Genomic DNA, 71724 nt, shown 5'->3' with positions numbered 1-71724 from the left:
TTCTCTGCTGAAGCTGCATGGTGATTCTCTCCACCCCAGCTGTGGGGGTCCGCACTCTGCCAAGACTGCATGGCTCTCTCTTTCTTCACAGCGACAGCCACGTGGTCCTCTCCCTACCAAAGCTGCATGTGGCTCTCTCCTCAATGGCTGCTGAGTCTGGGTTTCAATCCTCACACCAGTTCTCCTCTGCAGCCCCATTTCCGACTCCTCCCACAGTCGGCTACACTCCCCAGCACTCCAGTATCCTCCCAGCTTTACTGGGCTGCCACTGTGAGTCTGGGCAGGTGTGGCCCCATGGTGTGGAGCCAATCTTCTCCAAGCTCTCACACAGGCACTGTAACTCGGGGGACCTGACCCCCGGTTTCATCTTGGAGGGAAGTCACTTTCCATCCCCCTGGCTCAGAGCATGGCCACAGCTATTTAACATGTCCATGCAACCAATTAAAGGTTCTAGATATTTTAAATGACCATGCCAGAGGTTAGATGCAAAGCCATTGCTGTATAAAACAGCTCTCAATGGCCTTGCTCCATTTGTCCCTTCCCCCAACTCACACCTGTTTGGGGGGCAGTGAGGACATCCTAATATTTCCTGGACACCTTGAGTTCTGGACCCCATTCCAAATCCCTATTTGGGGCCCCCCTCTTGGCTGCACCATTACATCCTGACTTAATTTCTTGTTAAGTTTATCCTGGGTTGCCCATCACCCACCTGTTGTTAGACCATAAGCTCCAGGTGGGCAGGGACCTTTTGTTCACTGGTGGATGTGTCCCAAGAGCCTAGAACAGAGCTCGTGGCCTGGGGAGGCACAGATTTGAGACAAACAATGTAAGGTCGTGGGGAAGATTTAACAGGGCAGCTGATCCTTAGTGTTGCAGTTCAACGGACGTCTTGGTGGTTTTACTCCTCGTATCCCCAAGCAGACTGTACACTCTGTCTGGACACAGATCACATAAAAGTCCTTTTTGCAAACCCACTGCACTGGCCGCTGCTGTTCCCAAAGCAGGAAAGCGGTGCACTCTGCCTCCAGCGCCTCAGTTTACCTCCCCCGCTGCAGGGTGTGCAAGGTGAGCGAGGTGGCTCTTCTCACCCATCCTCGGGGCTTGCTGAGCTCTTTGGACATGTCAGGCGTCCAGTCCACTGGAGTCTTCACCTTGTTTCATCCCAACCGCATTCCTGCAAGTTGGGCCATTGGGCCCCCAGTGATCTGAGGCTCAGAGAATGTGGACCCAGGCATAGAAAGCAGAACAAGTCGACAAAACTCTGTTTCTACTTGTGGATGCTAATGGGCACGACTGATAGAGATCTAAGAAGAGAAAACTCCAAATTGCTAACTGTGGTCACTTCTGGGAAAGGGAGAGAGCACTGGGAAAGATAAAAGGAGACTCTCATTATTTCTGTCTTGTTTGGCATTATTTATTTCCTTAAAATAAAGATAAATGTATTCTTGTATATAAATTATTTATCTAAAAGCAAAAAAATAACCTTTGAATGGACTCAAGTTTGGCATGCAAACTGAATCAGACATGCAGTTGCAAAAAGTGTCCAGCAGGAGGAGCCCTGGTACAAATTTGTGGGCTGTGGGAGATTCCTTTTGCCTCAAGGGAGACCATCATTGTGGCGCAGGTCTGGCCAATCGCAGCAGACACCCAGCGACCTTACTACACAAGCCACTGGCCTAAGCAACTGGCCATGTGTGGTGGGTACAAACAGCAGTCCCTGCAGGGGTGGGACTAACTGGCTGCTTGCTATATAATCAGCCCTCGGCCCAGTGCTCTGCAGGTAAAAGATGCTCAATAAATATTTGGTGAATAAATGATTGTTCTCTGCTGTTGACCTTTTGTTTTAGACCCTAGATTTGCTCCACAGTTTTGTTGCACCGAATATGTTAAACCTTCTGCAAGTTCCTAGCACGCCCTTACCAGGATGTGCATACCAGGTAGCCTCGCCTCCTGCAGCTACTTGTCCTGCCTTCAGCTCCCATACCCTGCAGACACCCACACACTTGACGCAACCGTGGATTCCTCCCTTGAAGCCAAAGGACGCTGGGGAAGAAGGAAGTGGCAGGACAGGCGGACAGGTGCTGTGGGTGAGGCTGCCAACCAGGTTCAGCCCGGAATGAGCAAAATCGAAGAACTGGCACGTTGAGGCACGTTCACTGGTGTGACTGCTGATCTGAGTTTTAAGAGGGGGTAAAGCTCTCGGAGAAGCTCTACCCAGCTGGGCCCTGTCAAACCAGTCAGCTTGCTACTACCCAGTGCCCTGCTTTCTCACGTCTTGGGGTCTCAACAAGCTGGTCTCCCTGGACTGATTCCCCTTCCTGTTCCGCCATCCCTTTAGCAGACTTGAAGGCCCACCTAAAGCCCCACCTCCTCACGGAACCCTCTGGCACCCTCCCCCACCAGAATCTGGGATATTCTTTGCTCCTTCAATCCCCAGCCATCCACGGAGCCCCCTGACATGGTTCATCTCCACCGTCTGGCCATCTTTCGGGACTGTGGCTTCTTTGAGGACTTCCCCATCTTTGCGCCCCTGGCCTGGCTGTGCCTGGAGAAAGGTCATTCCACATGTGGTTTTAATGAGAGAATGGAGATGTGAATGAACTTCAGAGAAGCAGAGGGAGGTGATACTTTAATTTTCTTTTAATGTGAGTTTCGTTGGAGGAGGTCAGGGATCGTAAAAGAGAAGATTAAAAAACGTGTCCTGTGTCACACTGTTCTGTATTTATGCTACATTTCAATAAGATGTTGAAATGGGTGATATATTAACTAATGTGGGTGAGGAGAGAGGGTGACAAGAGGCATAAGACCTTGGGATACCTAGAAAAAGGGAGAAAAGGTCCCAACTGATTCCTGATTCATGGTTTGTCTCAGGGCAGACAGCTCCGCAGGCCGATCCCACGGAAGCCCCGGCCAAGGGTGTCTCTCGGGCCAGGCTTGGAGGACACGGCGTCCCCTGCCTTTGGGTTGCCAGGTTACCCGTCAACTTTGTCACTCACAGCACACTGGCCTGGGACTTAATTAAATCTTGCTGTTTTGAGTTCCATGGACAAGAAAATGTTTTACTTTTTAAAGAATAAAAAGAAATTTTACTTTTATCTGAATGTAAATGTAATAACATAACCCACTACCTTGAACAACTTTAAACGATACAGAAAAATAAGTGTCTGTCATACTACATGCAAAGCAGGAGAGTTTTCTCCACCTCTATTCAAACACATACGCATGTTTATACGTTTAAATGTATGAGGCTGTTTGACATCAGGAACGCAGTTGAGAACAAAATCATTAAACCACAGCTTCCAGGCTTTGTACACGTTAAAATGCTGATTTCAAACATAAAGTTGCCTCCTATCTGGCCTCCTGCTCTGATCCAGTTCCCCTCCAGCCTGACTTCTATGATGCTGCCCGCTGCCCGAGCCGTCACCCTAGGGTCACCCTGGGTCAGGATCCTGACCGCAAACCTCCCTCCCCTGCTCGGGTCAAAATCACCGGTGCAAAATAGAACCTAGCACTCATGATCTTTCTATTTGCCCCCAGGCCGCTTTCCAGTCTCAGGTTCCCCTTGGCCCTCCCTGCTCGCCCTCAGCTCTGTCCTCAGTGTCGGCCTCCACACTCGGTACCTTGGCTGCTTCCTCCCCGAGGGCCCACTCTGTTCGAGTTTCAGATGCATTTGTTTTGATGTCTCTGGAGGACAGTGCCTTCACCCCTTTGTCTCCCTGTCTGTCACAGGGCTTCCCCCCTGATGAACCATAACCCAGTGGACATTCAATATATGAAGGAATGAACACTGAATTTGCATTTAATGAAGTGAGTTCATGGGCAGAAAGAACCCAGAACGGTGTCAGGCACGTAGTCAGCTCTGTGTAGGTATTAGTCCTAGTATTGCTGCTACTTCTACTAGAGCTGTTTGATAATTATCAGACTATTTACCAATACGGTACTTTCTAATACAGGTGAAGAGATGACCGCGCAGTAGGCTCTGGGCTAAGTACTTTTATACAGGCCCTTTTAAATCCTCACCCATCTTCGTGAGGTCAGTTCTACTATTACCCTGTTTTACACGGGAGAAAATGTTGAAGTACAGAGCTTTCACTACTGGGCCAGGCTCACGCAACGTGGGTGTTCCTGAGAGTTTTCCTGGTCTGGGCAGACAGGGTGGCTGCCAGCCTTAGCAGAAGCAGGGACACACAAGCTCTGGGTCGTCATCAGTTGACACGGTTAGCGCCAGCATCATGCCTGGTGCACAGTGGGGACCAGCTGCATATCTGCTGAGTGAGTGAGTAAGTGTCAGGCATGGACCACAAGAGAAATGCTCAAGGAAAGCCCCAGAGCGTGAGAGTGGGAACTGGGTGGGTTCGTGGGAGAACCCAGCTCTAGTCTTTCCCATTCTGGGTCTCTGCCACAGCTACCTGAAGAGTTGTCCCTCTAGCACCATGGACTGGGTACCAGGGGATTTTTGGACCTGAAGAGGAAGCGGACACCATGGTGGTGATGATACTGACTGCTGAGTTGCTGAGCAGGGCTCCCAGCTCAGCAAGTCTGAAGACACAAGGGCCTCCCACACCCACTGAGCGGAGGCTGAGAGCTCTGGGACCCCTGATGCGATCACAGGCCTGCCTCGCCCCGTCCAACCCTCTCAACGTCCCACACAAGCTTCGGTGGAGACTGGGTGGAACAGAAGCCCAATTTGGGAAGGAGTTTCAGGAGAAAAAGCGTACCGCCGTCTGTGAGCCCCCACCCCGCGGCGGAGACATCTGAGGTGCCTGTGCCCGCATCTCGGAGGCAGGGCCGGCACGGAAACCAGAGAATGAGATCATGTGACGGGGGAGGACTTAGGTTCCGAGGCACCTGGGGATGCTGGTACATAAAAAAGGAGAAAAGAACGAGGAAAATAATCCTAAAAACATTCCTGAATATCGATTTAAAATACTTTTGGGTTTTAAAGTACACATTGATTTAGTACACATTTTGATAGAAAATATGTCATGGGAGGCCCAGGACTTTGATAAAAAACACGCCGACTCTTGTGTGGGTCTTCAGAGACTCGAGGTGGCTGCCTGACAGGTCACATTCTGGGACTCGCCCGGGATACATTCGCTGTGGCCTGAACTGTGTCCCTGCCCATGAAGTCTGTATTGAGTTATAGCAGCCCTCGCCAACCAGTGAATATTTCAAAAGTAAGGTATATAAACAGACACATGATGTGGAGACCAGCTTTCTTGATTCCTTTGTTCCTGAGATCACACAAATTGACATTTGCCCAGGGTGCTAAGCAGACGTGAGTTAAGAGCACCACTTGGAGAGCAGTCACGGCCCCACGCCACAGCCCAAAGCACAGCTGATCCACCACCAAACTCTTGCTTTTCTGTTTACTGAGTCTTTCTGAAATTCCTCAGTGCAGAAAAGTGGATCTCATTTAAATGAGTCCTCAAGGAAGACTTAGCAGTTGCTGGAGCTTTAGTGATAGGCCTTTGAGACACAGAGCTCAGTGTTGCACTTCACAGGACACTTTTGGCACCAAGAAAGGGGGCAAACTGGAGCCCAGTACTCGCAAGAAGGGCACAAGTATTGCTGAGAAATGGAAGCTGCCCTTTTAAGACCCAGGGAGGGTCCCAAATATCCACATGAATAACCAATGAAATCTAGAAAAACTGGACAGGTTCCTAGAAATATATGACCTTCTGAGACTAAATTATAAATAATTAGAGAACCTAAATAGTCTGATGAAACAGTGAGAAAAATCTAAACAACCATCAGAAACCTTCCCAAAACTAAAAGTTCAGGGCCAGGTGGCTTCACTAGTGAATTCTACAGAACATTCAAAGAAGATTTGATACCTATTCTTCTCCAACTGTTCCAAAAAATTGAAAAAGAGGAAATGCTTCCTAACACATTTTATAAGGCCAACATAAATAACCCTGATACCAAAACCTGGCAAGGATAACACAGAAAACTGCAGACCGACAACTCTCATCAATATAGATGCAAAAATCCTAACATAACACTAGCAAATTGAATACAATGCAGTAAAAAAATACACTACACAATCAAGTGAGTTCCATTCCAGGGGCACAAGGGTGGTTCAACACACACAAATCAATCAGTGTAACATACCACATTAACAAGGATAAAAATCATAGGATCTTGTCAATAGATGCAGAAAAAGCATTTGATGAAATACAACATTCATTTGTGACTAAAACACTTAATAAAGTGGTTATAGAAGAGAAATGCCTTAACATAATAAAGGCCACATATGACAAACCCTCAGTCAACAGCATAGTTAGTGGTGGAAAATTGAAGGCTTTTCTTCTAAAGTCAGGAACAAGACAAAGATGCCCACTTTTGCTGCTGGTATTCCACCTCATTCTGGAAGTCCTAGACAGAGCAATCAGGCAAGAGAAAGAAATAAAAAGGCATCCAGATTGGGAAGAAAGAAGTAAAACTGTCACTTTTTGCAGATGAAATGATTCTGTATACAGAAAACCCTAAAGATTGCACCAAAAAAACTATTAGAAACAATGAACAAATATAGGAAAGTTGTAGGATACGAGACCAATGTACAAAAAACAACTTTATTTCTACGTACAAACAATAAAACTTCAGAAAAAGAATGGAAAAAAATCCTTTCACAATTGCAAACAAATGAATAAAACACCTAGGAATATGTTAACGAAGGATGTGAGGGACCTTTGTGCTGAAAGCTACACAGGCACATCCGACCTGCGGTTTGCAGGCCTCATGCATCTCAGGATGGCTATGACCGTGGCCTGACATAAAACTGTAAATTTACTTAAAACTTTATGAGATTTTGTGTGTGTGTGTGTGTGATTATGTGTCACAGTGTATTCAATGTGTGACCCACGATAATTCTTCTTCCAGTGTGGTCCAGAGACGCCAAAAGTCTGGACATCCCTGCTACAAAGCATTATTAAAAGAGATTGAAAAACCCACAGTGAAATGGAAAGATATTCTCTGTTCATATTTAAAATGATATATTGCCCAAAGCGATATATACATTTAATGTAGTCGCCATCAAAACCACAATGTCATTTTCTAAAGAAATAGAACAAAAAAAAACCCCCATCAGATTTATATGAAACCACGAAGGCCCCAAATAACCAAAGCAACCCTGAGAAAAAAGAACGAAGCTGGAAGTATCACACTAGTACCTGTCTTCAACTTATACCACAGAGCTACAATGAACTGATGCTTCTCTCTCACCTCAATGTTTCTCTCTCTCTCCATCACCCCTGCCTTCCCTTTTTCTCTAAAATCAATAAAAAACATCATATATATGAAATCAATAAGAATATTATATGTATATGAAGATATGATACATATATAGAATGCCACGCAGCCATAAGGAAAAATGAAATACTGCCATTTGTGACGACATGGATGGACCTCAAGAATATCATGCTAAGCGAAATAAGTAAGAAAAAGATAAGTAAGTTAGAAAAACCTAAGTACCATAGGATTTCGCCCATACGTGGGATATAAACCTGAAGCTCACAGACACAGATAACAGTACGGGGCCTACCAGACATAAGTGTGGGGTGGGGCAGTGAAGGGTAAAGTGGGCCAAATACATGATGATGAGAGATGGTTTGATACTGGGTGAAGGGCACACAATGCAATACACAGATCATGTATCACAGAAATGTACGATCGAAACCTCTGTGGCCCTATTAACAAATGTCACCCCAATAAATTTAATAAAATAAAATTGAATGAAACAGGTTGCAGAATCTGAATTATGCTGACATCAATACAGTTATTCATTACTTACGGCCTTATGTTTTTTCATTGTTTTAGTGCAGTCTATTTAAGATATGTCCCCAAAATAAGAAATGGCTAAGTATTAAATCACTTTATTTAGCATTTTAGGAAGTAGCTGCTTCCCCACCCCCACCCCCCAGAAGTGTGAATTGCAGTAGGCTACCTAAAGCATATTTTTTCATTGTTATGCTATTTTGGTTCTTTGAAAGTCCAATTGTTATGTAGCCATTAAGGACAGCTGATGAATTTACCCAAATTTCACTGAGGTGTCTGATTGGAGAAAAATGCATGTCGACAAGCCAGTGTAAGTGCATGTGTTTCCACCCTGTGCAGAAGTCCAAGGGGTTCATTTGGCTCGTACCAGCTGCACCTGCAGGATTTTGTTACAGCGATGCGACAGGACTTTAAGGCAGTGCTTGTGAGAGTTTACTCTTTGGGAATAGCAAGCCCATGGTTAAAAGCCCTCAGAAGAACTCATTAAACTTGTCCAGATTCTGTGTGACACAGAGATCCACACAGAATTATAATTAGAATGAGGTTTTTGTTCCCATGGCTGTGGTTAACAGAATGTAGGGAAGGGCCAGGGAGAGGGGGAGAAAGAAACTCACTTCTGACCCTCACTGACTGATGCTTAAACCAGTAAATTGTTCTCTGTTTGTATGTGTGTGGTGGAGACACAGGGTGCTTGGGGATGACGGAGTGGGGAGTCTGGCAGTGTAGCCTCAGGGAACAAAAATGTGGAGACCGAAAAAAATAATGACTATCTATCCTGAACATGAGGCGTGTATTGGAACTCTTTCTAGACAGGCAGACTAGGATGTACAGACTTTAAAGTTTAGGTTCTCAACTACTGAGTTTGTCTTCGACGCTTGCACTTTCTTTAACAAATGTGCATAGTCACTGGTTATCTTGCTCAGCCACTAGTCTGTGATTATCTTGCTTAGTAGTCATAGCAGATGTAGTGACTCTTCCAGGTATTATACATCTAAGGACACGAGACTGAATTTGGCCCGGCAGCTGCCGCCTCCTCCAAGGAAGTTGCCAAACAGGGTTGCTATAGACCAACGCCAGCACAGACTGGAAAGCAGCTGTCATTATTTAACGATTAGGCTGTCAGGCTTCCCACCTGAGGCCTACCTTGTCCAAGTTGAGATGGATGGGGCCCAGAAGACGTCACATCTGGGTGTGGTAACCTTGCCCAGAAGTAAAGGTGGCCCAAGAATTCCTTGCTTTTAGCAATCATATCAGGAGCTCTTCCTTCTTGGAAGCAGTTGCTGGGGCACTAGGAGATGGAAAGAGGAAAATCAAGACAGAGAATTCAAATTTCAGTGTCTCCAAATAAAGCTTTATTGAAACTCAGCCATACCCATTCACTTATCTGTGGCTGCTTTCAAGCTACAATGGCAGAGTCGAATAGTTGTGACCGAGACTGAAGGGCAGCAAAGCTCAAAGTATTTATTATCTGGCCCTTGACAGAAAATGTTTGCTGACCTGTGACTCAAAAGTCCATAGAAGTCAGTGGCCACACTGGGGGAATAATGGACGGTCTGCTTGGTGCGTGAGGGTGCCATGTACTTCGCTGATGCACAGTATGAGCAAATACTACTACCTTTTCTTCTAACAGCCTCAGCTGTGTGGGCATAGCTGGGAAGAGCCCGTGAGAAACTCTTTCTTAGAGAGAAGGAGGAAGTCTTTTTTCCCCAGGTTTTTGTTGAGCTGTTCTTCCCTGAGAAGTTGAGAGCCAAGGAATTGTTACCGAAAGGAACCCATGGGGGAGAGAGCCCAGATACTGTTACGGAAACAGGCCCCCTCCCCCAGAGTCTTTCTGTCACTGTGGGTACTTTGCCTGTCGCCAGGTATTAGGAATCGGGGGGGCCCTCAGTGCCAGAGTTTGGTAAAAAAGAAAGGAACTATTCATTCAAAAGTTATACAGGTTTAGAGTAAGGGTGGAATGTCGCAGTTAAAACCCCAAAGTTCCTTTAAACACCCACAAACACACACACGCACAAACACACACACACAGTGCGGCCTTCCCCCTTTGCCCAGTCAGGTCGGCCTCAGAACGTGCCAATCAGAAGCACTCTCCCCAGAAGGAAAAAAAAACTGAAGTCCACAGCTCACTTCTCCCATTCCTCCCGGTCATCCGTGCTCAGCTGGGCAGGTCTCCCAAGGCCCCCAGCACCATCACCTGTGTCACCGAGATCTCCAGCGGCACCAAAACCACGTGGCACTCACCTCATGGCCCGCCAGTGAGAGTCCTTTCACCCCTTCTCTTCCCCACAGGATCTCCAACAGCCCCCGTCCCTCATGGCAGCCCACGTTTTACTTTAAATCCCAGCCTGGAACCTCTTCCCTAACCCCATTTCCGACTCCTCCCACAACCAGCTACACCTGCCAGCACTCCTGTGTTCTTGGCCTTTCTTGGCTGCCATAGTCAGTGTGGGCAGGTGTGGACCCTGGGCATGGAGCTAACCGTCTCCAAGCTCTGGAACAGGTGTGGAACAGGCTCCATGTCTCCCATCCCCCAGCCAAACTTGGGGATATCCTATATTCCCGGACACCCCAAGTTCTGGAAGCTGTTGCACATTGCCCCTTTGAGGAGCTCTAGATGCAGCCCATTCCAGAATCATACTGATTCACTTAACAACTTAGAAGTTGGCCTGACTATTCCCCAAGACAGAGAATAGTCCAGGTAGTTGACTGAGGAGGTGATCCCAGGACATGCTGGTGAAGAAGTAGGAAGTGAGAGCTGGAGGGCAGGAAGCCCATCTGGGGTCCTGAAGTGAAGACACCTGGAGCTTAATCCTGCAGCGGTTACAGAGCCTACTTGTCGCACCTGGCACGGGGGGCGGGGGGTGGACATCTCTGACCACCGGGCAGTCGCAGTTTTAGGGCTGATCCCATGGGGACATCTGGTCTACACCATCATGGCCACCGACGGCGGCAGTGGAGATGGGATGACAACAGCGGGAACGGGACATCACTTGCCCTGTTGTCTCCAAGCCTGTGGTAGTGGCATCTGCACAAATACTAACTCTGGTCCGAGGTCTGTGCCAGAAACTACCAGCGCTCAGGCAGTTGATTTTGTCAGGAAATCGTTATGAAACAACAACACACAGAAATTGCAACAAAGAAAGCCTGTCAGGGAGTTCTTGAAATTTTTCCGAGTTTAGTATCTCTGGTTTTAAAAACTGCTGCAACGTTGCAAAGCAAAGATGCCCAGGCTTAGAACTAAAATGGAATGTAAAGACTGACACAATGGACAGAAATAAATGAGACTTTCATGTGAAGTTTGGAAGGGCCAATTATTAACAAGGAAAATAGTTTTAACATTATTTTTTCTTGTAATTGAAGGCACAATAAACTAATGTTTTTTCAAAAAGATTTTATTTATTTATTTTTAGGGAGAGGGGAAAGGATGGAGAAAGAGAGGGAGACAAACATCGATGTGTGGTTCCTCCCGCACACCTCCCACCAGGGAACTGGCCTGCAACTCAGGCATGCGCCCTGACTGGGAATCAAACCGGTGACCCTTTGGTTCACAGCCCACACTCAATTCACTGAGCTACACCAGCCAGAGCCAGAATGTTTAAAGAAACATTTTGAATTATACAAAAGTTATGAAGTAGCTTCTGGTTTGTTGCATGACTTCTATGAGCTACAGAAAATATCAGAGGTGCCATCAAAATGTCATTGCGTAACTTTCCATTTTAATCCAAGTTCATACTTAACTTGCATAAAGAGTTAAAAAATCTTTGAATTTATTTTTAATTTAATCTTTTGTCTTTTTTCCATTACCGTTTGTCTCCCTTATTCCCTCTTCCACCTTCACCCACTCCCCTCCCCGAAGCAGTCACCACACTGCTGTCCATGTCCATGAGTCCTTTCCTCTTTTTGCTCAATCCCTCCATCCCCTAACCTTCCCTCCCCACTAGCTGTCACCCTGTTCTCTATGAGTCTGTCCCCATTTTCCTTGTTAGTTCAGTTGGTTTATTAGATTCCACATATGGGAGAAATCATATGGTATTTGTCTTTCTCTGACTGGCTTATTTCACTTAGCATGTTCTTCTCCAGGTCCATCCATATTGTCTCAAAGGGTAAAATTTTCTTCTTTTTTATGGCCGAGTAGTATTCCATTATGTAAATATCCCGTAGTTGTTTTATCCACTCATCTACTGATGGACACTTGGGCTGTTTTGATAGCTTGGTGATTATAAATAAAGCTGCAATGAACAGGGATGCTTATGTTCTTTCAAATTAGTGTTTTGGGTTTCTTTGGATATAGTCCCAGAAGTGGGGTCGCTGGGTCAAAAGGCAGATCCATTTTTAATTTTGTGAGATATCTCCACGCTGCTTTCCACAGTGGCTGCACCAGTCTGCATTCCCACCAACAGTGCACAAGGGTTCCCCTTTCTCTACATCCTCGCCAGCACTTGTTGTTTGCTGATCTATTAATGGTAGCCATTCTCACAGGTGTGAGATATGAACCTTTTTAGAAAACTTGTTCTGCACGTCATCAGCTCTAGATGTACCATAATTTATGTTAAGAAATAATTTATCATACTTATTTCATTGCTGTCGAAGTCCACAAAATATATTTCATGGTTCTAGGAACAGTTATATCAGTAAAAAGTCTTTCTCAAAACACAAATTATCAAAAATTATTTGGAATCTTGAATTTTCCAAGAGTGGTTGGCAAACTGTATCTATATTGACTGAAAATGAAGCTGCCACATGTATGAATTTTGATGACCTATAAAATGAATGTGTGGAAAAGTGAGAAGAGAAATCTTATGGTCAACCTAGGTACCACATTAATAAAGTATTATTATAAAATTATGTATTGTGGGGGGCTCCACCTGCAGGAGTGCCCTGCTCGCCCCCCACCCCCCTCGTTTGCCACAGATGAGGATAACAGGATCTGCTTGGGGAGGAAAGGTGACCGATCTCTCAAAGGAGAAGGGCCAGGAGCCTGTTCCTCAATGCACAGTTATTGAGTTTAATTTGCATAGGAATACAGGGTGTATATGTGAATCTCATCAAGCATTGTCAGGTAGTAATGGTCAAATAATAGATAACAGTCAAAGAGCTATGAGGGCTTATTCTGGGTCAGAGTCAGATAGTTGAAGGGCCATAAAACTTTGGGGAACAAACTCATTCCAGGCTTGGACCCTTATCATTTAAATTGAGGGTATTAGCAAAGCATGTTTCACAGGATTTTGTGCTTGCTTTTGTAGGCCTGTTTGCCCCTGGGAACCTGCCCTTTCTAGTACAAGGCAGCACTCACCTCCCACATTGTTTCGGGCTTAAGTCAGGCAGGGGAAGTAAGGCAGCCAAGAGATTAGGAGACTTCTCCCACACAGAATGAGGACTCAGGCTATGTCAAAGCTGAGGGGTAAGGGCCCATCACCCCCTTTTTCTATAGCCCCCCAAGTCCTTCCTCGAGGGCCCCTTCATGACCATGCCTGTCTTAGGTCATCCCTCCCTTGAGGAATCTTACCCATCATTGGCTAACTGGTCATCCACTCAGGGCCAGGCAGGGTAAAGTAAAAGGGGGCAGAGGTGGTGCCCCTGCCAGGGAGATAAGCTTTGTCTCCTTAATGACTTATGGTCCCAAGGTCCGTTTGTTCAGCCTTAGCCACGAGGGGTTACAGCTTCTGAAACCAAGCAGCGTGGTTCCCAACAATGTATTATATATTGTATCACATAAAAATTATATAAATTTATTATATCAAAATGTTACGTTGTCACCATATTACATTGTTGGGAGGGCCTGTTTTTTTTCCCATCACAGTTGACATTCAATATCATTTTCAGAGGGGCCATTTTTAATGAAAGTCTACTAATTGGGGTTCAGAGTTGTGAAACTTCTCACTGGCTGAGATGCAGCAGTGTCTCATTGGCTGGGTTGCTGCTGGGCAAGGGAACAAATCTTCCTCCTGCCGGGGTAAGGCACCTCCTGGCAGCCAGAGGTAGGCTGTGAAGGGAAGTAGGGAGTGAGAGCTCCCCTTTAGGGCTTCCTGACTCTGTTTTAAATGAGATCCACCTTTATTGCTTTTCACAGAACGGACTCAAACTGCCTGCGGTCAGGGCCAGTTGACACACTCAGATGAGGCTCATTCGAGGAGGGTTTAACAACAGGATAATGTGCGGGCCCGCAGCAAGGCCTGAAAAAAAACAAAACAAGAGAAGTGGCAGCAGGAATGTGGACAGAAGGACAGGCCTCCTTGAGAAGAGCAGTGACCCTCTATGGATGAATCAAGCCGGCGAGAAGCCATCCCTGCAAGGAGGGTGCCAGCTAGGGAAATGCCGTGGTCTGCATGTTTGTGCACAACCCCCCGCCCCCAGTCCTGTGTTGAAATCCTAGCCCCCAAAGATGGCAGTACTAGGAGATGGGGTCTCTGGGAGGGGATTAGTTCATGAGGGTGGAGCATATCGGGTGGGATTAGTGCCCGTCTAGAAGCGGCCCCACCCACTGAGCTCCCTCATCCCTCTATCTTGTAAGCCCGTGGAAAGCCAGTGCAGGCTACAAACTGGGAACAGGGGTCCGAAAAAGAAACAAAACGCCACCGTGCAGGTGCCTGGGTCCGGGACTTCTCAGCCTCCAGAACCAGGAGAAAGAAATTTCTGTTGTTCGTAATCCGTCTAGTCTGCGGCATTATTTTTGTGACAACCCCAATGGTTAAGACAGGAAATCAGTAACCAGCTGGAGTTCTCCTTCCCTCTGGGAGAGCCTGCGGGGCAGAAAGCCGAGCGGAGAAGAGTGGAAAATCTGGAGGGTCATTTGGGAGACGGGCTGCTTGCGGCCTCTTCACTGACATCACAGTGGGGGTTGAGCAAGATCGAAGAATCCTGATGGAAGCCACAGAGCCACGGGCAGCCTTTGTGGCCAGAGAGGAAACACTTACTGTGATGACGCACAGAAATAAGACAAAACTGGTTTCAAAATCCACTGAAACAGAGGTTGTGCTGTGACCCCACCGTGAACTCTGGTCTAAAGGACCCAGGGAAATAAGTATGTTTAGCTTGGCAATATTTCTGAATTTTCCAGTATCTTCCCTTAGACATGTACAGGTCCCCTGGTGCTCCTCTCTAAGGGTCAGATGACAAACGTGCACTTCCTGTCTCTGGCTCCGTTCTCGGAGCCCTGGGGTGGCTGCCCAAAGACCAGTGTGGAGAAGACCAATGGCTCCACTGTGGTTCTGAAGTCACTTGAGAAATCACACAGGTTGCAGCTGAACACACATTTATTTTGGTTATTTCTCAACGGAAGTGTCATTTGATAAGTGTGCCTGAACTATGCGAAGCATGTGTTGTCCCCCAAGGTCCCTTTTGGTAATGTAAGTATTTATTTTTGGTTTAGATTATATTTGGCAATTTTTATGTTGTTTCTGAAAAGGCAAAACAGACACGTGTCAAAAATAAAAACCATGTGAAAAGCCGCACTCCCACCCCATCAGCCTTCCTGCCCCCTACCTCCCACCCTTTGCATAAATGCAAGCTTTTGTGAATAAATATTATTACTCTCTACTTCTTCTTACACAAGAGGCAACATTCAATACACGATACAGCGTGTCTTGGCTTTTCTTGCTTACTAATATATCCTAGGGAGATTCCACACTTTTTTTTTACTTCATAATATTCCCTAGGAGAGGTTATTTTACCCACCCTGTTGGAAACCTCACTTGGTTGGTTTGCGATCACTTTCTCTTACAAACATTGTTACCGTGAGTAATCTGACATAGCCATCATTTTCAGGTGGGCAGCTTTGTAGGGGGTGAATTCCTAGCAATGGGGCCAGTGGGGCAAAGAGTCAATACGTTTATAAGGTTGATGTATGGATGTATCGATTCTCTGCTGGATCTCTATCGCCTAGCCATGAATTGAACAACCATATATATATTTCCAAATAAAAAGCTCCAAAGAGGGAAATAAATGCTGAGTCCCGATAGAACCGTCGGTCAATATAGAATGTTGGCTCACTCTCAAAACGAATGTGTCTCGGTGTTTCTGGGTGCCTTGAGCTGAGAAGGATCTGAAAAGAATGTAGCCATCCGGTTAACCCTGCAGATGCACACCCGAACCCACTTCCAAAGAAACAAATTTCTTAGTTATCTCGAAGATTCCAGCTTTTGATCCCAGCGGTTCAACTGTTTGAGGTGACAAAGGTAAGGCCATCCGAGTGCCCTGAATGCCCCCACCAGGGCAAGGGCAGTGCCGGTGACCGATGACCCTAGGTCTCCACAAGCAGTGTTGAAAAAGCCCCCTCACTCCTTGAGGCCAGGATATTGGGCAGATAGTAAAGCTCAGTTAACATTTCCTCTTTATTTCCTCCCCTTCCTCCTTCCTTTGCTTTCCCCTCACTTCCTTTTTTCCTCCTCCTTTTTTCCTTTCTCTTTCCATCCCTCTCTTCTTCTCCGTCTTTCGCTCCTTCTCCTTCCAAGTGATAAGAGGCAGCGTATGAATAGTTCAGCCTGTGGAAATAGTTATTCCTGCTTCTGGGCCCAGGAGGAGTTACAGTGTCCAGAACCCAAAAGCCACAATTTCAGTGAATAGCACCATAAAATAATAACTCTTAAATACGTGTCTTTCTTGTTTCATTTTTCCCCCTAGCCTTTCCCTGGTGGCATCAAATATGAAATGGGCAGTCTTCATATCAGATCCAGGAGAAGTGGGAGGGAACTGCACTAGAGAATGTAAACTACATAAGGGCAAAGATTTAAAAAAATTCTTTGTTGTTTAAGTCTATATAATTCACATGCTGTAAATTCACATACCATATGTCTACACATACATCACTCACATCTATATAATTCACGTACCGTAACATTCATCCTTTTGAAGTATACAATTCAATGGTTTTTAGAACATTTACAGTTATACAACCACCATGGAATCTAGTTCAGAACATTTTCATCACCCCAAAAAGAACAGCCTTTTTTTTATATAGAAATCTAATCCTAATAATCAGTATATACTTAGCTTTGGATGAACCTTCACACACACACACACACACACGAAACCCCGTACCCTCTGGCAGTCAGGCCTCGATCTCCATGTGCAGCCCCAGGCAACCACTCACCCTGTGTCTGTCTCTGGGGCTGAGTGATATTCTACCGCATGGGGAGACCACACTCATGTACTGATGGACTTTTGGCTTGTTTCCATGTTTTGCTTGTTATGATAACGCAGCAGTGAACACTCACGCCTGTTTTTGCATGGATGTACGCTTACTTCTCTCTCGGGGAGATGCGTCAAGTTGGAATGTCTAGTCCCCTGGAGAGTGAACACTCTGAACAGCTGCCAGGCTAAGGGCAAGGGTTGCCCCCCAGTTTGCTCGCGGCTGATGCAGTGCAGAGTACGGTGGGTCAATGTGAGTGTTAATTCAACAAGTCCAGTAAATGAATATACTTGTCTGGGGAACACCTAATTTTTCTTATACATGTAAACATGCATAAAATTTTTTTGGAACATTAACTATGACAAACAGTTCTTTCTTTCCTTTCTTGGTAATGGATGCTTATTAAAAATGGGATTTTGAAATTTTACTCTGCCTTGTGTAATTCTGAGAAAGTGGTCTTTTAGTGGTGTTCTGTGCCACCCTTTGGCTCTAAAAGAAAAACCAGTGAACTCAGTGTGAAATTCAAATGAGGATACACTGTATATGACAATACATGTTTAGCATAAAAAGCTATGCATTAAAGTACTAAAAAATAATTTCTTTGCCCTTATCTTCTAGGCTGCTCATAGCTTGGTAGCTGAAAAACCAAGCTTTAAGACTGTATCTAAAATATGAGAAAATGATAAATGAGGACTTGAGTGAAGTTCCATCTTTAGTTCATTCACCACTCTCTCCCTCGGCCTGCCACGCTCTGCCCAGGAGCCTGTATCGTGGTACACACTGCAGTTATTACGTAATTAATAAGAATTCCTTCTCCAGAATAGACTATAGGCCTGTGCGGGGCAGACGCCATACCTTGAAGGTCTTTTATGCTCCTGCATCTAACCCACAGCTGGGCGCACAGCACGGTCGCTGAGCCCAGTTTTGGAATGTGTACAGGAATGAATGAGTGAACTTTTGTGACATTGTTTTAGTGCTAATGAACTGCTTTCTTTTATGTGGGTGGTTTTAAGAACTTAAATCTAAACTATGTATGTATATGTGTGTGTATGCAACTATATATTATATGTATGTATATATGTGATTGGAAGGATAACTATAAGTACAAATTTGTGTATTGTGTATATTTTCAAATTATTTTGTGAAAGGCGTGTATTACACTCTTGGTCAGAGCAAAACCATGCAATAAATGCACTTTATTTATTTATTTATTTATTTAAATATTTTATTTATTTCTTTAGAGGGGAAGGGAAGGAGAGAGGGAACAGGCTGGCGGGCAACGTGAACAGCAGGGATAAGCAAAAGAAAAAGAACTTATTTCTAGATTCTTGGGAGTGTTCTTCACAATCATTGTGACTTGGAGAGCTGGGAGGCTTCTGTTCTGTGTGAGTTTTGATGATTATGACTTTAGATGTGCTTTGGTTTCCGACTTCTTTTGATTTTGTCCTTTTTCTTCTAACATCAATACTAATATTTTCATTCAAATTCCAGAAATTATTGAAAAAAATCATGAGAGCCGTGCCCAGTGGACTCTTTTAGGATGTAATCAAAGCACAGCAGAAGATTGGAAGTATTTGCAATCGGAATAATGATGAAATAAACTATGGCATGATGATAATGTGGAAGATATGCATTATTAGAAAACTGTATGTAAAAAACACGTAAAGGTAGGTAAAATACCATGTAATGTAAAGTTTAAATCCTAGGATAAAAATTCTGGGAAAATGGTAAGTGCATGTACTATACCAAGCTATTACTATTTATGACATTTATTTCTGAGTGATGAAGTTATGAGTAAGTTTAAGATTACATATGAGCACAAAATCTCTATAACTCGTGAAATCATTTGTAGAGCTCTTACTTTGTAAGAAGAGGTATCTTTCTAAAATATAAGTTTGAACTTTGCTTTGACTGCTAATTAATTAGCAAAATAAGCAGAATGCTAAAATTTATTAGGCTGAGATAACTTTAGTCTCAGAAACAAAACAAAATAATCACATAGTCCATCAGCAAGTGAATGGCTAAAAAAACTGTGGTACATTCAGACAGTGGAATATCATTCAGCGCTAAAGTGGCCTAGCAAGCCATGAAAAGACACAGAGGGAATAAATGCACATTACTAAGTGAAAAAACCCAATCTGAAAAGGTTTCATGTCAGGAGCCAACCAGCAGCCGTCCCTTGACACAGTCAGGACAGATGAGATGCATCTGCACAGCAGAGGCAACTGTGGCTGGACTTCCTGTCTATCTCTCTCTGCATGTCTGTCTTTGCAGTTAATAGGTGGTGGGATTTTTACACATCTGCATTTCAGGTCCAATGATCCGCATAATTCCAATGGAGTTGTACAAAATAATCTCTTGGCCAGAGAGCAAAGTTCCCCGCTAATGAAGTAGCCCCTGAATATCTAAAAGTTGATGGAGTAACAGCCCCTCCTCTACCTTGGACAGGAATATAAATTAATTAGAAGTACACAGGCAAAGAAACAGGAGAAGCTGGTTAGCTACTACAAACTAAGCACGTAGAAACAATTACCAAGGAGTCAGAGTCCATATTACATAAACATTTTAGACAGAAAGATAGATAAGTTAGACATCACAAAGGCCTTATGATGGATTTTCTAATCTCTGCTCGGTCTAGCGTACCTTTTTGCCCCATGTCAAATTTTAAGACCTTTAATAAACAATAAGACATTCAAACTCTATACATTGAGGTATTTCAAATTGTCTGAGTAATGGCTCTCCTGGTCAAAACAACTTTTGTTTAACATAACTGAAACTCTGGAAATTCTGGTTCTTTTCCTGGTTACCTTTGTATTGTTTTTTTCTGCTTAACTGACCACGCCATGCACCTGTTCCTTTAATGTTATACAACAATCTCTATAAAAATAAAGCCTAAATCAAACTCTATGAGTTTGGTCAGACCTTCAGAGGCTGGCTATTCTCTGGCATTCAACTGGGTGTCTGACTCATCATCTGTCGCCTGGGCCGTCCATCCTTCCAGGACCCTGAACCCTGCCGAGGCTGGACCCCGGCAGTTTCATACTGTATGATTTTGACTCTACGACACTCTGGAAAAGCAAAGCGAGGTAGGTAGTGAATAGATCAGTGGTTGCTACGAGTTCGGGGGAGAGGAGTGATGAACAGGTGGAGCACAGAGGGTATTTAGGGCAGTGAAACTGTTCTGTATAATACTACAGTGATGGAGACACGCCATTATACATTTGTCAAAGTCCATACAATGTACAGCACCAAGGGTGAGCCCTGTTGAAAACTGTAGACTTTGGTTGACTATGATGTGTCAGTGCAGGTTCATCGATTATACCAAGTGTCCTCCTGTGTCTGGGGAGGTCAGTGGTGACAGAGGTGGTGCCTGTGGGGGGGCAGGGGACAGGGAAGCTCTACATTTGCTCAGTTCTGCTATAAGCCTAACGCTGCTCGAAAAACTTGTTTATTTTTAAAAAAAGCAAAATAAAATCAGTGAATGATATTCAGTATCCTTACTTTCAGTGAATTCTCCTTGGGGCTTTCTTTTGAGTTTTCTGTTGGTTTTGTTGTTAGTCTGCTTGGAAGAATGCTGGCTTGGGAACACATGGAAAGGTTGCCTCTTAGATATTCGAGTATGTGCTCCTCCCCCCAGCTGAGCTATTTGACCTTTAGCCTCTTTGTGTTGGAATATAAAAATGCAAAGCACGAATGTCCCCGGGAGTCAAGTAAACACCCCATATGAAAAGCTGCTAATCGCTGATACAGAGTGTTCTGATGGTTGCCAGGTGGCAGGGGTGTGGGTGTGTGGGTGTAGAGGTGAGGGGATTAAGAAGTACAAATAGGCAGTAATAGAAAACCATGCAGGTATAAAGTACAGTACAGAAAATGGAGTAGCCAAAGAACTTATATGCATGACTCATGGATATGAACAATGGTGGAAGGATTACCTGAGGGAGTGGGGGGTGCTGGGTGGAGAGGAGGAGCAAAGGGGGAAAATCAGGGCAACTGTGATAGCATCATCAATAGAACATAATTAAAAAAGAAAAGCTGTTGAGCAAATCTTAGCATGAATTTCGGGGTATTCTGGATGGTTTGAAATGTATATATAAAATAACTATTATATAAATTTTGACCAAGTTGTTATGGATGGGCTAAATTTGACATCAGTGAGTGTGTTTTTCTGTAGTTTTTGAAATTCAGCATCTATTCACCCTTCTTTGGGTGATAATATCCTGATTTTTCCCCAGAAAATTTCCCCTGCACCCACTCTAAGCCCATGTGAGGCTCTACACCTACCTCTGCTGCCCAACCCTCACCCCTGCCCCAGCTCAGGCAGCTGAAGACTGAGACCTAATCTAATCAGAGCAAGCCAGCCCCAGGCCACAGCTATTGGCTCAGAGCTCATGGAAAAGATTTTCTTAAGGGACTGAAATTCAGTGGAGTATGTGTGTATGCATTTGCTCAACCAAGGGGCAGCATGGTTTAGAAGAACGTGTTCTTGAGCCCATTGCCTGAGTTTGAATCTCGGTTCCCCAGTTCACCATCTATGAGCCAGGTGACATCAGGTAAGTCATTCATTCTCTCTGGCTCTCAATCTCCCTGTGTAAATTGGGGCCAAGAATACTCCCTACCTCATGGGTTTGTTGTGGAGATTGAAGGAGTCCGCATTTGTAAAGCCTGTCATAACGTTTGTCTCCTTGATGTTTTCCCTTGGATATGGAATGAGTGTCCCAAATTTACTGTGCTTCAGAGGAATTCTCCCTTTATAGTCTTCATCAGCTCAGTGAATGACTTCTCCATCCTTCCAGTTGCTCAAGCCAAAACCCTTGGATTTGTCTTGGACCTTTCTCTTTGTCTGTTTATCCCATAAACAAATTCTATCAGTTCTGCCTCAAAATATATCCAGAATATAACGACTTGTACTGATGTTACCCTGGTTCAAGCCGCTGTCCTCTCTTTGCATGACTTCCCCGTTGCCTCCTAAATGTTTTCCTTGTCGCTGTCCTCAACCCACTTGAGCCTGTTCTCAACAAGTAGCCAGCGTGAGCCTGGCAAAATAAAGCCATACAATTGTCGCTTTTCTGCAGTGAGAGTGCAGAAAATCCCCCTGCCCCCAGCCCCCATCTATCCCCCTGCCCCCAGCACATCTCTATCCTCTCCTCTGATTTCCTTCCTCCTTGCTCCTTCTGCACCAGGCACCTCTGATTTGGCCTCTGCTCTTCTTTCAACACATCAGATGTTCAATGCTTGCTCTTTTCTTCCCTCTCCGGAAACCCTGTCTCCCCAAGTGCCCTGTGGCTACCTCACATTCCTCACATTCTTACTAAAACACCACCTTCTTGGTGAGACCTTTCTTGACCTCGTTCCGATGTTGCCACCCTCTCCCCAGCCTTTATTCCATTTCCCACTTGTTTTGTTTCTTGGGCTTTGGCATTACCTCTTGTATGATATGGTTTACTTATTTATCGTGCCTGTTATAAACATGTCCACCCCTCATCAGAACATAAGCTCCATAAATACTGAATTTAACTGTGTATCCAGTACCTAAAACAGCGCATAGAACACAGCAGGTGTTCAGTAAATATTTAATGCACAAATGGATGAATAAATGAATGAAAGAAAAAGATTTGCATAAATGTATGATAATTATCAATAAATAGTTTTTAATGTTCATTTGCAATCTAGTGCAGAGCATAAGGGTATAAAGAAACCCCCCCCCCACTCAAAAATCAGGAAGTAGAGGGTGCATATGGAAGCCCATGATAGGAGCTCGTAACCCAGACATGAAGGCTTGTAAAAGAGATCCCAGACTTGGAGTGTCTAAGATGTCACCTAAAAGTTGAGGAAGAGCAAGTAACTAGAGAGAGGGGCTGAAGGGTGGGCAGAACTGAGAAGTCACAAATGTGTTAGGCTGAAGTCAGAGTGCACTGAGAACGTGGTTGGGAAGTGGAGCCCGTGAGAATGCACTTGGTGTCTCGCAGACCCACTGAACAAGCCAGCAGTGCACTACTGATAGGGGACTCAAGAGCTGGAAAATTTGGACATACAGAGAGTCCAGAGACACAGGACAAGATGCCCAGTATTGCTAGCTATCGGAGAGGTGCAGTTAAAACCACAATGAGATACCGCCTCACATCGTTCAGAATGGCCATCATGAACAAAGCAACAAACAAGTGTGGAAGAGGTAGTAGAGAAAAGGGAACCCTAGTGCACTATCGGCGGGATTGCAGACTGGTGCAGCCACTGTGGAAAACAGTATGGAATTTCCTCAGAAAACTAAAAATGGATCTGTTACAGAACAAGAGGTCTGGGGGGGGGCAATATTTGGCCCACCTAGGGATGCCAAAAACTGCTACACAACAGGGGCCCCTCCAAGGACAAAATACTAATATTTACTGGGCTCTTCTGTCTGCCACAAATTGGAAAGACATCTCTCAATGCCAGAGATTTGTGAAGAGAAAACAAAATGTTTATTTAATGCTATTCAGGCCTAACGCCTCCACTAAAATATCAAAACCCTTTAGGGTATACACCTACACCCACACAGTGCTCCCTTCTCCCACTGTCCCAACTCCGGGTACCGTAAATCAGGAGAAGAACACACGTCTGTATTGCAGGCCGCTGGCACCGTCAGCTGTGTCACTGTGCAGGCTCTCTAGTTAATCCAAAGTACTGTGGTACCCTCTCATGGTCCACTGGCAAGAGTTCTTTGTACCCAGTTCCAGTCAAAGTCTCTCTTGCTTTCCAGGCCACGCGGCCAAAGGGGGCACCCCAAAGCCGTGTGGGCCTCTTCTACCAAAGCTGCAGGGGTTTGCACTCCACCAAAAGCATGTGGCTTTCTTCTTCACCTGGCTGCAGGGATCTCCATTCTGGCAAAGCTGCGTGGTTTTCCCTTTCACCTGGGAAGTTATCACCACATGTCCTGGAGCCAGTCTTTTTCCAAGCTCCCTCGCAGGCACCTCGCCCTCAAGAGGGCAGCCCCTAGTTCCATCCTGGGTAGAAGCCACTCCCTTCTTCCTGGCTCAAAACTTGGCCACAGCTATTTAACATATCTATGAAACCAGTTAAAGGTTATAGATATGTTAAATAATCATTCCAGAGGTTAGCTGCAAAACTATTGCTACGCAAAACAGCTCTCAATGGTCCTGCTCTATTGGTCCCTTCCCCCTGGGTGGGGGGGTGGTGGTGAGGACATCTTATATGTCTCTCCAATATTCCTATACACTTTGAATTCTGGACACCATTCCAAACCTTTTTTTGGGGCCCCCCCTTGGCTACACCCTGTATCAGATCTGCCTTTTGACCCAGCAATTTCACTTTGACCCAGCAATTTCAGTGGAATACCAATCCAAAAGAACCTATGCACCCCAATGTTCATAGCAGCACAATTTACAACAGCCAAGTGCTGGAAGCAACCTAGGTGCCCATCAGTAAATGAATGGATCAAAAAACAATGGCACATTTACACAATGGAATTCTATGCAGCAGAAAGAAAGGAGCTCCTACTCTTTGAGACAATATGGATGAAACTGGAGAGCATTATGCTAAGCAAAATAAGCCAGGCGGTGAAAGACAAGTATCATATGATCTCACTTTTAACAGGAACATAATCAACAAAACAAACAAGCAAAATATAACCAAAGACACTGAAATTGAGAACAGGCTTACAGTGGCCAGAGGGGAGAGGGAAGGGAATTTCAGGGGAAAAGGGTGAAGAGCTTGCAGGAACAAGTATAAAGGACACAGGGACAATGGGGGGCGGGGAATGGGAGGAAGGTGGGGAGGACTGAGAGGGTGGGCTAGAATGGGGGGAAAATTGTACTTGAACAACAATTAAAATTTTTAGAAAAGGAAAAAAAAGTTGGAAAATTTTAGTTTAAGGTAAAAAGTTATAAGCCTAGCAATTAACGTATATGTTCAAGCTTTTGTTTCAGAAACTACAGATAAGGTCCATCCTGGTTCCTGGGAAAACAGCTGACCTCCTCGGGCACTGATAGAGATTACCGCCTGGGGACAACTGGAGGCATCCGGGCCTTTGTGTTCCAGGGACAGACAGATGACCACCCTCCCCCCGGAAACAGCTAACTGCCCAGGACAGAAATGTTGCAGCCTCTTTCACCCAATTCGCCCTGAATCTCAAAGCCCTCCCACACCTTGTTTATTCCCTGGTATAAAAACGTTCGCCTGGACATAAAAGAGAAGATGGTCTGTTAGGATATGAACGTTCCATCTTCTCAGATCCTGGCCATGTGAATAAAGTGCCCATAAAGCTTCAATCGCTGTCATTGCTTATTGGGTTTGGTAGTGACAGGCAACTCGAACACCGGTGTCATTTCCAGTTTCACTACAAGGAAGAGCAGGCAGCCCAAGTGAATTAAAACACTTGAAGACATTCTGCTGGTCCTCTCAATCCTTGTGTCATAAAAAATACAGAATAAAGAGTGAATACAAGATTCAGCCCTGCTCAGTTTCAGGATGTGGGAGGAGAAATCATGCAGCTTTCCTTTCTATAAGACCCCTAGAAAAAAACCCAAAAACAAACAGATTGCAGGCTGTGATAGGCTTGACTCAATGAGTACACTTTCATGTGGGTTTTTATATGTGACATCTGTTCACCGTCTGTTGGTAGTGCGCTGATGTGAGGAGGTACAAAATGTGTTGTAGAGTCAAACACGTTCCTAGGGAAGCAAGTCCACCCCCAGCTCCCCAGCAATGCTCAGAGCCTCAAGGCTACTGTGGACTCATGTCCAAGAACATGTTTCCAGAAGCTTCTGCTTTGGACCATAAATCCTCTGCAAGAAGAGTTTGAGTCAACTCTTGGCCAGCACATGGTGGGTGCCCACTAACTCTCTGTTGCCTAATGACAGAGAAGTAAGGTTAGCTGGACAGGTTTGAAATAAGGTTGCTTGGGTTCAAAACCCTCTTGATTAACCAACCACCTGTGGCCTGTGTAAGCCTCTGATTGCTCACCTGCAATATCGGAGTCAGAAAGGGTTTACATGATGGCCTTTTCGCAGGGTGTTGTACACAAAGTATTTGACATTCCATGATGCCAGCAACTATTGGGGAAGGAGGGAAAAGAAGCATTACAGACTTGTGCCTGTCTTCTCTTCTCCCTTCAAGACTGTGGTTCATGGCTCAGCAGATGGACAATGGGTCCCTGCTGATGGTCAGGTTTTAGCTGCTGGATGTGATGAAGACTCTGGACATATTAGTTTCTCCAGCCCTGAGGGATGGTCAGTCTGTAGTGGCTGGGTTTAAATGTAGGAGAGGGAGTTGTTCAAGCTGCAGCCATTGCCTGAGCGCTAACTGCACACCAGGCACCAGTCCAGTGCTGGGGGATCTGTGGACACAGAAGGGCAGCAGCCTTATTATCACGGAGCTCACCCACAAGTGGGAGGCGTGAGGAGAGGAGGAGCCCCCATTTCTAGGGCTTTACCAGGGAATTTGGCGGCTCTTTGTTTTCGCTTATGCTCACAGGTACTAACAGGAAGCCTGAGACATGGGGAGACTGCAGGATAAGATGCTTGGGCTCAAAGAGTTAACAGGAGGGAGAGTTGGGATTTGGGCCTAGGTTTGGTATTCAGAGAGAGGAGATATGGCCTGGCACAGTGAAGTGGAAAGAGCATGATTTGTATATTTATATATATGTATAAAATATGCATATATCATCAAATAGTATATATTATAACCACTTATAAACCTGTCAAAGATTACAAAAAAGATTGTAAAAGTAGATACCAATGAGGTGGACACCGGCCCGCGGTGTCCAAGGTGTTATGAATGAGATGAAATAAATTCACATGGACTCCCGAATCCTGTGGAGGAAAAGGAATAGCATGACTTCTCTCTCAAGAGGAGAGCACCCTGACCCTTGCCTGGAGGAGCTTTTACTGGATACAGGTAAAGCTCATTAATCATTACCAGGCATTAAGGGTCAAACAACAGATAATGTTCAAAGAACTATAAGGGCCTATTTTGAGTCAGGGTCAGATAGCTAAAGAGCCATAAAACTATGGGGAGCAAACTCACTTCCTGCTTGGACCCTTATTTAATTGAGAGCATTCTACACAAAGCAGGTTTCACAGGATTTTATGCATTCTTTCTTAGGCCTGATCGCCCTGGGAAACTTGCCCTTTCCAGCACAGGGTGGTACCCCCACCAGCATTGTTTCAGGCTTCACTCACTCAGCCTTAGCCATGGCGGGGCGGGGGGCGGGGGGGGGGTTACAGCTCCTGAAACCAGGCAGGGTGGTTCCCAAGACACCAAAATGTTAATGGTGGTTGAGTTTGGGTTTTGGAACAGGATGTGGGGGACATTTTTCTTTGTTTCCCATGTTTAAAATGTGATTGCATTACTTTAATGATTTGAAAACAACAAATACAATTGACCAAGGAGAGGTCATTCCAGAGCCAGCACTTCCACTAACAGACTGTGTGACTGGGAGGAAGTCCCTTCTCTGTGCCCCAGATGTCTCAATACCCAGCCTGCAGTTCTCCCTGCTGTTGTGTTTAAATGCCTTTTCCCACTTTTTGCAACCTTTGCTTGCCTGTCAGCCCCTGATCTAGTGTTACCATGTCCTGCAGGACCTTCTAAAACCACTCCAACATATTGTCTCTCTCTTGCCCGTACACAGCCATCCCAATATTGGTGCTTGTTTCTTTGTTGGATCCTTGTTAGCAGTGAGACACTCAGCTAAGTTCTCAGTGTCCATTACCTGAGTCAGTCCTCAAATTCAGTGATGCCCACAGAAAATTTTAACCCCACTCTGCAGAAGAGAAACTTGTCCTTCAGAGAAGGTCTGTTCCTTGTCCAGGCGGCAGAGCCCACTCAGGGCCACCTGACCAGAAAGCCCGTGTTCTAACTGGCTTCCTGGAGGACAGTGTCCTTCTGTGCCTCCAGCAAGCTACCACGGTGCTTGGCATGGGCTGGGTCTTAATATGTGTTGAATGGACACCAGAATATGCCATTTCTGTGAGCCTCAGTGTATTGTAGCTAAGTGCAAATAAGTTCATTCACGATAACAACATTACCACGTGCTGAGTGTCTAGCCTGTCCTCAGTATGTGTATTATCCTAATTACTTCCCCCTCGAACCTGCCGAGGAAGCATGGTAGTGAATTCATTCGACAGACGAGAAAGCCAGTTTAAAAATGGAACCTTCCCTGAACCGTGCCACAACCTGAGGGAGTGCAGGAATGTGGTTACTTGTGCATTTGCAATCTTCTTCGCCAAGGCACACCACGACTCTGGGGCTTGGTACTTGAACTTGCAGAAAGACGGGGCAGAGCGAGAGGGCTCACCAACCAAGCGACTCCGGCAGGGCAAAGGATTGCAGGGTCCTCTGAGACTTTATTTTCTCAAGTCTTTGTTCCACTGAACACAAGGAGAGAGTAAAAGCTGAAGTGCTCCCGAGTTACTGCTGATTCACAATCAGAAATTAAGACAAAACAAAACCAAAAGTGTAACTGAGTGGATGTGAGTGTCTCTTGGTGCAACCTCTTGGATTGACCGTATCTTGCAAAATTTTAAAAGTTTGTGCCCTTTGACCCAAGAAGAATACTTTCAGGACTGTACGTACTTGGACATATGAAGAAATATGTAGACGCAAGAATGTTTATTCCACTATTGAATGTGGAAACCAACGAGTAGAAAACCCAGGTGCCCATGGATATGGGCCTAGTTAAATAAACCAGGGTATGGTCGATGGAGGACCAGGGGTCACTTAGAGGGGTTGGGTAGAGCGATGTATGTGCTCATAGGTTCGGTCTTCTAAATATTTCACTCTACAGGGAAGCCAGGTGCCCAGCCAGGCCTGCAGTACGCCTTAATTTTTGTGAAACGGTGAAAGTATATCTCTATGTCCATGTGTACTTGAGTGTGGGCTGCCTGTTCATCCAGTAAAGTAAGAGGGGGGTCCGGAGCAGGAGAAAGAATAGCGTTCCACATATTCACTGGGTTCTATTTGACTTTTACTCCATGTGTATTTATTATATTTATTATCAAAAACTTTCTAAAGGGGTGTTTTTGTGGCAGGTCTTAAATGTTTCATTCTACAAGCCAGAAATCTGTTCATATCAGACAGTTCAGTTCATTAAGAGGGGGTGACAAGCTTTCTCACACAGCGACCGATGCTGGCCCTTGCCTATCCTTCAATATAAAAGGAAAGTTCAGGCCCGGGTGAGCTCTGCCAAGGTGAGAAAGAGGCTGACTTTCTCTCGGAATGGTGGAGGTGAGAAAAGTGGATATTTAATGAATATTCAATGTCATTAATTATCACTAGTATTAACTATCAAAAGCCATTAGTATCAGACAGGAAGAACCAGCTTCTAGGTGGGTGTGTGGGATAAGGGAGAAGGAAGGGTTCAAAGACTTGAAAATTCATAGCTTGACCAACTGGTGAAGTGAATGGGGGTTCTCTTTACCGCAACTTGAAAGCCCAAGAAAAGACGAGGTTTGAAGGAGAACGATCAGCAGCTCAGGTTTCGATGGAGTGATTTGCAAGGGAGATATTCCCTCCTCTTATCAGTTCTTTGGCCCCCTTGGGACCTCCTCATCCTTCACTGTCACCTTTCTTGTGTCCTCACTTCAGTTTCTGTGGGACTTTGGTGCTGCATTCCATTATTAAAACTCCATCTTTGCTTCAACTTTCAATGCCCTTGCCTTTCTCTTACCACATTGTTCTTACCTGGCATTATGGGCCACCCTCAAGCTCATATGTTGAAGTTCGAACTCCCAGGACCTCAGAATGTCACGGGGTTTGGAGACAGAACCTTTAAAGAGGCAATGAAGTTCGAATGAGGTCTCTAGGGTGGGCCCTGACCAATATTATCGGTGTCGTTACAAGAAGAGGGAACTGGAGCAGAGGTGTGGACACACAAAGAAAGACCACGTGAGGACACAGGACGGAGGCAGCCATCTGTGACCAAGGAGAGAGGTCTCAGAGGACATTAACCTCGCCGACTTCCTGACCTCAGATCTCTGGCCTCCAAGACTGCAGGACGACACGTTTCTGTTATTTAAGCCTCAACAGACTCCGAGACTTTGTTATAGCACCCCTGGTCAACTCTCAGTAAGCAGGCCAACCGAACCCCATGAAAATCAACTCTGCCTACTTTTGCCTTTCTTCTAAGCAGAGGTGGCCAGACAAAACACACACCCTCACTGTCCGGCCTTTGTTAGACTTCCTGCCCTCTTCATGACCCCCAGAGGACCTCTCTGATTTCCCACCTGACCTCTCTCCCGCTTCCTGTGGACTCCCCATCACCCCACACACCCTCAGCAGGGAACCTTCTCATGGCACTGATGAGGAGCAGTCAAAAGAGAATGTCCACATGTCTCTCTCGGCAAATCCCTCACCCTGCCAATCCCTAAAGCTATGTTCTCTACCTTCGCTCTGGGAGGTGGCAGAGTGCTCCCCACCACCCTGCCCTGGTGTCTGGGTCTCCCAGTGCTAAGGACCCTTGATAGTGGGCGGGGCGGGGGCGGAGGGCAGAGGAAGTCTGGGAAAAGCCACTTGGTTGGTTATTTATGGAATCACTACTTAGAGTGCTCCCGTCATGCCAGACACTTTTCTAAGCACGACCCGTGGGTGACAGAATGACATCCCCTCCACGCACTCACAGAGCGAGTAAGAATAACCCACATACACTGAGTGCTTCCCACGTGCCAGGCACGATGGTAAATACACTGCAAATATGAACTCACTTAATCCTCATAACCACTTTGTGAAGTGGGTAACACTGTTGAGCCCACTTTACATCTGAAGCACAGAGAGGTCAAGTAACCTACCCTACCTGGCCCAGCAACCGGGTGATGGAGCTAAGTTTGAACCCAGACCTTTACCAAGACGCCACTTGAGGGAAGGGGTCAGGCTTAGATGGAGCCTTTGAAGGGGGCTGAGCAGGCATGGTCCACGCACGAAGCAGAGGTACAGCATCCCTTGGCAGGTGAAAGGCATTGCTGGTCCACAGGTACATGGGAAGGCAGCCAGCCTTCACCTCTCCCAGGAAGCAGTGCAGCCAAAGTGTAAAGTCCAAGTCTGACAAAGGGAGCTGGCGGAAAGGTGCAGGAACGTAGAGTGTTATGCAGGCATATCTGCAGGGTAAGATTAAGGTGGCTGCCTCTCCCTTTTTTTAACGTCTTATAAAGTCCTCTAACTTCTTATTGGTCCAGCCAGCCAGGGAAGTTTGAAGGACGGGGTAGGGTGGGAAAGGAAGCGCATGCAGAAAAGGCAAGTGAAAGATAAAAGGGGAGGTGCAGTTTCCCAAACAGGCAGCTCTCTCCCCTCTTCCTGCTCGACCTCCTGCCGGTCAGGTCCTGTCCCCCGACTCAGCCCGACCGACCGACCCTGCCATGGACACCGAGCCCGACCACAGACTCAGCCCCGAGCCAGAGGAGAAGCCCTGCTGCGCTCTCTCCAGGAAAGCCAAGATCAGGCTGGGTATCCTTCTGAGCGTCCTGGTTGCATTGGCGATTGTCGCGGTGGTGGTGGTGTTTGGAGTCCTGAAGTTGGGCCAGGCGCCCTCGTACAGGCAGTGGAATGGGACGGGCACCACCCCCCATTTTCTCGAGATCGTTCTGGGACGATGCTACACCTACACTCAAATCAAGCGGCCGGAGCTGCGGTGAGTTGGCGTCAGTGGCGCACGGCTGGGCACCCGCGCGGAGGTTACTGCACACGGCGGGGGCGGGGCGGCGGGGCGGCGGGCTCTGGGGAGCTGCCTGGATTGCCCGAAACAAAGCATCTTCTGTTTCGGGTCAGCTGAGAGCCCGTGGGGCCGTGCTGCTCACCAAGTCCCCGGCTTGCGATTCCTCAAGTCCCTTGCAGAAGTTGGGGGCGCGGTGGGGGACGGTGACACCAAGCGTGCAGCTGAGAGCGCAGCTCGCTGGCCCCGCCAGCTCAGCTGGGAACACTTGGCAGAAATGATTGCTCTCTGGGCAAGGTGCCCAGAGGCCGGGCAGTCCTGACCCGCAGCCCACCTCAGGGCTCCTGGCCCCCCTGCAGAGACGGAAAACCACCGCAGACGCGCCTGGGGGGGGGGTCGGATGGGGTTTGGTGGCATTTTCTACTTCGCTGGGGTTTCTGTTCACTGTCTGAGAGCACAGTGACAGATGGCACCTCCTTAAGTAGCTTCTGGAGCTTGTGGTGGCGGGATGGCATCAGAAGGGCCGGGTTTCTGAAAAGAGTTTCATTCATTAATAGAAAACAGCACCCAGATGCCTCTTGCGCGTGGGGCAATGAATGTAACTAGAGAACTCATTAACAAGACAAAACAAAGCAATAACACCTTCAAAAACTGGCTATTATTTATACGATGCTTGTGTTAATCAGCTCGATGAATCTGTCCAAACCCTCAAAACACCGCCCGCAGGGAGCGATGGGACCTTTCCCGAGGTTCCTCGTGCCCCTCCCAGCTCGCTGCTGATCTCTCTCCAAAGCGAACCACACTTTCTTGATTGCCATTCCCAGGGCACGGCTTCAGCGGTGGCACACACTGGTGAAGTGGTACACGAGGTACAACACGCTGGCAAGTGAAAAAGCTACTTCTCAGGCTGCAGCAATTTTAAGCTGATGAGTTAGAGATTGCACAGTTCTGCCACCGACACACCTGCAGTTCAGGGCTGGGGGCAGGGGGACCTCCGCTCCCCCCCAGCCCCCAGCCCCCAGCCTCCCGGGCTCCCTGAGTGCACGTGCGCTCAGGGGTTAGGTTCTAAAGCGGATCCCAGAGGTCTTCACCAGATTGTTCAAGTCCAACGATTGCCAGGGTCCCTTCAGTTTTGTTTACAAATAATTAAGTAGTTAATTGGTAGAGAAACTAGAAGTTGAGGTGTTTTTTTAGCTCATGACACTGTACCAATGAAATTAACTGATATCCAATCTGAATTGTTAACGATCGAGGCAATCTTTTTATTTTCACCTTAACTTAACATTTAGAAGTGTTTGCTGTTCAGTCGTCTTTGGTCAGGACGTCCGCATGGCAGGCAGGATGCACCATAGAAGCCACGTGGCTTTGGCGTGTTTGTGGGGATGCTTGCTCACCACCAAATACATATGTACACACATATGTTTGGCATGCACACGTGTGCATGCACATGTATTTAAAATATTAACAGGGGATACTTTCTGCTAGTATTTTTTGAGCATCCAGATATCTCGTGTGCCTGTACACACACTATAAGCGGGTTGGTGCCAGGCACTTAAAAACATCAAATCGTTTATCCTTAACAACATGTAGGGCAGAGACTATTGCTGTCCCCTTTTCCATATGAGCAGACAGAGGTAGGGAGTTGGAGGACACTGCAAAGCACTGGCTCCAAAGAATGAATACGGTCCCTGAGGTGGTAGAGTGACCACCACAAAAGCCATGGTCCCTGTCTGGAGGGGTTCTAGAAGGAAAGGGAATGCTATTTATAATCATGCTGAGTCACTGGGCTGAACCCAGAGCTTATGGTCAGCTTGTCCTTGTGGGGCTTGGACAAGGAGCTCTGGAGTCCCACGGCTTGGCTCTGCCACCCAGTCACCCTGGGTGACGAGCTTACTCTCTCTGGCTGCATGCATTCCTGACTATAAAGTGGCATGAGAGTACCTGCCACACGGAGAGATTATGAGGACCAGGAGCAATTGCCCCAATACCTACTAGATGGTGAAAATGCTAAAGATTTTTGGAAATGCAATATGACAGACATCTTTCAACAATAAATGTAGATCAAGGCCAACATCAAAAGGGTAGCCTCATAATTACATTCATTTAAATCACAATCTAATAAGGCAGTTCTCTAATGGTGGAATTTATGTTATTTTTAACTTTTTACTGTTATTCTTTTTTTTTTAACACTTGGTCTTAGAGACATTCCAAAGCTCGTGCACATAGATTTACACCATATTTTTTAATAGCTCATAGTATTCCATAGGGTAGTTGTAAACATTTCCTAGTGACAGAAAATTAATTTCCAATTTTCAGTCCCATTCACTGGTTCAACAGATATTTGTGGAGCATCTGCTCTGTTTCAGGAAGTGACGTAGCTACTAACAATGTAGGGTCAAGTGACAAAGTGCCCATTCTCATGAAGCTGCCACCCTGGTTGGGAGAGACACGTCCCCGGGAGTGTCTTCATACAGGTATTTTTGTGTACTTATGTTGCCGTAGGATAGATTTCTACTGGTGGAATTTCTGGATCGAAGGGAGGATTACGCATATTGGAAATGTTGACAAGTATTTCTAAATTCCCTCTGAAAGGACTGCGCCACTTTATGCTCAGCACCATCTGTCAGAGGACATGTTTTCCTGAAGTCTCATCATCACTGTGTAGCATCAGCGGTGCTTCCTTATGGAAAAAGTGACATCTAACTGTTCCGATTGTCAGCGAGTCTTAGTACGTTCTGTAACGTTATTGGCCATATAGAGAGAGAGTGTGTGTGAGTGAATTTCTTGTTCAGATTCTTACTAATTTCTCTCGAGCTACTTGTTTATTTCTTTCTATGGGAGTTCTTTAATATTGCTCTATTTGTGTATAGTGCTTTCTTTCTCTCTGGCTGTTATCCTTGAATCAAATTTAATTTGTTGTCTCCTGGGAGACTTGAACCTCAAGGTCATGACTGATTAATAATTTCTTCCTTCCTTCTATGTTGTTGAAACTTTGGCACACTATTGCCCTTGTAATCATACCGTCTTAACATCAGCAATCTTTTCCCTGATAAATTAGGAAATTTATACCTTGCCAGATTACTATCGCCTGCCTAGTTTTTTTTATATTGGGCTAAAACAATTTATGTCAATTATTTAACCTGGTATTTCTACTTTGACCCAGTTCTTTTAACCTTTGCAGGTCTTTGTCTAAGCTATGCATTAACATTTAAAGTGAGATATGTTATGTATTGCCAAGCAAAACAAAACCAGCATAAAAATCACACATATAATCATTGTAACTACATACAGTAAAACTGAATGTATAGATAAAAGTAAACTATGGTACTGCTCTGTTAATAACGGAATTATCATAGGCCTTATTATTCTTCAGGATCCATAATTGGTATTTTTCTTATCTATTACTAAGTAAAAAGTCACCCCAAAACTTAGTGGCTTAAAACACAAACCATGTGGTGATTTCACATGACTCGGTAGGTTGGTTGGGCTCGACTAGGTGGTTCTTCTGCTGCCTGCAACATTGACTGGGGCTGAAGTCATCTGAGTGCCCAATGAAGCTGTCATATCCAGATAGATCGATGTCACTCACAGGAATGACACCTGGGAGGGGTCAGCCGACAGGTTGGGTCTCGCTCTTTCTCCTTGAAGTCTCAAAGCCTTACACTCACACCCTCGAAATCTTGGCTCTGTGAACGCACTTTGCTCTCAGTGCCCTGGATGCGCTCTTTGCCTTGAGGCCATTTCTCATTTTGGTATCTTTTTACCTCAAACTACAGGGGATGGCAAGCAGTTTTGTTTTCCAACTCAGCAGTACCTCACTCGGAAATATTTTCTCTTGATTCTCGATTCTGCTAAAAAAAGGAGGAAAGGGGTTTTTTTAAGTTCATTTTTTTCTTTTTTTCTGGACCTCATCATACACAGCTGAGAAAAATGAGTTGGCACTTTCAACAATCTGCTTGGAAATCTCCGTAGCCAAATTTATCAATTCTTTTAGCTCATTAGTGCAGGTGACAGTGTTACTAAACTTTCCACCACTACACAGCATGGGCCATCTTTCTCCTAGCCTCCGATAACACTTTCCTCTCTGTCTGGCCAGCCCTCATAAACAGTGTCCTGGAGGCCTTGCTTGTGCCTGCTCCTCAGTCCCCAATGTTAATGCCACATTATAGTAGTCAGGGCTCTCCAGAGTGACAGAGAGAGATAAATCCTGATTGACTTTAAAAAATTGTCTCGTGACGGTGGGGGCTGACAAGTCCCAAATGTGCAGGGGAGGCAAGCAGGCTGGTAACCCAGGGGAGAGCTCCTGTTGCAGCTCAAGTCTGAAGGCCATTTGCTGGCAGAATTCCCTTTTTTTGGTGGGGGGTGGAGTCAGTCTTTTTCTTAATGTCTTCAGCTGATTGAATGAGGCCCATCTACATTATGAGGAATAATCTGCTTTACTTGAAGTCTATTGATTTAACTTTAGTCTCATCTATGAACACCTTCACAGAGACATCCAGATGTGTTGGACTCAATATCTAGGCACCATGGCCTAGCCAACTTGACACATAAAAGGAACCATCACACACGTGTTTAGGTTTTTGTTAGGTAGCACCTCAGCCCAGGCACCCCTTCCTGTTTTGGTTGTCCATTGCTGCATCATTAACTACCCCAAAGTGTAGTGACTTAAAACAATAAGCACTTATTAGTCTCATGAGTCTGTGTGTTGACTGGGATCAGCAGAGAGGCCTGCCTCACATGGCGTCAGCTGGGGCGGTGGGCATCTGAAGGGCTGACTTGGCTGAGACATTCAAAACCTCACACGTATAGGATGGAGCCATGGCACCTGGGCTCAGCTGGATGGTGGTACCTCCCTTTCTCTTTGTATCATCTCCGGGCTTCTCCTCTCCTGCGACCTTACCACGTGGTCTCTCTCTGGTGCAGCTGGATGCCTTCAGAGTTCCTAAACTCTTAAAAGTGGGTGCTGGCAGGTCTTCTTAAAGCTTTAGACCCACACCTGGCACTTACTTCCACCACATTATGTTGGTTGAAACAGTCACGGGTTCATCCCAGATTCAAAGGGTGCGGAAGCACCAGCCCTGGACAGGGGAGCGGCGTAGATTTTGTGGGTAGCCTTACCCCTTCTTCATGTTTGTTTTCTCAGTTTCATCTTGGTTTTTTCTGTTACATCTGTTGCTCTTTCTATTTGAGTACCTTTCATTAACTATATTTAAAAATGTGATTTCACCTATAAGTGGAACCTAATCAACAAAACAAACAAATGAGCAAAATAGAACCAGAGACATGGAAATAAAGAACAAACTGACAGTAACCAGAGGGGAGTGAGGAAGGGATAAAGTGGTAAAGAAGGGGAAGGGCGAAGTCAGGGCACATGTGTAAAGGACCCACGGACGAGGACAATGGAGTGGAGGAAACTGAATGAGGGAGGTGGGGGTGGGTAGGGCAGGGAGAGAGGAATGGGGGATACGTGGGGACAACTGTATTTGAACAACAATAACAATTTTTTAAAGGATAAAAGAAACAAACAAATGACACGTATCTACTACACGCCACCTGGAACATAAGCTCCTGGAGTCTAAGGGCCATTTGCTGAGCGATAGTACCTGCAGGACCTGAAATAGTGCCTGGGATGTAATGTGCAGAAACACTGAGTTGAATTAAATGAATGATGTAGAAGCTAGTATATTATAAATAACAGAAATAAAGAAAGCCATAATTAATGTATCTCCTCAATAAACTCTTCAATACCATCACTTCTGTAATTTATTGGTTTCTCTTTTGGGCACTTGGATTATTGTTTTTGCTTTTGTGTTAATAGCTTCGTGGTGTTCTGTTTGTTGGTTTGTTTTGTTTTGTTTTTGTAGGCTGTAGAACTTCATCTCCTTTACACATTCTTTGCTTTCCTTTCCCAGTATCTCCAACTCCCATGGAACTCATTTTCTACTAACTTTATAGTGTTGAGACTTGTCTCTCGTTAGCAAGCTGAGCCCCTTTTGAATTAAGCCAGGAGCGTTAAGTGAAGAAGACGCCTCAAGAGATCACACCTGGGCATTCTGTCTAAAGCTTCACACATGGGAGCCACCTTCTGACCAAGATGGCCCTGGGCGTACACAACCCGAGAGACAGGTGGCCCAAGACTCACAGAAGCAGATTAATACTGTGGGGGATGTCAAGTGTCTGGGCAATATTGGGACCTGGGGAATGGGGAAGAGTGGGGCAGAGACTGCAGGAAGAAATGGAGAGCCAGTACCCAGAGTAACACGGGCTTCAAGGTGGGCGCCTAGATGATGTGCCTTCATTTGCATGAGTCTTCTCTCCTGGGGGAAATCCAGGCTTGTCTATGAATTGCAGGCATCCGTGCTGATAGCTGTTGTCTATCCGGGGGTGGGAGCCCGCCCTCCCATGACAGCTCTCCTCATCCCTGCCCCTGGAGCTGCTAGGGCCCTGGAGGGCAGGGACCGTTTCATTCAATCGTGTCCCTCGTTGTCGGGCACAGTGCTCATCACATTATAGTCCCTTAATAGGTGCTTGCTTAATTGGAACAAACTCTTCATCCATCTTATCCTGCCTTGTCTTGATCATTTCTCTGCCCACACTGACTATCTTTCTGATTCCTTTATCTTTGCTTCACAGTTTCTTTTTGCTTCTCTTTCCTCTTCAGAGTTTCTAGCAAAGTTTCTTGGGGCCAGTTCTTCAATTTCACTTCCCCATGTCTCTCATTTTAATGACTTTAGCATTTTATTAACTTCTACTCAGCGAAACTATTAGTGCAAAATGTACAAAAAAGCAAACAGTTAACACTTAGTAAAGGCTTACTGGGTACCTGGAGCTGGGGCTGGTCATGGGGGGGTTTCAGGGAGGAAGAAAGCACAGTCCTGCTCTCCGGGGTCCTGCTGGGGTGGTAGGGGGGACTGGCCTGAAACCGAGTACCCAAGGACAGCGTGACCTATGACAGCAATAGGCTTGTACGTGGGTGACGTAGGCCCCAGGGGGTGGGAGTGGGGTGCTTCTGTGCTGTTAGCTGTTTGCTAGATCCTGTAGGGGGGTCACAGATACACTCAGACAAGAAAATATGTGAACTGTGAACCAAGTGCCAGCACAATGCTACAGAGATTCAGAAATGAGCATCACCAGCTGGTGGGGCAGAGCCAGGAAGGGCTCCATGAAAGAAGTAGCATCTGAGGTATTCCTTTTATGACAGAATTTCATCTACGATGTGTTCTGAATGATGCCTGTTATCCTGTTGAACAGAGCCTGGGAGATGGGTAAGATGCTCCTCCTGGGGGCATGGAGATGGGGCCGCTTGATAGACCAACACTCTTTAAAGGCTGTGGGACCTCGGGAAGGTCCCACTGCTGGGAGGGTCTGGAGCTCTGGTTGGACCACTCACTACCTGGACTTTCTCAGCACACGAGGGACTGTGAGGGTGACCGTACTTGCACAGGACAGAATTCCAGGTGTTTTCTTTGGGGAATGATGGAATGGCCACCTGCTCAACGTCTATTCCCAGTTAGACCTGAACTCCAAAAGAGCTTTGCGTGGCCTCACGCTCACCTGCATGTCCTCAATGCTCAGTTCTGTGATCATCAACCTTCCTTCAATCCCACCTTGCATTCTGGGGTTTGAAGACAGAGACCAGTGGCCAGAGAGAAAGTTTGAGATGCACCTGACTAAACGTGGAAGGTGAATAAGGAAAGCAAAACAAGGCTCCAAGCCATGGGGCCTGGGTGCTGCTGTGGTCACAAGAGGGAAGTCAACCCCAGAGCTGACTCATTTGTAGAAGCAAGGGTGGAGTAGCGTGCACATGCCGACCAACTGAATTTGGGTCTGTGGGACCTGGGGCGCTGTCAAGACACCTGAACAAATGTAGCTCTGGGGATAGACTCTTCTGGAGGTTAGCTGGAAGTCTCGGAGTGAGCATGTCCAGTGGCTGAGTGAGAGACAGCAGAGAAGAGAGGAGAGTGTAGCAGACCCTGTCCAGCAGAGTGCACCTATTGTGGCTTACGACGAGAATCAATGCAGAGGCGACAACAATCCTGTGTGGAAAAAGGGAACAGGCACGATTACTCTCTCAAGGGGAGAGTGCCTACGGGTGCCTCGGCCACTCTAGAGGGGAGTGCCCTGACCCTTGCCTAGACAGGCTTTTTTTCCCCTTGGGTCTTACATCAAAGAAAGATTTATTATCTATCATGTAGAATATTATTGTCTACATTTCAGGTACAATCAAGGAGATAAAAATAACGTGCAGAGGGGAATGGCAATGAGCTGATTAGCTCTGTCCTTGGGAGAGCTCTCACAGGCTTTGGAAATTATCTTGAAGATAGACAATACACACTTGTTGCTTTGGACCAGGGTGAGGGATTTTTAGCAAAAGCAAGCCATAACAGTCTGTAAGCATTTTCTAGGCCTGATTCCCATGGGAAAACTTGGTTTGAAGATCTGGCTCCTGCCTACCACTTGGCATCTGTAGGTTTTCCATACAAAGCTGAGTCGCATTTGCCAGACTTAAACAAACTGGTTCCCTACAGGAGAAAAAGAAGGAGAAATGCCATTTCGGCGCTTTTGGGGTTGGTATGTTGTTCCTAGAAAGGCCTGTGGTGTTCCCTGCTGAGGTCCTGCCTCCAGCCTTGCTCTGGTACCGTGATTAGTCCCTTCTCTGGTACCAGAGAAGAGGTGTGGTTTTCCTGGGAGAAAGCTTTTGTTCTTTATCACAGTGAGCACTTGTGTCCCCTCGGCTTCCTCCTTTCCTGGTTGGAGGGAAAACCCTTGGAAAACAGCTGCTGAAGTTCACTGAGAAATTCTGAAGGAAGACAGGCTGGGAATTGATGTTTATGGGTTGTGTACAATGTCTTTATATAGCCGGTTCTTTAAAAATGTCATCAGAATCCTGTCAGGAAAGTCTGGACACATCTCATGGATGGAGAAATGGGGCCTGAGAGAAGTTAGAGAATTTGGAAATGCCCTTCAGTGAGTCAGGGCTGGCAAGGTGATGTGTGGGGTCCATGTGCATGAAAATGTAGGACTCATTGTTCAGAAAGCAGAAGAAAGCTTTTCCTTCTTTCTAAAGTCTTTGCTTCACCTGCCAGGTGATTTTTATTTGCTATTTAATGTCCAGTTCCCTTGGGCACAAGGGTACTTTCAGGAGCAGAGCGGACTCCCAGACATGCCCAGGGTTGCACCCTGCAACTTGGCACATGAGGAAGGTGTGCCTGACCCCCACCCCCCTGTTCTCGAGCTCCTGCTGGTGGCAGACGGTGGCGGTGGTCATTAGGTGGCAGAGAACCACCTGATGGTTCCAGGGAGGTGGAGAAACAGGCCCAGGTAGGACCATGTGTGAGCCGAGGTGTCCAGCCCCCGGTGCACACATCAGTGTCCCATTGGACTTCTTTCACAAAACACGAGAGCAAAGATAAAGTCATTGAGAATCCCCCAACATTCACCCCCAAGCAGCAGAATACACATCCTTTTGAAGTGCACATGGAACATTTCCTAGGATAGACCATGTTAGTACATGAAAAAAGTCGTCTCAATAAATTTAAAAAGACTGAAATCGTATCAAGTATTTTCTCTGACCACAATGGTATGAAACTAGAAATCAATCATTAGAAAAAAAAAAGGGGGAAAACACATGAAGACAAGGAGGCTACATAATATGTCACTGAAAATGAATGGGTCAACAATGAGATTAAGGAAGAATTCAAAAGCTATCTTGAAACAAAGGAAAATACAAACGTAACCACCCCAAATCTATGGGAAACAGCTAAAGCAGTCCTAACAGGGACACTTGTAGCATTCCAGGCCTACTTCAAGAAACAAGAAAATGTCAAATAAACACCCAAAGGAACTAGGAAAAACCAACAAAGCCCAAAGTAACTAGAAGAAAGGAAATAATAAAAGTCAGAGCAGAAACAAATAAGTCTAAAAAAAAGATACAAGAGATCAATGAAACCAAGAGCTTTTCTTTTTTAAAAGATAAACAAGACTGACAAAGCTTTAACCAGACTTATCAAGAAAAGAAGAGAGAGGACCCAAATAAGTAAAATGAGAAATGAAAGAGGGGAAGTAACGATTGATTCTACGGAAGGAAAAAAGGATTGTAAGAAAATATTACAAACAATTATAGGCCAACAGATTGGACAATTCAAATGAAATGATTAAATTTCTAGAAACACACAATCTTTCAAAGCTGAATCAGAGAGAACTAGAAAACCTTAATAGGCTGACTACAACTAATAAAACTGAAACAGTAACAAAAAACTCTGAATAAACAAAAGGTTTGGACCAGATGGATCCATGGGTAAATTTTACCAAACATTTTAAGAAAAACTAACACCTATCCTTCTCATACTATTCCAAAAAAAATTCTGCAGGAGGGAAGACTCCTAAGCTCATTTTATGAGACCAGCATTATCCTAATTCTAACACCAGATAAGGACATTACAAAGAAAAAAAAATTATAGGCCAATGTCCCTGATGAACATAGATGCTAAAATCCTCACCAAAATATTAGCAAACCAGATTCAGCAAAAGATCATTCACGATGATCAAGTGGGCTTTAATCTGGGGATGCAGAGTTGGTACAATATTTACAAATCTATAAACACGATACACCACATTTACAAAATGAAGGCTAAAAGTCACTCGATTACATCGATAGATGCAGAAAAAGCATTTGATAAAATTAAGCACCCATTTATGAAAAAAACTATCAGCAGAGTGGGAATGGAGGAAACATATCTCGATATAATATCTGACAAACTCCCTGCCAGCATCATACTCAAAGGGCAAAGACTACAAGTGGTTCCTGTAAGGTCAGGAATAAGACAAGGATTGTCTACTTTCACCTCTTACTCAACACAATACTGGAAGTTCTAGCCAAAGTGATCAGACAAGAAGAAATAAAAGGCATTCAAATTGAAAAGGAAGAAATAAAATTGTCATTATTTTCAGATGACATGATACTGTATATAGAGAACCATAAACACCCTAGTATTTTTTCTGATATATCTCCTTGGGCAAGGGAAACAAAAGAAAAAATAAGCAAATAGGGGAATATATGAATAACCCACGGACACAGACAATAGTGTGGTGTGGCCAGAGGGAAGGGGCAGTGGAGGTTGGGTGGAGGTAGTCAAAGGGGGAAATGATGGGCACATGTGTAATAGTGTCATCAATAAAAATAAAGTTAAGAAAGCAAAAGAAATAAGTTTACTATTAAAATTAATAAAAATGGATCCGACTTATTACCCAGCAATTGTACTTTAGGAAATATATCCAAAGAATATCAAAACACCGACTCAAAAGAATATATGCTTTCCCATGTCCATTGCAGTGTTATTTACAATAGCCAACAGTAGGAGCAGCTCAAGTGCCCATCAATAGATGAGTGGATAAAAAGAGCCGTGGCACATTTATACGATGGAATACTACACAGCCATAAAAAAGCCACATCTTACCTTTTGCATGGATGGAACTGGAGAGCATTATGCTAAGTGAAAAATAAGCCAGTCAGAGAAAGACAAGTATCACATGAATCCTTTCATATGTGGAATCTAATGAATAAAATAAACTAACAAAATAGAAACTCATGGATACAGAGAGCAGACTGACAGCTGTCAGGGCGGGTAGTGGGTTGGACGGCTGGGAGATAAATGTGAAAGGATTAGACAAAAACAAACCCACAGACACAGACAACAGTATAGTGATTGCCGGAAAGGGGGTGGGGGTGGTAGAAGAGGGTCAAGGGGGATAGATGGTGATGGAAGGAGACTTGACTTTGGGTGGTGAACGCACCATATGATATACAGATGATGTGTTATAGAACTGTACACCTGAAACCTGTAGAAACTTACTAACCAATGTCACCCAAGTGAAATTTTTTAAAAAACCACACAAGCTAATGTGTCTGAAAATATTAAAGGCATAAAAGAATTTCAAAAAAGAAAGAATTTCAAAACAGCAAATGCAGAGCATTAAACTACAATCAGGGGGCCTTTTTTGCCCAGGTGGCTCAGTGACTGTATTGGTCAGATGTCCGCGAGGCCAGTCTTTGTGGTCTGGCACAGTGGGGACTGAAAGTCAACTCTTTCTGTCCTTGGACTCAGCAGACCGGATGGGCTGATGAGAAAACTGAGGCCTGGAGTGATTTCCCAAGGTCCAAAGCTGGAAAGTGGTAGGGCAGGTTTTTGAACTGACAACACAGCCTGGGGCCACTGCGCCAGGTGGCTTTCAAAAGTGTGTGCTCTGAGCAGCCCTCAGGGCCTGGGGCAGGCACTCCAGCTCGGTTAGCACATCTGCCCGCAGTCTCCAGGGGAGGCAGCTGCTGCTCTTTCTGCCTGCCTCCCAGGGGCTGCAGTGCGGTCACTCAGCTCTTCCGTTTAGGGAGACAAGGTGCCATAGTGCAACTTCCTACTTGTCTTTCTACTTCAGAACAACATAGCAACTTCCTGCAGGGAAGGCAGCAGAACGCTGTGACCTGCCTGGGCACGAGGACACGCTCTCTGTGGTTGATCTCACCTCTTGGAGCTAAGTCAGGAGGGACGGAGGGCCCATGCTGTGCCCCTAAGCCTGTGTCCATGGGAGGCTTTGCTGATTCCCCACGGTACCGTGGCTGAGCCAGGGTTCAGTCTCAAAACCCTCGACAGCCTGGTACGTAGATGCTAATCTTTGGTTGTAGTTGTTTCAAGAGATGCCGTTTATTTTTGATGCTGCTTCAGAATCCTGGGCAGGAGCAGGTCATGAAGAAGGGGTGTTACCGAACAGACCAGGAGCCGGGAGAGAGATACTGTTACTGAATGAACCCCCTTTTCCCCGGGGTCCCCTTGTACTACATTCACCTTGCCCGCCACCAGGGAATTATAGCTCTCAGTGTCAGAGATTGGTGGAAAGGAAAGGAATTATTTATTCAAAGGTTATGCAGACTTAAGAGTAATGACTTAATGTCTTCATTAAAATCCCAAAGTCCCTTAAAACACACACAGTCCTTCCTTCCCCCCTTTGCCCAGCCTGGGGTACCGCACCTCAAGAAAAGAAATAGAACTCTGTGGCTCGGGTATCGCCAGGTTCTTCCCAGTAGTCCGTGCTCAGCTCACAGGCCTCCCTCGGTTCCCAGCACCATCAGCTGTGTTGCCCGGATCTCCAGTTCTTAATCCAAACCCACGTGGCACCTTCTCCTGGCCCACCAGCAAGAATACTTTCACCCCTTTCCTTCCTGCCACGTCTCTCCTGCATTCTTCCAAACTGCTCAGACAGAGCTCTGCCTCTCTGCTACATCTTGCTTTCCAGCTGTTTAGCAAAGGGATCCCCAAAGCTGTGTGGCTCTCCCTCTCTCGCCAAAGCTGCACGGGTCCCCTTTCACAGCTGCGGTGCCTGGGTTTAAATCCCAGCACCAGTCTTCCTCTGTAGCCCCATTTCCGACTCTGCCCACAATTGGCTACACCTGCCAGTGTTCCTGCATTTCCCAGCCACCCCCAGCTTTTTCTGGGCTCCTACATCGTGAGTCCGGGCAGGCGTGGCTCTGTGGTATGAAGAGAGTCACCTGCAAACTCTCACACAGGTGCTGTGACCAGGGCGAGTTGCCTCCCAGTTACATCCTGGGTGGAAGTCACTCCCATCCCCCTGGCTCAGAGCAGGGCCACAGCTATTTAACATACCCATGAAACCGGTCAAAAGTTATGGATCTGTCAAATGACCATTCTAGAGGTTGTCTGCTAAACTGTCGACATGCAAATGGCCCTACTCCTTCTGTCCCATCCCCCAGTTTAGACTTGTGAACTACATTTTAAATATTTCCTGGACATCCTGAGTTCTGGACCCCATTACAAACCCTTTGGTGGGGGGCCCTTGGTTGCACCCTGTTACAGGAGCAGCAGGATGAGAAGCTTGATGAAGACGTTCAAGGGCCTGGGGTTGTTTGCTTTGGAGAAATCCGATGGCAGATACTACAGGTGTGTAAGTGTCCCTCGCTGACTGAAGAAGGGTCCTGTGGCCAGAGGATTAGATGTGCGTTACGTAGCTGGACAAGGCACCATCAGAGCCCCAGAGAGCAAAGAGTCAGGAATAGCAGCAGCCAAAGGCCATCACAGTTTGAATTCATTTGTTGAAGCAGAAGTTTCACAAAGTTAAGAGCCCGTCTTCATAACATACGGAATCAATATGTTAAAGCTTTATGAGTCAATAAATGGGAAAGTCAGTCCAAAGAACATTTGGAGGCACCAAGTATTTATAAGTATTTAAAAGGGAATATTATAATTACATTTATGGGTCAGCTATAAAACCGGTCAATGTTCTACAGGGCAGTAAAAGCCCTTGGGGATATTTTTCTGCCAGACAGGAATTATTCACATCTCCAACAGATAAGTGCTCCAAGTTACCAACTAACTCCATAAAGGTTTGACAGTAAATAACAAAGACAAACAAAGATACATTCTTCTAGATACTGAATTCTTGCATAACCAGTCAAATAATGCTCCACTACGTTGTTGGAGGGATATGCAGCCCATCTTTTCGCTTTGTTTCTAAGGTTTAAATATCTATGTTATTCAGTAAGCATTTATTGAGCTCCTATTATGCTCCACAAGCTCTTCCGGATCTTGGAGATCTAGAAATGTGCAAACCAGACAGAATTCTTACTCTCATGAAACCCCTATTCTAATTCAGGACGGTGAGGGGGCAGTGTTTAGGGTTTTACATACAGTAATAAAATAAAGAGGGCCTTACCGAGTGCTCACATGTTAGCAAAGACCTGCAGACAGAGGGAGAACAAAACCTAGAAATGTCTGGGGAAGAGAGCATTCTGGGCAAAAAAGGAGGAACTTGTGCAAAGACAATGAAAAACAGCAAAAATGCCCGTGGGGTTGGAACTTTCTGTTATGGAAATTTGCAAACATGTGTAACTAGAGAAAATACTTCAGCCCCCCCCATTCACTCGTTACCCAACCTCCATAATGGTCAGCATCTTGCTAGTTCACTGTCTCTTCACTTTTTTCCCCAGAGGGTTTTGCTGGAAAGGAGAGTAGAAACGAGGCTGTGGCAGGCTGGATGAGAAGAGGACCGTGGTGGGAGAAGTCAGGGCTCATTTGAGGGGTAGCTTTTTTCAAGGAGGCTGAGATATCAGTAAAGTGAAGAATACGTCTGAATTTGTAGAGTTTCCTGTGGTCTTTAACAGCTGGTTTACCAATATCAAATTCAGTCATCTTTTTTAAAGTGACCCACCTGTGGTCATTTTTACAAGACATGCAACTTAGTAAATAGAATGGTTCTTTTTTTCACTTACTCAATTTGTTTATGTACAATTTAATTAAATTATATAATTAAAAACCAAGCACAAAAGTAGGTAGATACCAGCCAAGTGAGGAGATCGGAAGTCCCTGGGTACACTAGAGAGCGGCCCGCTTAGTACATAAAAGACCTGCAAATGAACACAGGGAATGGGGTCTTGGTTTATACAGGGACTCAGTTAAACACGTGTTAGTTAAGGGGTTTTGTTTGCAATAAATACATTTAGAACTGGTCAGGCATTTTTTTCTTGCCATTAAAGGAATCCCTCAGAAATATCAGAAAATTACCAAGGCCAAGTTTTCTTTAAATAAAGGATGGTAGGAAGAATAAATGGAGGGGATTCTGAGAACAAAACAGGATGATAGCTGAAATCAAGCGTTGATTGTGTGTATGTGTGTGTTTCAAAGAGTTTGGAAGGAGAGGGGCGACAATATTCATGGAATTTTGTCGTTGATATGAGGGGTGGAGTAGGGATTATCTTTTTCAACAAAATATCACCAGTAAATAATCACTCCGGAACAGGGGATAATGAGAATCTTGTGTTTGAAGACAATAAAGAAAGTGAAAACTGGGTCATAAAACTGAAGAATACATGGAGCAGGAGCACCACTTTCTGTTTCCTTTCAATGACTCTTTTTTTCCTAATTATGAAAGTAAACCATGCCCCTTGTAGAACACTGGGGAAAGTAAAAAAACTACAGATGAAAACAAAATCCCTTATTCCCAAAGTCCAATTCTGAATAGGGGGCAAGTCCACAATTTAAAAGAAGTAAGGAGCTTCACAAAAGGAAGATACATACCCCGTTAAAGCGATAGCCTCACCGTAAGTGATCTCATAGACATGATTCACGTTGGAACTGGCTGTTCCTTCTGCCCAGAATGCTGTTCCCTTGCACGTCTGTATGGCCAAGTCCCTTTCTTCCTGCAATTCTTTGCTGAAATGTCCCCTACCACCCAACCTGTTTGGTGCTGAACCCTGCCGCCCCCCTTGGCATCGCTCCTGCCGCACTTATCTTTTTTTTTTTTTATCCTTCTACCTTTTTCCCTGTTTTGTTTTCTATTTCTTAGTTCTGTGTTTTCGTTTTTTTCCGTGGAACTGGAAAACATCTACGGTGCTCTGCAGCTGCCCGTTCACTGAGTGCTGCTCTGGTAGAACGTAAACTCCCACGAGGGCAGTGACTTTGTTTTATTTCCTGGTACATTGCTACATGTTCACAAATGCGCCGAGCACATACTAGGTTCTCCATGGATATTTTCTGAATTAATGAATTAATGCCGTCTATGCTTGCCTGTTGCCTGAAGAGTCTTCCGATTTTAATGACTGCTGAGAAAATCCCAAGTGCCCGAGCCAGTCCCACCGGTCACTCATCTCCACCACAAGGTGGCAGGCTTCACCTTTAATACCCACCTCCGCAGCCTCGGATTTGAGTGAACTTGCTTGTTTTCTTTGGACCAAGACAACCAGCTGTGCAGGACTTGTCATGGAATAGAAAATTCATCGGACGAATGGAATTAGCCCTCAAGACCTGAGTGCCCTTAGGGAGGAGGATTTAGGGTGTGTGAGCCCCCCCCCCCCGAAAGCAGCACCTTACGAAGGTGGTGATGCTTCATCGACAGGGACTTGAGATATAATTACTTGTGGGAAGGTGTAGGTTTAGAGAGAAACGAGGGCATAGTGCTATGAACCCTGACGTGCACGGACAACACGCCAAATGGATTTAACCACCAAATACATCTGCTTTTCCACCCGAGCACAGATATCGCCACACAAGACTTGGGCCCTTTCTGCCCCATCCGCTCTTACGTACCCCATTCACTGTATCCATCACCTGGGAATACCTGTGCACTATTTTGGCCTTCAGCCTCTCCGGGGATCTGGGTAAATCACAACCCCTGTGGGGTCTGAGGTCCTCTCTTCTGTTAGGAACGACCTCGTTGTGAGATTGTACGGCCATGAGTCTACATTTCCGGTGGGAGGCAGCATTTTGGGGAAGAAGGAGCTGAGGTTAGAATGGAAGCAGTTGTTTGGCTTTGGACCGGTTTCGAGACTCTCTGAGCCTCAGCGGCTCTGGAACAGGAGTAATGCCAGCATCCTCCCCAGAGGGCTAGTGCGGGATGGAGACCTGACGAAGGTCAGTTACGCACTTAGCATCTGCCCAGCGTGGTCCCTTCCTCCTTCTGCTCCTACCTCTTGCCTCTGGCTCCTGGAGACAACCTGCCTGGAAGGCCAGAGGTAGGGAGAAGGGGTGAGACTGAACAAGAGGGCGTGCGTGACTCATGGGGAATAGGGTGAGTGAGGAGCTGTCTGGGGTCTGGGGGAAGGAGCACAGCAGCAGGAAGGGGCGGGCAGGCCATTGACCTGGAACCCGGATATCAGTGCCCAGCCCGCTGTGCAAGCAGCAAACTGCCGTCAGGCTAAGACTCCAGCTCAACAAGAAAACTTACTAACAAATGGAGCCTTTCAGAAGCTGTTCCTGGCGCGTCTGCCAAACATGCGGGTTTCCCCAGGCCTTTGATTGTGAACCACCGTCCCATCTGAGATTGCCGGTTACCAGCAACACACCCAACCCAAGGCCGCCAGGAACACACTGCGGTTGAGTAAGGGCAGGTTTCCTGGCTCCTTGCAAGAAGACTGAGCACTCACTGTGGGGACTCACAGGGGCGGAAAGGGAGGGTCAGTTCAAGGGTGTTAGAAAATACTTAACAGGATTTGAGCTTGTTTTAGGAGGCTTTTGAGGAAGGTTCACGGAGGCTGGTTTTGTGAGGATGTCACCAAGAAGGAGAAGAGATATGATAGGATGTCTTAATAATTTCTATCCTCCAGGCTGGAGGGATGAGGCAAAGCTGAAGCTGCCATTGGTAAGGAAGTGGCAGGCGCTGGGCCAGGCAGGGTGCGTCCCCTGCAGAAAGGCAGGCAGGACCAGTGGGGTATGTCTGTCTGTGCCTCTCAGTGACCTGTGTGCTCAACAGTGTTCATGCAGCTTGATGCTGGGTATGACCTGTGACTGGTGAGAGTGTGACTCGACAGTGAGGTCTCGCCAAAGCAGGTGTTCAAAGCAGAGGGAAGGCTCCGCTGGGAGAAGTCTGTGGCCCTATCCCCACCCCAGCCCAACCCTTACTTTACTGCATCAGGCCCCGGCTACTGGAGTCGGGCACCAATGTAAGTCTAGCCCGCTGATCCACTTTCACCGGACGAGGGATGAGAAAAGACACCCTGTAGACAGAGACGCGGGGGAGGGCGCAGAAATGACAGGCAGCGACCTGAGGGGCTTGGGCCTCAGGTTCCCATGTTCTAAGACCTTCCCAGATTCTCAAACTTTTGTGGTTTAGTTGCTCGAGCAACTTAAGAAAATGAGAGTTTTGTTTTGAACCCTGATCTAACAGATGCTTATTATAGAAAATACAACAAGCAGCTAAATATAACTCTTTTTATAACGTGGTTTGATTATCTGGGTTTCTCTTCAGTTTTTAAAAATTGGTTGCGATTATACTGCATCTTTAATTTAAAAAATTTAACCCTCCTTTTCTGGATAAAACATGACTCCATTTTTGTTGTAAACCAACGATAAAGAGCAAAGCAAGGCAAAAGTGGAGGTTGCCTTTATTCGCCTTCCCAGAGACAACCCCAGGTCCCCTGTGCCATGTGTGTCCTTTTCTATTTTCTGTGAGGTTGCAGCCTGCTTTTCTCACTCGATAGAAAATAACTATTCCCCAAGCTACTCTAAGCTGTGTGTAAACACAAAGGCTGCTTTATATTCCACTGGGCAGAGCCCCCCCAGAACCCCTCCTCTTTTTGGCCCCACCTCTCTACCTGCTCTGGACCGCACCCTGGGAAGCCCAGGGGCAGAGAGGTCAGATGACCACTCGCCGAGGCTGTGGAGGCAGAGTTCATAGGTCACAGCACCTGGAGGAGCAAACACACAGGAAAGCCGGTTTCAGAATAAGATAGGGAGCCACTTAGTGGGTTTTTTGTTTTGTTTTGTTTTATCCTGTTTCTATCTTCTGCTGTTTATTGTTTTCACCTTCTAGTGCCTCGGGCAAGTCACCAGCACTCTAGTTGAAATTAATTTTGTTCTTCTCTGTCCTGTATACCCCAGTGTGAGTGCTTTGAGGGTAGAAATAGTACTTACTTCTCTTTACAATACTGTGCCTGTTGTGAGGCTTGGAGTGGGCCCTTGGTGAGTAGGATCTGTGGGTCAAAAGAACGGGTGGAGGGAGCAGTCAAGTGTCCGTGGACAACCCAGTCTAGTGGATGCCTGCAGTGGAATTACTCAGCCTTAAAAAAGAAGGACGTCCTGGCATGTGCCACAACGTGGAAGAACCCTGAGGACACTGTGCTAAGTGAAATAGGCCAGACGCAAAAAGAAAAATACTATGTGACTCCACTTACATGAGTTACTCCCAACGGTCAAATTCATGAGGCAGAAAGTGGAAGGGCCATGCCCAGGGGCTGGGCCGGATGGGAATGGGAGCTGTGGGGAAATGGCAGGTCCTACCCTTCCCCCTGTCCCCACTGTGACTTTGTTGGTCTGGAGTCAGGGCCTGGTGTCTTTTCCAAAGCGCTGCAGGAGGTCCTCAGCGGTGGCCAGAACTGAGAACCACAGGACCAGAGGACCTTCAGCAGCCCCTGTGGTTCAGGTGGCCCCCAAGGATGGACCGCCGGCATACACTGAGCTCTGGGGACTAGTCCCTGGACTAACAACTGCCACCTCCCAGTCCCTGGCCTCAGGAGCAGGTCTTCCTAAAGTGGCACAACCGAGGCCTCTAATTTGGGAATGAAGGAACCACTGAAGCACAACAATTCGTTGACCTTGGTGCAATGGGCCTGACTCTCCCGTGATGCATCTCCAGTCAGAGACATCCTCTTCCATCCCTGCCGGACACAGAATCCCAAAGGCCCCGACCAACTGACTCAGAACAGCATTTGCTTGGCTGCCGTTGGATTCGATGAAACTGTGCTCTAGCCAGGGGGACAAAATGAGGACTGTGGACTTTTGCAAATATCTGAGTGAATGCCTGTCCTTTTTAGAGCCAGACTGGTGATTTTGAGGCCCATTTCTGTGATGGCATGTTTGAATGAGCACTGCAGACATCTCTGCACAAACTGCAGTCCTAGTTCCTGTCTGTCTATCATCTGTCTATCTATCATTTCAGTATTTAACTGAACTTCTCCCTCTCATCTATCTGCCTACCCATCTGTCTATGCCAGTAGAAATGCTGACTCGCCCACCCAGGGTGAAATGTTTGCTCTTGATTTTAAGGATGAAAAGGAGCTTCACAAAGCCTGCCCCAAACTTCTCATTGTCTTTGTCCATTTTTTTCTTACTTGTGGGGCCAGAGGAGTCTCTGATTTCTAAGACAGAGGAAGGGGAGACAGCTGGGTGACAAACTCTTCCAAGGTCTGTTCCAGCTCCACCATTCTATACTTCTGCTCCTTCTAAACCAGGGACTCGTTAACTTTATGACCTGAGGGTTTTTGATCACTGAAGGTAATGTTTTTGAACTGGGGTCCATGTATCAGAGAAGCATAAAGATAACATTGGAGGTTTGTGAGCTCTCTGTGAGACTCCATCGAGTCTTGGGTGATTCAGTGAGAATAGACTCACAGAAGCATCTGGTGTATGGTAGGTATTTGGTGCATGTTACTTTCTTTTCTGCCAGATTTTTGTTGTTGTTGTGGAAAAGTTTCTCTTGTTATTTCTTTTTTGGTTAATTAATTTACTTTTTTTTTTTTCAGAGAAAGGGGAAGGGAGTGAGAGAGGGATAAAAAACATAATTATGTGGTTGCCTCTTGAGTGCCCCCTACTGGGGGTCTGGCCTGCAACCCAGGCATGTTCCCTGACTGGGAATTGAACCAGAGACCCTTTGGTTTGCAGGCCGGTGCTCAATGCACTGAGCCACACCAGCCAGGGCTCTCTTGTTCTTTCAACTCAGGAAGATGTCTCTCCTCTACACTTTGTCCAACCTCTAGTCCTGCAGAGGCTGCTAAGGACAGAGGAAGAAGAATTTTAGGAGGGAGTCAGAATCCAGACCAGGGACTTGCTGAGAAGGCCACTGAATTAAATGAATGGAATTCAAATGTGATCCCCTGAAGTGAAACAGCCACCAGACAGCTTTTCTTTTAATATCCCAGGATGGGGCCCCATTGATTTTGATTGACCCGGAGTACAAAATGGGATAACTTTTTTCTTTAGGTGTATAATGTTTGAAGAAAGCCAGGTGGATAATGGGGTCCTGGAACAGCTTTTGAAGTCAGGCAGGGACACAGTGGAAATATCCTGTGCAGATTGGGGAAATTGAAGGGTGTCCATGAAGAGAACCCTCCCGGGCACCTGGCAGTTGCCATGTGTTGCCTCAGTTAATCCTTGCAAACCTGGCACTCATCAAGTGTTACCACCTCCTTTTTATAGATGAAGAAACTAAGGCTGGAGCATTTAATAGCCTGCTTCATAGGGCAATGCTAGCAGTGTGATTAAAGATTGCATTTCTCATCATCCCCTGTAACTGCATATGGCCATGTGACTACATTTTAGTAAATAAGATAAGAGAAATAGTAAGAACATCTTTTAGTTTCTGTTATTAAAAAGCAGCTGGCATATGCCCTTTGCTGCTGCTTTTCCCTCCTCTTCCTTCTTTTTTCTCTTCTTTTTTCTCTTCTGTAATCTTTCCTCTGGACTGGAAGGTAGTTGTGATGGCTGGAACTGGAGCAGCCATTTTGGAGTGAGCGGATGGGTCTCTGACATGAGGAATGTCATGCCAGTCCCAGATACTGACCTCCAGATTGACATCTGAGCAAGAAATAAAATTCTATCCTATTTAAATTCTTGCAATTTTTGGTCTTATTAACTCAAATAAAATCCTGATATACTTGCTCATAGAAGTGATATGAGGTTTAATGATACATGCATGTAAGACATATATTAAACTCTCGATAAGTGTTACCTATTGTTTATTATTATTATTATTATTATTATTACTCCACTCTACCCAGCCAGTGGGTGATGATCTGGCATTTCATCCTGTAGCTGCTTGATATCAAAGCAGTTACATTTTCTAGACTGATTCTTACTAAGGTGAGGGTGTATGTCACTCCAAACTGAGAGTATGGAGAAACTCACGTTGCCTGTGGACAAGGAGACAAGCAGGGGTGCCTCTGGCTTGGGTCTGTGCCCTACATCTCTGACCCTGAGTGGCTGTGTGTTCTCACCACCCCAGGTATGGGACGTACTGACAGTCCTCCAGGGCCCTGTGGGGAGGAGCCCATTCCCAGGTTAGTGTGAGATGGTGGCATGGGCCACGCCCACCCCTGCTGGCTGGGCACGATGGCTCACCTCAGGAAGGTCTGAGAAAGGGGCACAAAAAGAAAGGAGAGAGGACGTTGATATAGATTGAGCCCCTATTCTGTTCTGGGCACTGTTGTGAAAGGCCTTAAGGTGTGTTTTATTCAATCCCGGATTGTTAGGTAGCTACACCACAGAGGCGTTGGGTGCCTTTCCCAAGGACACACAGCATAACTGGCAGAGCCAGAGGTCAGATGGGCAGCCTAACTCAAGGGCCTTCATCTTTGCCATCAACAAAAGGGCTTTGCCCTCCTTCCTGTCCCCAAAAGAGCAGGCTGGCAGAGAGGCTTCTGTGGAAGGGTCTGTGCCATGCCGACACTCTCCGATTCTTGGCTTATGGGGGGGCCAGTCCGAACTGGGGAGGCAGGGCCCCTGTGCTGCGGCCCACGTTGCTTGTCTCTGCGGTGGGAGAGCAGGCTCAGAGCGAGTCTGCTCTGAGGGTCTGGAAAGTGGGTCTCATCTTTCCGTCCCCAGGTCCAGCTGCCTGACCCGGCGCTGCAGCGAGGTCCTGCTCCCTGGGCTGGAGTCTGCCCTGGCGCTGATAACCGAACTCTCCCAAGGGAAAAATTTCTGTTTCAGACATTTCTCTCCTTCCGCGGGGCCTGCTCAGAGTTCCCCAGAGCAATTTTTCAAAGTCAACAACCAGATGAGGCCCTTCTGTGCTTTGAACCATCCAGTGGCTTCCCACTGTCATTAGAGTAAAATCAGGCGTCTTTTCCTTGGTCTGAAAGGCCTAAGTGACCTGCTCTCGACTTTTTCCTCTGACCTGACTGCCACCATGCCCCGCCCCCTTGCTTCCTTACACTGTGGCGATGCCGTTCGTCTTCCTGGTCCTCCACGTCCGCAAGTTCCTTTCTGCCTCAGAGCCTGGGCACGTGCAATGCCCTTGGTCTGGAAGATACTTTTTCTCATCACTTAGTTTCAGCTTAAATGACCTCTCAGGGGGGCTGCTCCTCACCAGCCTTCCTAAAGTGGTCCCGTTGCTTTGGTATTTTGCTCTCATCCACCCCCAACTGGTTTCCTGCATAGTTACAATCATCTGTGCTTATTTCAGTAACTTGTTTGCCTGTCTGTGTCCTGCCGGTCTCTCTAACCAGAGAGTGAGCTCCTTGAGGGGCAGGGGCTTTGCAGGGCAGACACAAGATGCTCACCCATGAAAACGTATGATGAGACAAGCTCACATGTGTGGACTGAGTGGCCCTCAGTCCATGCCTCCTACGGGAGATTTTGTGGGGAAGGGTAATTATGCTCCAAAAATATGTTGGAAATCTCATCAGTCGTGCTTGATTTTCCACATTTTATCTCAGCCATGCAGACTGCCAAGAGATAGTGAAGGCGTTCCAGAATGCGTTTCTTTCCAAGGACCCCTGTGGCTCCAGGGAAGAAGACTACCAGCCACTGATGAAGCTGATCAGTCAGGCCATACCCTGCAACAAGGTGACTGGGTCAAGGTCTTGATTTCAAAACCGAGGCTGGACGCCAGTGGGAAGAGGTCGCGGGTCCGGATTTGGGCCAGGAGGGGGAAGAGGAATAACCTGGATGTGAGAATGTAGGTGTGGTTGGCAGGGATAGCGTTTGTGGGCTAGAGGGAGACCAGGATATGATTTGGGTTTAGGATGTTAGAGGAGGGGAGGAAGGAGAAAGAGGGATTCGGAAAGAGAAAACGACAGTTGATTAAAAATCGGGCAGAACAAACCTAACAGGAAAGCCAGTCCAACCCAAACAAAAATAACCCAACTTTATGTAATTACAAAACTCGCCTTTGACCTCTGGTGACAACAGTAATGACAAAGCCACCAAGTTGCATTTGCCAGGTCGGGTGGCACCATCCTCATGTCACCAGTGAAAACAGTGAACCCTGGGGAGTTTAGGGGACCGGCGACTCCTCAAGTTCGTTGATGTTCAAAGTGACCAGTTGAACTGGCACAAAGTCTGGGGCCAGAGGCCTGGGTTTTCATGCACTGTTTGTACTGGAAGAAGTCTGCCACGGGGTGAATCTTTTCTAAAGCCAGCATGAAACCTGCCCCAAGTCATCTGTGTGGAGCCCATCAGCCCTGTTATAGCCTCTCATCCTGTCACTAGGGGGCGGGAGTCACTCAGGAGCCCCTGCTGGGTGCACTGAGCACAGGCCTGGGTGACCCGGGGCTGTGGCCCAGACATGGGACTATGCCCTTTACTTGCATTGTCTCATCCAATCTGCTCAGCATCCCAAGAGTTTCTTCCAATTATTCTTGTTGCCATTTTACAGGTGGGAAAAGTGAGGCTTTGCGACGATGCTCTGGTTGTCCCAGGTCAGACGACTAATAAGCAGTGACGCTGGGCCTTGTAGGGCAGTGTGACTCCAGGATGCAGGCTTCTGAGCATGGCCTCCGCGGCCTCCGAGTCAGAAGGAGCCGGTCCCTGGCGCTGAAGAGTGTTCTGAAACTTGACTTTTTGTACCTTTCCAGGGGACCCTGAAAAACTCCCTGTATTAGCTCTTTTGTTTTTCTTTTTCTTTTGTGAGGATAGGAGAGATTTGGGAAAGGAAGCAGGGGTATGGAGCGCTCAACAAAGGGCACTTCTCACCCAGAATAGCGCGGAGACAAAATTGCTCTGCAGATAACTCCAGGAATTTTGTAACTTCCAAATGGCTTCTCCAGATGTGTTCCGGTCCTCTGTTCGGTGTAAGGTTTTGATCAGTGGCTTTCAGACTTGTTTTCATGGCGACCCAGAACAATGAGCTCATTTTGCACTGTGACCTAGAACGCACACGCGCGCACACACACAGTGGCCATGAACTGAGCAACCCTTACCTTGACTACCTGTGATTTACCCTATTTCCTGTGTTTGCCTTCTATTTAAAAGGATGTGGGTGTGGTGTTTTTGGTTTGTTCTGGTTCACTACATGGATCTCAATAACAGGTTGCGTGTCCTCTCTCCCAGACCGTCTTTTGGAGCAAGTCCGGTGAGCTGGCACATCAGTACACACAGGTGCAGCAGGAGATGTTCACGCTGGAGGACACGCTGCTGGGCTACCTGGCCGACGGCCTCAGGTGGTGCGGAGACACAGGCTCCTCTGGTGAGGGTCAGGGCTGTTTGGGGTCATCTGGTGACATGTGGGGTGAAGGAGTCCTGGGCTCTGCTGGGGACCCTGAGAGATCCGTGTGGAGGGCGGGGCCCCAGGTACCCACCCTGTTGCAGACCCTGACCAGCAGAATCCGCCTGTTGTGGCTGACGACAAGAGTCAATTCACAGGTGACAACAACCCTGTGTGGAAAAAGGGAACAGGCAGGACTACTCTCTCAAGGGGAGAGTGCCTATGGTGCCTCGGCCACTCCCTCAGGAGGGGAGCGCCCCGACCCTTGCCTAGACAGGCTTTTATTGTTTTCCTGGGGTCTTACATCATAGAAAGATCTATTATCTATCACATAGAATATTATTGTCTACATTCTAGGTACAATCAAGGAAATGAAAATAACATGCAAGGGGAATAATGATGAGCTGATTAGCTCTGTCCTTGGGAGAACTCATACAGGCTTTGGCTATTACCTCGAAGATAGACAATACACATTTGTTGTTTTAGACCAGGGCGAGGGAGTTTTAGGAAGAACAAGCCATAACACTCTGTGTGCATTTTCTAGGCCCAATTCCCATGGGAAAACTCTGTTTGCAAGTCTGGGTTCTGCCCACCACTTTGCTTCTGTAGGTCTTCCATACAGAGCTGAGTCACATTTGCCAGGCCAAGACAAACCAGTGCCCTACACCACCCTAATTCATCTGTGCCCCGCTGACAACCAGCCTGACGTAAAATCTGTCCTTCAGACCAACGCGTGTGTTCATCCTTTGTCCCCTCTCGCCACCCCTACTCCCTGTGTTCTGGTTCAGACTTTCCTGCTGGTCAGCCCCCTCTGGCCACCTCAGTGGGACCGGCTCACTGTCTAACCTAAAACCTAAACAGCTGTCTTTTGCTTCTGAGATAAGGTTCAAATTCCTCAGCATGGCCTGGCCTGTGTCTCAGATTCTCGTCTCCCAGCTCCCTCCCTCATCCCTTCTGCTCTGCTGCTACTAGTCTAAACCCACGGGGCTGTTCCGCACTTCTGAATGGAGCTCCTTCTTCATCTCATCTGTCTGAAGACTCTTACCCATCCTTCCCAGTCAAGTTCAACACCAACCTTCCTTCCCCAAGGGGGCTACCCCCGCCCCCAACCCAAACTGACCTTTTTATGATGTATTCGATTCTGCGGGATCATGTGTCCTCTGAAGGCAGGGCTGTCTCATTCCTCTCTGTCCCCAGGACTTAACACAAACGTTTGTGCAGTCGGGGGCAAGGGGCGAAGAACATGAGGCACATGTAAGTGTACGCACGCCTCGTGTTGCAGGGTGTCCTCCGGCTGGTCAGCTTCCTCAGAGAAAAACGAACACTGCGCGGTGTTGCCGGAAGGTGGAATCCTACGAAGACGAGCTTAGAGAAGCAGAGTGGAAAGTGATCGCCAGGGCAGAGGGCGGGGGCAGCGTGGAGAGGTGGGTGAGAGGGTACAGACATTCACTTAGAAGAGGAGCAGGGTCCAAGGGTCTCGTGTGCAGCAGGCGACTGTAGTTGACAACACTGTGGCGGTGTAACTGAAGTTTTCTCGGATGGTGGACCCTGAGTGTTCTCTCGTGGACACACACACACAGATGAGTATGCGAGCTGATGGGTGTGTTCTCCGCACAGGGGAATCTTTCCACGAGGCACATATGTGTGTCCTATCATCCCATTGCACACTTTAAATACCCTGCAATCTCATTTGTCGATGATACATGAAAAGTAACTAGGAAATGTTTGCGCAGGAAGGCAGGCACCCTCGGGGGGAGTGACGTGGGAAGTGGGTGCTCACGCTCTGTACCTGTCCTAGCCGCCTGCCCCAGAGAGGGGGACGGCTCAGAGGCCACGGGGCCTCAGCGTGTGGGTCGCAGGGGTGGGGGTGTGTGGGGGGCAGGGAGGCTGTTGGCCAGAAACCCAGGAGTGGCTGGGGAGAACCCCCTCTCCGCCCCAGGGCCCAGTGTCATGGCTGCTGTTCCCAGCACCCTGGTGCCAGGACCACGGTGGGGGCTCGCCTCGGTCAGATGGGCTTCCCGCAACTTCCCAGAACGATGACTCAGAGCTGGTCCCTGTGTTCCCGTCTGGGACTGGGAGGGTAAGGTGAGGACTTGGACGGGATTCAGGGGGCACTTAGTTAAATTGGGTCCAGGCGTGCGCACTGTCCCCCCTCCGCCTTGGCAGGGAGGCTGGCAGAGGACGACTCCGCTGTGATGGAACAGCCAGGGGAGAGTGCGGCTTAATGAAATCTCTGATTTTGCACTTTAATTATTCCTGTAAACTGTCCCTTTCAGAAATGAACTACCAGTCCTGCCCCGACTGGAGGAAAGACTGCCGCAACAACACCATGTCTGTGTTCTGGAACGCGGTGTCCAGGCGGGTGAGTGCCCACGGGGACATTCCAGAATTTCGGAGACCAGAAAAAGACGAGGTCTTCTAGCTGTGTTTTGCTTGATTTTTTTGGGGGGGGAGGGTGCGTGGGAGGTGGGGGGGATCACAGATCCTTTTAGGAACAAAAGTATGGGAGCCTTCCCCAAGGAAAATATTCCTGAGTACTTTCTAGAAGATTTTCACGTGTGATTTGAGGCATATGTGGAAAGCCCATGGGCACCAGTGGAAAAACCCCTGCTCTTACCCATGTCTCAGCTTTCGCTGCTAGGAGTCTCCTGCTGGGTTTGATCCTCTGGTCCAGGTATCGACCACCCTTAGATTCCTGGAACCATCTTACTAAGTTATCCCTGCAGACCACTTCCTGTGTGCCAGGCAGAAGGATCAAAGCCTTCATCCTCCCAAGACCCCTGTAAAATAGAGACCACGAGTATCACAGCACCTTACAGATGACACAATAGAGCTGCGGGTAGGCGAATGCTCGGTGTACGCAGCAAGGGGAAGGTCTTGGAGTGGACCCCAAATTGTCCGACTCCGGAACCAGAATCCGGGCCGGGAAATAGTCACCGTCTTCCCCACCCCCTTCTCTCTATTTCTGATGTCACTAAGCTGTCTTGCCATCCCCTCTGCGCCCCACAATTGGTGCTGAGCGAAGGTTACATATGAAGACTCAGAGGCTAAGGGACTCATTCAAGGTCAGTGGGCTCGTCAGGAGAGAGAGCCCAGCCCACCTCGAGGAGAGTCAGGTAAACCCTGGCAGAGGCAAAGGAGGGAGTCCGGGATTTGAAACGAGAAGACCATTTCCACCCAGGTAGATGCTAACCATCTGTCTTACTGTCGATTCCTCACTTGCCAAATGGGGAGAAAAGTAGCGCCTGCCCCCTGGGGTCACTGCAACATCGACAAATGACATCACTGTCCCATTAACTAAGGACGCGTTCCTTTAACAAGTATTTGTTGAGCGCCTACTGTGTGCTGTGAAAAATCAGAAGCACCATATAGTTTTTTGTGAATTGTGTTTTTGAGAAAAGCTTCTTGTGTTTTCTGAGAAAACTGTCTATTTTATCATTCTATGGTACATTTGGGGGCAGTGCTGTTGGCTTTAAAAACTTTAAAGAGTTTAAAAACTTTTAAAGCCAAGTCAGGTTTTATATATGTGGTGAGCACCTGCCTGTGTTCCCCACACGGTCCTTGCAGCTAGGCGCACAGTGGTGACCGGGATTGAAGGTGCGCCAACCCACTGACTGTCGGCTGGGACTGCCCCTCCGTTGTGGCCAAACGCTTACCTGCCTGTGGACACAGGCAGCCTTCTTTCATCAGACTAGATCCTTTCTTTTTCTGGCAATAGAGGCTCTGCCCCTTGGGGTTTGAAACCCATCCCAGTTTCTCACTTCCAAGTGACCTTGGGGCAAATAGACCCAATACTTACTCCACAGGGACTCTCCCGGATTACACAGGATTGTGCGGTCAGTGCTTGGCACCCTGAAAGCTCTGGGCTGGGTTTGCACTTGTGATTGATGCCAGTTGGGCCTCTGCTCATCAGCCCCCGGCAATTCCGTTTCAGATTGTTCAGTGGCGTTTTATCTCGTGCAGACTAAAGGCGAGACTTCTTGGCAAAGCACACACGGCCTTCCTTGAATTAACTTACCTATCCACCTTCAGAGGCCACTGCAGTCTGCCCCAAGCCCCCAGGCCTTCCAGTTCGCAGCTGCCTCGCCCTTCACCAGGGGAGATCCCGTCCATCCTCCGGCTTTCCTTGCTCTGTTACATTTTCTCTACTTCTTTCCCAATCTCCATCACAGAGCGCTTGGACTTCCTGCTTCCTCTCTTCCTCCCCTCCTCCTCTCACTGATTTGCACGCGGCACCCACTCTGTGCCATGTGTTCGCTTTAAAGCCCCACGGGGGCTGGCAGAGCTCCCAGGACTGGAGACCAAACTCACTTGAAGCTCTGCCTTGCTGTGTGAGATGGTGGCGTGAAATGAGAAGGAGACCTGGGGCCGGGCTTCCTGCAGGAAGCGGAGAGATTGCTTTGTTTTGCTCATTTTGCTTTCTCCAGTGCCTTGCAGAGAGTCTGGCTGAAAGTTGGTTGCACGAGGAAATAAAACTCTTTGCTTAATAATATTCATTCATTCCTTCCCCATGTCTCTTTTTAAAAAAGATTTTTATTTAAAAAAAGATTTTTGGCCCTGGCTGGTGTAGCTCAGTGGATTGAGCACAGGCCTGCGAAACAGAGAATCTCGGTTCAATTCCCAGTCAGGGCACATGCCTGGGTTGCAGGCTGGTTCCCTGCAGGCCAGTTCCCAGCAGGGGGCGCACGAAAGGCAACCATACATTGATGTTTCTCTCCCTCTCTCCTTCCCCTCTAAAGATAAATAAATAAAATCTAAAAAAATAATAATAATAACAAAAACTAAATTTAAAAAATAATAAAAATAAAAAAGATTTTCATTTATTTATTATTTTTAGAGAGAGGGGAAGGAAGGGAGAAAGAGAGGAAGAGGAACATCAATGTGTGGTTGCCTCTCGTATGCCCCTGGCACCGGGGACTTGGCCCACAACCCAGGCATGTGACCTGACCGGGAATTGACCCGATGACCTGTTGGTTTGCAGGCCTGCGCTCAATCCACTGAGCCACACCAGCCAGGGCCCCCATTTCTTTTTGTGCCTGTACAGGCCTCAATGTTGCCTTTTTTGGGGTCCCTCTTTCCCTTACCCCCAAATCATCTACCCCTTTTCCTTAATGAAATATGCAGTGTCTGAGTTTATGGCACCATGAAAGCGCTTTTATCTTCTTCCTTCAGCAGTGTTCCTCTTACTCATCTGAACTTCTGACGTTGGAGTTCAGATGTTGAACTTCCTTGTGCAAACACAGGTCGGAGCAGCTGCTTCCAGAGCTCTCGTGGGATGCGTAATCCCTCTGGTGGTTTGGGATGGAAATGCACAGGCTGGGCAGTGCTGAGCTACTGCCCACAGGCTCTTTTCCCCCTTAACCAGCTAGTGCTAAGAACTATTTGGGGTACACCTGCCGGGGAGTGCTAGTTAAATTTGCATGCTGTGGCATTGTGGGCCTTCTTTCTTTCTTTTTTTTAAGTTTGCAGAAAATGCCTGTGGTATGGTCCAGGTGGTGCTCAATGGGTCCATCAGTAACACCTTTGATAAAAACAGGTACTTATTTCTTTGCATTCTATTTGCAAGGGTTAGCTCAGCCTCCTGTTTGATAGTTCACCTATAGAAAAATACATGTCTCACATTTAAGGTCGGTAATAAAGATTTGGGCTAAAAAAGGGTAAAATTTTTGTCTTTCTAAGTGAATGTTTCTGCTTTCTCCGTCGCATATAATCCTCTCAAGGTCCGAATGGTCCTTGCGCTTGTCCAGCTCCTCATCTTGACTTTCTGAGGCTTGGTGGAATTTTCTCAGCTTCATCTTCCATGACACTCCTTGCTGCCCATTTCCTGCCTCTGTTCATGCTATTCCCCATTTAACCTGCCCCCTCCTGCCTTCTGCCTAAATCCTCACCATCCACAAAAACCTGCCCCTGCCCCTCTCTCCTGCATGAACATGTGAGCCCCAGTTCAGCACTACGACCACTGTTGGGAGCACCAGGAGCTGTGCTGTGCTCTTGACCTTCATTATCTCTGCAGACACCGTCAGCCAGCAGTTTAGTTAAAGGTGGGACTCCAGAGCTCACCATGGATTCTGTAGGTGACTTTAGGTGGCGCACTTAACCTCTTTGCCTCTGTAGCGTATGTGCCTGCTGAGGTGGCAGTGACAGGGTGAGGAGCTGAGATAATGCATGAGAAACGCTGAGCTCTGCACCTGATAACAAGAGAGCACTCCACGGGCATCAGCTGTGATCGTCTCCGGTCATCCACACCATCGGCCACACCAGCGCCTTTCTTCTCTGCTGGCTTCTGTACTTACAGTTTTCACCCCATGAATTAGCTTTGGAGTCTTTGTTCGCCAAACTTTCCCTGGACAGGGCTTGTTGAAGAAGAAGGGACGCTCTGGGTGCTGCAAATTAAATTCCCTTCTCTCCTGCTTTCATATTTAATTCTACAAAGAAGCATTTGTGCTTTCGTCTTCTTTTAACCTCAGCGTTGTGTGTGGGCTTTTAGGGGGAAGTGCTAGCGTTCCAGAATTTTACAATCTGCTGTGAGAGACCTAAGTACTTGCTGTAGGAGTGCCAGGTGCCAGAGACTAAAGGGGAGGAGTTTAGGAGTTGGGGGTAGAGCTGGGCGTCGGGGCCTCTCAAAGCCGCGCTCCCACTTGCCTGTGTGTGCGGATCACCGGAGACTGCCCAGCTTCAGGTTCTGGTGCGGCAGGGGGCACTGGACTGATTCTGCCATTCTAACTAGCACCCAGGAGATGTCCTCATGCTGTCTAACGCCCACTCTTGGAAGAGCAAGTACTTTAAGAATCTCATTTTGAGGTTCTTAATTCATGGAGGGTCACACTGAAAGAGTAAATCGTCCATTCCAGAGGGTGGGTTCTAACCAATGGCGCCTGCCCTGCTGCTGGCTTTTCCCAGGGCCTTTGGACGCCTGAACGGTTTGGTTTGGGGTTAACAATGCCCTCTGTCCCTTCTATCTTAGCACTTTTGGACGTGTGGAAATCTATAATCTGCATTCAGAGAAGGTTTCTACACTACAAGCCTGGGTGATGCATGACCTTGAAGAAGCTCACAGGTATGTTCCTACTTTGTACCTGTATATTCTCAAGGTTATTTTAGGAATCGGTCCACAAAAGAATGCACAGTCACAGCAATGCACTGAGGAAAGATTGGCTCCTGAAATAAATTGGGCTTTATGTTATATGTAGCCCATCCCAACCACTTCTCAATTTTAGTTCCATAATAGATATCAACCCACTTTGCACCTCTGGCTCCCCGAGGGCCTGTGAACTCTGAGCGGCAGCTCTGCTTCCTCTTCTTATCCCGGGGCTTTGCAGAGGCCTGCTGCCTAGAAGGAACAGATTCAGGAGATGTTTGCAAGATCTTGTTGTTCTAACACTTTCTTCTTTCCTTCCTAGTCACACATGCTCGAGTTCCCTCATCGAGGATCTGCAACTGATTGTAGAAAAGAGGAATATTGCATTTACCTGCCAGGACAACTACAGGTAATTGATTTGTTCTTGAGGAAGAAAGAGCCTTCTTGCCATTTGCAGGTATTTCCCCTGGGCCTTGATGGTGACCTGGGAAGGTGACCTATGGTGACCTCCGTTCCTCTCCGCCCCCACCCCCAGCCTAACCCAGAAGTGTTCACAGCCAGTGACCTGATGAGGAAAATATGGGGGTCCCTCTGACACTCGTAGCTCATATCTAGGCCACAGTAGAGCTGGATATTCGTTTTCATCTCCACATATCATCACCAAACACCCCTTCTTGGTGTTTATTTTTATGGCCTTACAAATGCAATAAAACTAAACCGGGCCCCCCTCTAAGGCACTCACTCCTGGACTTGCCCTTCCCCCGGGGCATCGCGGCGGGAGAGGAGCTCTGTGGGTACAGTGGTCCACACACTTGTTGCTGAGAAGCGCACGGGGCTGCAGGTGGGTTGCACTGCCTCCAGGACTTCGTTTCTGCTTTTGTGTCATAGGCCGATCAGGCTGCTCCAGTGTGTGAGAAATCCTGAGCACCAGTTTTGCAGTTCTGTAATGTGAGCCGTCGGCATGGCGGTTTCGGGTCTTTGAGCCCTCGCGGAGTACGTGGCCGTGCGTGATGCGGAAGACGCGCTGGTGGAAAGCTGGGGACCTGGGGGATCCTCCGTCATCATGTCAACACGGGAGATGGAAGCCTTTCCCCGCCGAAGTCTTAAAATAACTTGTGTTATTGCAATAGTTTTCATTTTTATCTCTTAACATTCAAGAAAAGATGAATTATTATATGAAATTAAAATGAAGATTTTATATTATTTTATTTTTAAAACATTTGTAAGAGTTTGTTTGAACCCTGATGACATATTGGGGAGCAAGATCTCAAACACTCTCTTAAATGATCTGATTGTAATTTTCAGCTGATGCTTTTATGTTGTTTGTGTGTTGGCAACATCCTTTCTATTGAAGAATGACCACAGCGGTCCTCTCTTATGCCCAGGCTTTTCAGAAAATGTTACATTTCCAAATGAAGGATCTTGTCTCAGGATATATTTTTGTCCCCTTTTTACAGATAAACTACCATGCTATGCTTATGGGTCGTGCTGGGGCAAATATTCTGTTGGCAGTAAGCTACTCATATGCTCGGTTCTTTATCTCTAACCCTTCTAATAGCCTTATGAGGTTGATATTATTATCCCCCATTTGTTAGAGGAAAAAGTGGAAGAGAGGTAATACAATTCACCTAAAGTCATACATGGGGTTCAAGGTAGAGGCCAACTTGAACTCTGCTTTGTCTGACTCCAAACTGCATGTGTTTTCTCTTCCTAGGCCTATAATACTAAACTGGAAGTGCCCTATGTTCTCTCTTAATTAAATGCATGTCAGATTAAATTCAACACAATAGAATCTGGAATGTAATTTTTCTGGGTGGCTTCAAGATGGTTACATTTTTTTCTCCGCTTCCTTTTCCTCCTGCTCCTCATGGTCAATGTCTCACATTTGTAAGTCGGCAGTTAAAATATCTGTTGTTCCTGATCCTGGCAGTTCAGTTTGTTCCTTTTTCTTTTTTTCTTGGTCAGTCTTGATCAGGAATTATCACTTTTATTACCTCTCAAAGATACAACTTTTAGCTTTGTAAATTTGGTCTTTTATTATTGGTTTTTGTTCTTCTCTGTATTATTAAAGATAAAGAAATTTCTTAAATATCTTTGGATTTTTAAATTCAGCTTCATGCAATGGACGTTTAGGTCACTGGGTTTTTTCCAGCTCATTTTCTTTTCTTATACATATATTCAGGACTATAAATTTTCTTCTGAGTACTGCTTTAGCTGCACTTCTTAAGTTTGGATTTGTCTCTTTTCATTATCATTTAGTTAAGAAAAATTTTCCAATTTAATTCTTATTTAGAAATGTTTTGCTTAATTTTCAAACATCTGGAGTTTTCTTTTAGTTTCATTTTAAATATAGATTCATTGAAGAAAAAATTATTAAACTAATTGGAGGCTCCTTGAGGTAACCCACTAAGATTGCTGAAAACAGCATGCATTTTGGAATCAGGCATTTCTAGGTTCATATTTTGGCATCACTCTGTGATCTTGAGTGAAATACTTAACGTGTCTGAACTTCGGTATGCTGGCCACTCCCATAAAGATTATATAAATTTATCCCCATTAAAGTATGGTAAGAACTAAAGAAGAGGACGAAAATTGACAAGCCACTGTGCCTCCTAGGTAAGGGAGTACTCGACCAAGGTTGACTCCTTCCTGCCTGCCACTGGTTGGCAATCTTGTTTCCTCCTGGAGCCTTGTAGATGCAGCCACTGTGGTCAGCCTGCAAATTCTTCAGTAGCCCCTTCTCCACTTAAACGCATCCTCATGGGATGTAGTGTTGGCTGGACACGAGCCAAGGTGCCTGGGACCAGCTCTGATCAAGGTTCAGACTTGCCCCAAATTTCAATGGACTTGCCTGCAGAGTGCCTTCAGCAACAGGTCCCTGCTGACCCACTGGGTGACCAGACTGTCTTCCTCTCTGGACAGTGCCTGCCTGATTGTTGGGCTTGCCTGGTGATTTCCGGACTCTCTAAATGTATGTTTCTTATTCACCCATATCTACCAGGAAGTGGCTGCCTATGTCAGAACGGTTTTGTTCTTTATATCTTCTGGCAATGATGAAATAGGTAGGGGAGAAATCAATTCGCAAGAGGCTTTTTCCAAGAAGACTCATTTGAGCGTTCAAGTCAAAGTTGGTGGAGACTAAGGGAGGCTGGTCCCATGGTCTTCACAATGGGCTGCGGAGGGCCCTGGAGCACTGGGTGGCTGAGGGGCGGGGAACTCTTTCCTCAGGGCACTACCTCTGTATCTTTATTATTAGGACCTCCATCTCTGCCTCCACTTTCTCTGTCATTCCAACTTGTGTATCTTTGCCATTGATCATGCAGCCATCTCTAGTCCTATGGCCTTTCTGGCCTTTCTAGATAAATAGATCCTCTATGTCCCTCTTTCTATAAGTGACGTCTTTACTGAGTTACCGATTGTTCACAAACATCAGCGTTTACTCATAACCTATTCCCGTCTCCACACTACACTCTTGTTTGCTCCAGAAAACCCCTGTATTATGCCATTGCACACCCACTATCGTACCTGACCTGGAGGCTGTGGGAATAATTCAGGACCTAATTTTTCTTTTCTAACTCCTGAAGCCTCGCTATTTTCCTTCTATAACAGGTCTTGACCTTATTTTTGAGGCATGCTTTCCAGCACAGCTCTGAAATTTTAGGCCGAATACTTGAAAAGGTATATGCACACATGTGTGTGTGCATATCATGTACACACAAACTTTTATGACACAAAAACCGCATCTCTGAGTCCACAGTGATTCTGCATTCAGTGGGTCTTTCTTGTCACTTGCCCTGGGTCACTGTTGGTATGGACCTGTTTAATGCCATATCCGTGTCTCTTATATACCTGGCAGACAAAGCTGGATATGCATCAAACATTTTGGCAAAACATGTTCTTTCTTTGGCTTGACAGTTTTCTGTGCCCTTTGCATTTGTTGAAACACACTCATCTCATGTGTTCACAGCCCTGGACACAAGGGATGCGGCAGGAGAGGCGTCCACTTACCTCCCGGCATCCCGTTCTCCTAGAACAATTCCTAAGGCTGTGACTTGAGTATCTCAGGGAGAATCCATGCTGTTTCTGTGGGTTTGTAAGGGTAGAAGTTATATGCACTGGATAAATGTTATGTCTGGAAGACTAAAATTGTGTAAAGTAAAATGTTAAATGAAACCTAGAGTATGATATAACTATAAAAGGTATTTTATGAATACAGTGTTAACAGATATTTTCCACGGTTTTTAAATAACAAAACAATTACTTATATGACTAAGAATTATCATTCAATGTATATATGTTTTTAATGGCCCATCAAGGAATCAGTTCTGTGTGTCTCCTTGAGAGGCAGAGGTTAGCTGGCCCTCGGTTTGCACTCATGAAGCACAAGTTTTGAACTGGTCTCTAACAAAGAATTTATTCTTGAACTTGATTCACATCATTGCACATGGCCATGCTCATCTCCTGATTGAAGTGCCAACAGCAAAAGGTAGTGAATACCACAGAGTTAAGAGACAGGTGACCCATTAGGCAAGTTCATTAACACCTGTGAATTTCCAGTTTGGAATATACTTGTAATAGACATAAATGGGTTGTATAAGCAATAAAATAATAATAAAAAGATTTGGTGGAGTCACTTTTTAAAAAACATTTGCCTCTGCAAATACCGTATTATCTCACTTCCAGCCTTTGGAAGAAGTGGGGGAGATGCTGGCCAAAGAGTATGAACTTTTAGCTATAAGATGGCTAAAGTCTGGAGCCCTAATGCCCAGCGTGGGGACTGTAGTGGATAGCACTGCATTATGTGCTTGACATTTGCTAGGAGGGTGCATCTCAGTGTTCTCAACACACCCACACCACAGGTAACTATGTGAAGTGATGGATATGCTAATTAGCTCAATTTTGGTAACCATTTCACAGAACATACATACATATACTAAAATATCACACTGGACACCTTAAATATATATTTATTTGTCAATCATACCTCAATAAAGCTGGGGGGAAAGCACCACAACAGTTATCTCTGGAGTTCAAAGACGAATTAAATAAGTTGGTGGTGACGTGCCAAAGGCAGCAGGTCCTCTCACTGACCCTGCCCCAGGTCAGGTGATAGGGCAGCTGGAGAGACAATGGGCCATTGTCCTGGGCATGTCCAGTGGGTGGGGCAAGTGGCCCAACCTACAGTCTATTGAAGACCCAAAAATTCTCACTAACTCCTCTTTACCCATTGAGACATCGAAATCAAAGGAGGATTAGGGCCGTTTGCTTTTTATTAAGATCTCAGCCCTGACTGGTGTGGCTCAGTTGGTTGGGCGTTGTCCTACACAGCAAGAGGTTGGCGGTTCAATTCCTGGTCAGGGCACATACCTGGGTTGCGGGGTTGGTCCCTGGTCAGGGCTTGTGCAAGAGGCAATCAATAGATGTTTCTCACGTTGATGATTCTCTCCCTCTCTCTTCCTTTCTCTCTAAAAAAATAAATAAATAAATAAAAATTCTTTTTAAAAAAGAACCTCAACTTTGGGAATCACAAAACACACCTCTGTTCTCTACTGAGGAAACTCACCTTGAGACCCCCCCTCCCCCAGGCGTTTGTGATGACCCAGTGAAGTGTATGAGTCTCAAATGGTACATAAATGGGAAACACTTGAGGTCTTGAGGCAAAATGCAGACCTGCAGAGAAGAGAACCCTAACAGACATCACACCAGACCCTGCACAAAATGTCAGCCAGTGATCTCAGCTGTAGCGACAGAACACAAGTCTGGCTGGAAATACACTTTCCAGAGAGTATCAGGAGCTTACAAGTTCTCCAGGAGGGCAATACATGTTTGGAAGCCTCTTAGAGAAGTCGTTCTTGTCCCAAGGACACTCAGCTGTCACTTTGTCACTGGGAGACATGGGCACTGCTGTTTCTGGGACTAGAAGTAAGCAAAGTGGATGGTGAATAGTTCATGGTGGATGGCGCATGAAGCCTCAGGTTCATGGCTGCTGATCCACCTGATGCGCAGGGCCTGATACATGGGAAGTCTTGGAGTGGAGCTCAGTGTTTCTGTCTGTGAAATGAGGTGATGATAGTGCCCACCTCTGGGTTGTCTCGGGGGTTAAGCCATACTCAGCCATTAAGATGGTAGAAGTATGAATCTCAGGGTAGTGCTTGATACTTAAAAAGAGCTCTATTATGGTTAGATTTTTAATTAAAAAAATGTTGGCACGTGCTTTTATTCTAAGGGAAATTCTCTAACAAGCTTACTTGCTTTAGAAGCTGAGACCCTGGGAGTAATGGAGAAGAGGGTAAGGTGTGGCCCTTGTGACAGTCATTGGGGTCAGCCATACTTTCTCACAAGGTCTCAGTGGCCTTGGAGGGTTAGGACTTGTCCACCTGAGAGGACTGGGCCAGGTATTCTCCTGCGACCTTTCACTAAGAACCGGCTTCCACCCCAAACTGGATATTGACAAACGGTATCCACAGATGATGCCCTTCCCGCACCTCACCACCAACTCGAAGAATTTGACATGTGTAATTATCATTCTTCAGCCCACCGTTCATTCAACAACTCCCAGCATGGCCAGTCCAGGCCCTGCTTGGTGACCAGGGCCCAGCACTCCGGGGACAGTAAAGGTGTGAGGCTCTCCTGTGTAGAATGACATCAGAAGGCACAATGGGCTGAATTACCTCCAAAAGAACACTGGAGAAGGATAAGACTGAGAAGGAACCAGGTCGCTAGCCCAAGCCCTTGGTGCAGGAACGAATCTCCCTCTGTGAATGCTACCTAGTCAACAGTTTCCACAGAGCTGCCTTCCAGAGAATTTCCCTGCATGGCTGGAGTCATCAGATCCAAGGTGAGCACAGCAGGGAGAGAGGCTGCTTTGGGAGCCCCTGCGTCTCACATCACTCTTGGTTGCTCAGAATGAATGACCTTCTGGCCCTGGGCCAAGGAACTCAGAGCTGCCCTGGGCAGAGCTTGCCTGGACTGATAAGCTGGGCGGGGGGGGAGGGCAGTGTCTTCCTGCTGCCAGCGTCTAGAATGTGGGCACGAGGACCTGTGAGTGTGCTGTCCGACTGGGTTATTTTAAAGATGGGCTGTTTTTTAAGTGCCGCCTGCAACCATTAATGTGTCAATTACATTCACATTAAATTTACAAAATAGACATTTCTGTAATAATTTCTGACTGAATCATGAAGGAATCATAGAACATTATCGGGCGTTGAGTCGTTGGTAGTAGCTGCGAAGAGCTCCTTGGTCAGTGACTCTCTTTCACATCACAGAGCCTCTGACTCCACGGACAGGAAGGGCAGAGAATACTGACTGTTGATTCGTATCTATTATTTCCTTGTTCTTCTTTTAAAACAAATAGTAGTCACTAACTCCCCATTTTTAACTGCGAATGTGGTTTCCAGGCCCCAGAATACACTCTCA

General features: G+C 46.4%; 1 protein-coding gene across 1 annotated transcript; it reads left to right on the top strand.

The window, feature by feature from the left end:
• Positions 1-30965: 30965 nt before the first annotated feature.
• CD38 (CD38 molecule) lies at positions 30966-68928 on the top strand. The gene is made up of 8 exons (XM_037126863.2): positions 30966-31514; positions 55462-55591; positions 57077-57212; positions 59507-59592; positions 62693-62766; positions 64195-64287; positions 64631-64717; positions 65197-68928. Exons 1-8 carry the CDS (start codon positions 31243-31245, stop codon positions 65258-65260), a joined length of 942 nt encoding a protein of 313 aa, XP_036982758.2. The 5' UTR covers positions 30966-31242; the 3' UTR covers positions 65261-68928.
• Positions 68929-71724: the final 2796 nt, after the last annotated feature.

Source organism: Artibeus jamaicensis, unplaced genomic scaffold (genome assembly GCF_021234435.1).
Source record: "Artibeus jamaicensis isolate MK-2021 breed Jamaican fruit bat unplaced genomic scaffold, CSHL_Jam_final contig_76, whole genome shotgun sequence".
NCBI classification, from domain to species: domain Eukaryota; kingdom Metazoa; phylum Chordata; class Mammalia; order Chiroptera; family Phyllostomidae; genus Artibeus; species Artibeus jamaicensis.
Note: the sequence above shows the minus strand (reverse complement) of the source record. Positions and strands in the feature narration are given on the sequence as shown.

What these genes read in the sequence shown, in the direction of transcription:
- CD38 (XM_037126863.2), top strand. Translation starts at nt 31,243, where the DNA reads ATGGACACCGAGCCCGACCACAGACTCAGCCCCGAGCCAGAGGAGAAG. An exon ending in ATCAAGCGGCCGGAGCTGCG is followed by an intron (nt 31,515 to 55,461) that starts GTGAGTTGGCGT and finishes ATTTTATCTCAG; the next exon opens with CCATGCAGACTGCCAAGAGA. An exon ending in GACCTTGAAGAAGCTCACAG is followed by an intron (nt 64,288 to 64,630) that starts GTATGTTCCTAC and finishes TTTCCTTCCTAG; the next exon opens with TCACACATGCTCGAGTTCCC.